This window comes from Durio zibethinus, chromosome 10 (genome assembly GCF_047325235.1).
Source record: "Durio zibethinus cultivar Kanyao isolate XHJ-2024 chromosome 10, ASM4732523v1, whole genome shotgun sequence".
Taxonomy (NCBI): domain Eukaryota; kingdom Viridiplantae; phylum Streptophyta; class Magnoliopsida; order Malvales; family Malvaceae; genus Durio; species Durio zibethinus.
The window spans coordinates 19641791-19713879 of NC_143171.1; the positions used below are offsets into that span (position 1 = coordinate 19641791).

The window sequence follows — 72089 nt, forward strand, 5'->3', positions numbered from 1 at the left end:
ACCAAAATGAGTCTTTTTATGAACTGTGCAACCAAATTTAGGACATCCCATATGACCTCATAAAAACCTTGAGTAGGAAGACAAGATAGGGCTTCTATCTATTTCTTTAAATACATTGCTCTTTTAACCAAGTGATCATGTTTGAAATGATGAACAACCATCTTTCTCTATCCTTCATTTATAAAAAAAATTATCCACTTACTACCGTTTTGAGCTTATTAAATTTATTGTTCTCAAAATAAACCCTAGTCAAGGATCATTTTGAGGGGCAAAATAAGCATATCTTTAAAAGCCTAACTTCAAGGAAAGTGTCTGATATTGAGAATATCTAACAAGCACTTTAGAAATGAGGGTCCGAAGTAAAAAAAAGTGAATGACATTTTAGGAAAATAGAATTCAAGAAGTTGATTGCTAAAAATAAAGTCAAATGTCACCAAAAAAAAAGAGATAAAGATGAAAAAAAATGAAAAGAAAAATGGTTATGACATCAGGCATTTAGGAAATTTAAACAAATCTTGACAAATTCAAAGCTTTGGAAAAGGGATGAAAAAGCCTAAAATAAAAAAATAATAAACAAAAAAAAATTGTTGAAATGAAAATCTGTTTTTGAGATCATTTTTCTAAAGAGAACTACTCTTTAATTTAAGTTTTATACTTGAAATGATAAATGACCATCTTTCATTATCCTTTCACAAATGTATAAATTTATCCATTGTTACCCATTTGATCCTGATTGAATTTTTTCAAAATAAACCCTAATTTACCCTCCACACTTAGGGACAAAAAAGAAACACGTTTAGGGTTTAAGAATGGGGATGTTCAAATGGAATCCTATGTGATAAGGGCAAAATCCCAATATAAAAGTTCACAAAAGTTTTAAATCCATTCAATGAAAAAATACGAAAAAACAAAAAACAAAAAAAAAAAACAAAATATGAAAGAAAAAAGAAAAAATGAATGGGTAAAAAGCAAAAAAAGGAATAGAGCTCAGAGTGCTTCCTTTGAATTGAAAAATGATCCTTAGTTTTTAATACCCTTTAATACTTTTTTTTAGGCTATTCTATCCTTTCTTTGCTAACCTTGAACCTTAACCCATGTAATAACCTTTGAAAAATCCATATTGGATCAAGTATGAAGGCTTAAAATTGAAGAGTTTCTCGTAGAAAAATGATCAAGAATCTTTTGAGTCCCCATTTATTACACAATTTCTTGTTTGGATCGTTAACCCCATTTGAAAAAATTATTTTCCTTTCTTGGATTAGTTTTGAATTTTTTAAGTGCATGGTGTGTTAATCGAAAAAAAAAGTAAAAAGAAAAAAAGAAGAGTAAAGAAAGATAGATACATGGCTTTTCATCTAAAGAATTCTTCGATTGGTGCCTTGTTTCGAAGATACGGCTTTGAGAATGCATTTTTTCCACATTTGAATTAACTTTTAATCGACACATGTAACAGTAGTGGACACCCTATGAATCGTTATTTTTTATTTTATCAATAGAAATTCAGTGACCTAATGGTTTCAACTAAGACTACTGGCATAGGATTAATTGCTTGGGTTTTACTTTGCTCGAAAAAGTTTGCCACCATTATCTCGATGTAGCCCATGATCTTTTGGAAGATCACCATGCCATACAATGCCAAAGCAAACACAACCATGCCTTGATCATCATCTAGATGCTCTTAAACAAAATTACTGATGAAGTTTCGATGAATACTGAGATGTTCACTTTTAGGCTTTACAAAAAAATCTATGGTTCCACTTTAACCCCCATAAGCTTGGCCAACTTTTTGTGATAACCTGATTTCAGCTTTCTAGTAAACACTTTTATCCAGACCCTATAGTTTTATCCCAAGAAAAATCGAGTATTCCTCAATGGTTAGCACTAAATATTCCTAATTAAAAGTGAAGCATCATAGCAGGGGTCCCAAAACTGTATATTCGTCTGGACCAACTATTCCTTAATCACTACCGAAATGAGGGGATGTAATCTACCTATACTTCTTGTAAAAGCTTTCTTTTCTTTCTTCACTTAACTGACCTTAGATGACAGCTAAGTCTTTTAAATTACTCTATGTGAGATCCAAATGCATCTTTTTGAGTAACTCATGCACATAACTAGTAGGCAAACAATCTCTATTCTGTTACTAGGCTTCCTTTAACTAGACATGTACTTCATTATATGATTCACATGGGACGTTGATGGAGAATGAGCAAATCTATAGTTTTATAGGATCCTTGAAGAACTTCTCATGAGAAAGATGTCATTGAGCAAATATCTCGATGCAGAACTATATGATATGTTTTAAATTTCAAATTTTCTTAGAAGAAAGATGTCATAGGAATCCTAGATTTTTTTAGCTTCCAATTTCAAATTTTCAATCGATCTGGTGGACTTTGGTGGCTGAAATCCACACTGCCAAGTTAAGCAAAGGTGTCAGGCGATTGTGGCGGTGGTGCTTTCGGTGCATTTAATGCATAGTGACTTTTGGCCAAAATGACCTAAAAAGGGGAAAAAAAGAAAAATAATAACAATAATAATAATAATAAATAAGAAAAATTGGATGTTTATAGGCCATGGCATGGAGAAGCTTAGCCAAACCTCCTAAGATTTCATCAATGGTGGATTTTGTTATGGCTTGATCTCTATTGCTTCAAAACACAACTATTGATTAGTTGGTTGAATTTTTGGATCAAGCTTGGTGTTAAGGAGGCAAACATCTTTGGAGGAAGCTATTTTCTCTTGAAAAATATTACTTAAACTAAAGCAATAAGGAAACATGACAAGGAAATTCATGGAAATGATCATAGAAATGTATGGAGGATAGGGTAGAAATATACCTCCCAAAAGCTTCCCAAAATTTTTCTTTTTTTCCCTCCCTTTACTTTTCTTTTTCATGCTACTTCCTTAGCTGCCTCCCCTTCTTTTCTTAGCCCAAAATGATGAATATAAAGGCTATGCAAATGCATGATAGCCTTTGATAAAAAATACATCCAAAGGCCTCTAGCTCTCATCCAAGTTTCCAAACAATCACCTTTCACCTTTAGATCAAGGTCTTTGAAAGATTAATGGTTCATGATGAATCTAGCACAAAATGAGGTTTTTGGTATAGCTAGAATCACGTAAAAGTCCATTTTACCCTTTTTTAAAGTTTTCTCCTTTTTATGAGATTTTCTTAAAGAGACATGATCCCTTTCCTTATTTTTGTGATTTCAATATGCCAAAAAGTCATCAAATAATATGAAAACATGATCTGAATGTTTTCGTGAAAAAATTGACCTCAAAAAAGTTAAATTATGAAAATAACCCTAAAGAGCATTTTAGTAATTTCACACCTTTCGAGATACGATATAGGTTTTTAATGCATCAAAAATCATAAAATAATTTCAAAACATAATCTAGAGTGTTTCGTGAAAAACTAACCTCTGAAGGTCAAATGACAAAATATTCCTACAGGGCATTTTAGTAATTTTAAAGCTTCTGAGGTGTGATCAAGGCTTTTAATATATCAAAAATCATAAAATGATATCAAATTATGATCTAGAGCATTTTGCAAAAATCCAACCTCAAAAAGGTAAAATTATGAAAATACCCCTAAAGGGTATTGTAGTAATTTCACACCTCCTGAGGTACGAACAAAGTTTTTAATGTACCAATAATCATCAAATAACGTTTAAATATAATTTGAAAGTTTTCACTAAAAATTAACTTGAAGAAGATCAAATTACAAAAATATCCTTAGAAGGTATTTTGGTCATTTTACCCTTCTTGAAGCGTGATCAAAGTTTTTAGTGCATTAAAATCACAAATTCCAACCAAAAGCCTTGTTAATCCCATTAGTTATGAATTTTGAAGAATGACCCAAGTTTGATCCGGTTCGATTGATTTTGATTGAGTTTGACCAAATTTGATAAAATTTGATTAAATTTGACCAAGTTTGACCCGAAGGCATTTGGGTCAAATTAGTTTCAAAATTGACTTTGAAAACTGTCAATATTAAAAAAATGTTGGATTTGAATTGAGTTGGATTTTAAAAGCCTCACAACTAGCTAGATTTTGATAAAATAAAACTAAATGTCTACAAAAGTCAAAAGGATGGCTTTATCATCCATTTTAGTATAAAGCAATTTTGATGAATGAAATTAAATCATGGAGCCACTATTCGTGTAATATGAAAAGTAATGTATTCATGAATGAACATTTTATACTCTTTTATAAGAAAATTGAATACTATATTAAATGATATAATTTAAATACCCTAATTTATAAGTGGTTTCAGACTTTCAAATTTATATTTCATGCAGTTGTGATACTTGCTAAGTGTGATATTATTTAAACATTAAAAAATGATAGTTTCATCTAATATTATTATATATATATATTTGAATGAGTTCAGATGCTTATTAATGTAATTGATTAATTAATTTCTAGAATTCTTTGCAACCAAATATATTATTGTTGTGTACTTAATTGAATACGAATATTCTGGTAATTACCAATGCTTATTAATTATCTTTGGGACTCGTATTTGTGAATAATTCAAAAATTAGTAAGTTTACTATAATGCATCTATCTACGTTTTTCTTAATGTATTTTTATCATAATTATATCTTGTATGTCAATGAAAGATTGGTTTAGTGGTAAGCAAGAGATTTTACAACCTTGAAGTTGTAAATTCAAGTGTCACTGTATGCATTTGATTCAATTTTATATTCTAATTTATTTGAGTTATATTATAATTTTTTTATGGATTATTCAATATTTCTTATTTATGACTATTGAACTTGATTATGATTGTACTTTTAATTTCTTAAAGAAAGTCTTATATATTCATTTGATTGATTTTTAAATTTTTTTTAAGGAGATAATTTGAAAATGAAAATTATGTTTCATTTTTAATTTGTTTAAATAAATAGACTATTTTAGCAGGAACTAGAACTTTTTGAGTTAAATCAATTCTAAATAACCAAACTAAAATCATAGGTAAATGGGGGGGGGTTTATTTAATTCTAAGGACAAATATTGTCAACCTTAATCACAAAATATAGTCCAACATTTACAAATTACAATTGGAATGCATCATGAATACAAGTATTGAATTAATTAAGACTAGTTAATTACAAAGCATTAAAATTGATTGTAAAAGGATTCAAAAATATATGTCAAAGTGAAATGAAATTATTATTTTAGTTTAGAACGAGCCTAATAATAATAACTAGAATTTGGCCCCACTTCGATTGGGGTCAAGTATCTTCATTAAACATTTTTTATTATTCTTTTTTATATTTATGATTGTTTTTAACATAAAAATAATAATAAAATTTTTAATCTACATGTTAAATATTATAAATATATTTAAATTAAAAAATTTTAATATAATGCTGTTGTATTTTTGTTTTAGGTTTTTTGTGCTATTTTGTGAAAGTTTAGGCTATATTATATTTTTAATATTTTGTTATTTTATATTTAATAATAAATATATCCAAATAAAAATAAATTTCAGATCTGCCCAACACTTTTCATAAGAATCTATAGTTATTTTTATTTAAGAAAATTTAGAAAAAAATTAAAATGTTAACTTTTGAAAAAAATTTCTTTTTAGGAAATATTTTCTAAATAATTATTGTTTCATGTTTATTTTAGGCTTTATTATATTTTGCATTTGATTTGATTATATACACACACACACACACACACACATATATATATATATTACTTTTTTAGTTTAGGATTTATTATATTTTTTATTTGACTTTAAGGTTAGAAGCTTAATGTGCCAAATAAAAAAATATTTACTCACTCTTTTAATTTACACAAATAAAAAATGAATTTATTTGTTTGGAGAGAGAGAGAGAGAGAGAAAGAGAGAGAGAATTTTAAAATTCAGGTGAAATTTTAATAAAAAATTTAAGGTGCTTGAAATTCCAAATAAATAAATAGTTTTTTAAAATTCCTTCTAACCCTCTCTCTATTTACTACAAATGATCCACCATAAAATACAAAATTAAGAAAATAAAAATAATTTTATTTAACTCTAATATATATTTTTAGTTTTTTATACTATTAATAATATATATATTTTTACAAATATAAAGATTTCCATATTGCATATTTTATTTTGCATATATATTTTTTATCTTTAATATCATTATAATTTTTTTATAATTATTTTTTATCTTATCTAATTGCAATAGATTTTTTTTTTTTAAGAAATACTTGTTCAAACAAAATAATTGCAAATGCTAGCATTTTAAAATGCATTCATTCCAAATTTCTTCAAAATTTCAAAATTCTCCATCTAAATGCACTATTAATAATTTTGCAAAATCTTTTTATTTTTCTGCAAAATACCCAAATCAAATCAAAATACGCAAATTGTTATTTTAGAACATTATAAATCCACAATAATTTAAAATATACAAAATTTTTATTCTTTAAGGTTTTTAACACATAACAATTCAAAATACCCATAATCAATTTATAATCCTTACTCAATAATTTATTTTTCAAATTTTGCTAAAATACTCAAATCCCAATATAGAAATCCTTAAACCTACTAGAAAAAGTAGTAAAAAAATATCAAAATCAATGAAAGTAAATTTTTAAGCAGTTAAAGTATGACAACTAAGAAAAAAAGAAAAACCAAAACATAAGAAATATTGTAGAAAATAATCTTATACAATAATCTAATGTTCATCTTTCTCCCATCAAGCCATCACAAAGATAATAAAAAATAAATATAAGGGTTAATATATAAACTGACATCTTCTATTAGTTTAGTACTAAAAATAAAAATTTTTTATTTTAGTATTTTAATTTTCACTTAATCAAGCACTCTTGATACATCACACTGTTGTTATTAGTTAAGTGACTAACGAGATATGAATATCTAATAAAAGCATACCATGTATCATAAATGTTTAGTTATCATCACGTTAACTATTGCCATGTCAGCAAAAAATTTTAAAAATTAAAAAAATAATTTTTTAAAAAAATAAAAAATAAAAGTAAAAGATTAGGGAGAGAGAGGGGGAATGAAAGAAAAGGAAGCAAAATGAGAGGGGGGAATGGATGACGTCAATGACCGACCTAAGGTCAAATTGAGGTTGGTTTACCCCAAGCCCAGCAAAACAACATTGATCCATCATAAATGAGTTGAGTCAGTAGATTCGAAGCAGATCATCACCGATTGGCCCCAATCTGGCACTAAGCTACCAACGTTGTCACCTTTGCCTTCACATTCCCCCATTTTCTTCTTTTGTTTCCTTTTTTTTTTCTCTCTCCCTTATTCTTTTCCTTTCATTTTTTTAATTTTGAATTAAGACATATACTTTTAAAACAATTTTTGAATTTTTATTTAAATGCTGATGTTAAAAATTGATGATATAACTATAATTGACATTTATGTTACGTGCAATTATTTTGTTGGATATTAATATTACGTAAGTAACTTAAATAATGATAATAGTTTGAAGTATTAAAATACTTGACGAATGAAAATTTAAGTATTAAAATGAAAGTTTTATTTCTTTAGATACAAAATGACAAAAAAAAATATAGTACAAGAGTTTTTTTTTATTTAACATTAAATATAAAAATAAAAAAAAATAAAAGTTATCCAATAAAATCTAGCCTAACGGAAAACACTAATCTTTTTAATCCCAAAATGCTTTTCATCATCTTCAAAATTAGCATGAAAACTTGCAAAAACTTCCAAAAGAGATCATATTACTTGTTGCAATTTTTTGCATCTAAGATTGGTAGAGAATGTTGCTGCCTTGGGTTGCTTTTACTGGGCATTCCTTGGAGATTTTGTTTTGTAATTGTTGAGAGAAACAAAAGAAAAATGGAGTGGAGTGGCAAGTGGAGAGGGGAGCGTGAGAGAGATTGAAGGATTGGATCGGGTGATTAGTAAGAGATTAAAGGATTAAAGTATGAGTTGGTGATAGATAGAGAAGATGGGAGAAATTGAAGGATCAAGTGGGTTAATAAGAGAAAATGAAAGAAACATGAAAAAGGTAAAAATGGAAATTAATGAATAATTAAAACTAAATTATGAGTTTTGCTGGATTTTGATAAAACCAACCTATCTACAAGATATGTTTTCTTTTCTGTACAAGTCCTTCAAGGCTTTAGTCATAAGAATTAATGCTTCTCATGCTATAGTCTAGCACTTGCTTTTTTAAGTTTAAGTTCAATTAAACTAAGGAGATATATAGCAAGCTTTTTTCATTTAAAGTTTCACAGTTGCAAAAACTCCAATATATATATATATATATACACATAAGAAATTATTAAATATATTAACAACATAAAATTTTAACTTTATAAGTGAAATTAAGATTATAATACATATCATTTATACATTTTAAAAAATTAATTTTAAAAAAATAAAATATGTATAATTATCTTAATATCGCTTGTGAAATTAAAAATTTTTACTATTAGAATATCAAATAATTATATATATATAGAGTAAAAAGAGAAATAGGTTTAATGAAAAATAAGTTTTAGTAAAACTCAATATTTTAACAAAAATAAAAAAAAAAAGTGATGTGGACTAAATTTAACCATTGGATAGTGTTTTTAAAATCAATGGAGATAATGTTTTTAATATTGGATAGGATCAAAATTTTTTTTTATTTTATGGTTTTTGCTTATTGAAAGATGATTTTGTACTTCCCCTTATGATTGTTCTATAGGTTTTTTTTTTTAGGATACTTTTTTTTATTTAATCAAAAAAACTCTAGGGTTTCATCAAAACAAAATATTTGAAAAATTGGAGTTTCGTCAAAACAAAATATTTGAAAAATTGGATCCAATTTTGATTTTGATTTTCCTTTTATTTTCTTTGCCTTCAAGCCTTCCCAAAGTTGATTATTTTTCTTGATTCCAAATTCACGAACTTTTAAAATGTTCAAAAAATTTGGCACATTTTTGAAGGCTTTTTTTTCCTTTTTTTAAAAAGATTTTTCAGATTGATATTAAAAATTAATCAAAAGAATAATGAAACAAAAATTAAAAGAAATAAAAAAAAAAAAGAAAAAGGGTAATCCAATTTTTCTTTGGTTTAAAGCTAAATTTGAGATTGAAACTTAATTATCAATAAGTGATTGATTCAATTAATTAAGTTCATTCATCTTGACGAAAAAATCTTAGATTCGAGTCTTGTCGGTGATTACTTATTAGAGTCATCTCGAATGCATGACTTGCAGTCACCTATCTTAAGCTGTCAATTATGACACATCTTGTTTTAACCTAGAGAACTGAACAATCTATATACTCCAAAATTCTTTTTTACCAAAAAAAATTAAAACTTAATTTGTCAATTTCAAATCCAACTAATAATTTTTAAACCCAAAATAAATTCCAAACGTGAAAATAAATCTTGAGGTACCATAAAAAAAAAACTCAAAAGCAAATCTGAGAACCAATCGGCCTTACAAGACCTAAAAGTAAATATTGACTCTAACTCAACTTGATTAAGGTTCAATCATGAATTTGAAAATAAACACATCTTACTTTAAGTCTTTAAAAGATTATTCAATTCAAATTTTTTTAAAACACTTTTAAAATTCTCGAAAAAAATAGGATGTTTATACTTATTCTTTTTATTGTTTTAAATTCAAACACGATGTTAACTTAAAACATGTATTAAAACCATTATTTTTTTATTTGAAACTTTTTTAATATATTATCAATGAATCAAATTACGATAATTAATTAAAAAATAAATATAATTCTTACAAAACTCTTAAAACAAATACACAAAATTTTTTTTAATTTTTTATTAAAAAAATATCATAATTTGATTTGCTATCAATATTTAATATTTGGTAATTGACATACATTAAATATAAATTTAAAAAAAAAAGTTATATGAAATAATTATGTCATGTTAATATATTTTCTTTCTATTCAAATCATGTTATATAATTATATTATTAAATTGAATTATTAATTTATTATAAATTAATAAATTAATCTATTAAAATAAATATTTATCAATTAATTATCACAAACAATAAATAATAAATTATTAATTTTTTTAATAATATAATTATGTGATATAATTTAAATAAAAAATATATCCTAACCTGGAATATATCTTTTAAAAAATATATAAACTCTTGTTTGTTTTTACGTTAGACGATAAAAAAAAGGGCAAGCTATGCACCCTAGTGCACGATAGCGAAGATGATCTTGGAAATAAATGAATTTTGGTAGAACAGCCTGCCTAGACATGGTAAGTCGGCGCATGTTAGCATAGAATCGAAATCTCTTTTCATCTGGGCATAAAGAAAGTTTACTTCATCTGAATTGAGATTAGCATCAAAATCTATTGATCAATCACTTCTCCCACTTTCGATTCATTGAATCCCTTTCTCCTTTGAAATCAATCGGTCAGCTCTCTTTTCCTTAAATTTTAATCTAATTTATTATTTAATTGATGCTATGAACTTTTTTTTATTAATTTTAATTCCTTTTTCAATGATTTCAATACGGTGTCATATAGTTATTCAGGTTTTCAATTTTGTTTAGATTAATTATTTGTTATGTTATATAATGTATTTTTTTATGGATAAAGAAAAAGGGGAAACAATTTTCTTTCTTTAAAAAAAAAATCTTTTAAATGTTGAAAGATAGAATATTGTAGTTTTAAAGAATGTTAGACTCGGTTGATTATTCCTGGATGAACTAAATGAGCTAATTGTTGAATTTTTTTATACAACTAATAAGATCATAATTTTAATTGATTGATTTTTATCTGCAAATCCAAGACTAACCATTTATAACAACTAAAAATTGATAGAACTATGACATAACAATAGAAATTAACTATATTGCATTCTTTTTTTTTTTTTTGGTTTTTCCTAGAGCAATATGTATTTGGAGAAGAGATGGAGGAACATAGCGAATATGAGGAAACCTCCTTAACTGGTAGACCTTTATGTTAGGACGACGATAGATAACGTAAGATACCTTGGGGATGTCGGTGAGATAGATTCACATCTTTTTTAGCGTATTCTACCCCATTGTATAGTGGATCAATTATTGCACGTGGAGAAGAGTACAAAAGTAAGTTGACTTGCATAGTTTGTGCAAGAATTGGCATTGGGCTCTGATTATATGTATAATTTTAAAAAGGATTGATTGATTGTTCTAGGGAAGGGATCTTACTCCAGTAACTGATAAACTTTGGAAGAATTTCTATGAGCTACAGTTTGGTCATCAGAATATGGCTCTTGTAATTGAGAGGATGAAGCTCAAGAAAGTTTCATGTAGATGGAGACAGTTGTATGATGTAGGTAATCTTTTAACTTTCTTTACTTTCATGCCGTCCTCTTACCTAATAGCTAGGTTGTTAGTGGAATGTTAAGGAACCAGCAATGTACCTTTACTTAAGGTGTGCACAGTTTTATGGATTTCCTTACTAAAGTTGGATGATTTATTGTTGGCAAAATTAAAGGATTTTTAGGAGGCTGAGAACAAAGCAAGTGATCGGCTTAAGCAGCTATACAAGAAAGAAGATGCTCGTATGCTCCTTGTTCTTTGAATTCTTAATGACATAAGCCATGATTTTGACTTGTTGCTTGCTGCATGTATGCTTCTATCTTTTGAACTTTTTTATCACTAGTTTGATTTGCATTTATAGTTACCAGTGCAATATTGCCCCAAGCTTTCTCTTGCAAGCACAAAAGTCTTGCTGAAGAGGCCATTTCATTCAAAAAGCGCTGAAAATTGGAACTATTTCTTAATTACCATTGCCAGCAACCTAAATCAGGCCAAACTTGCACTGAAAAGCAGCCTTTAATTGCATGTTTATGTACTTGGATTAATATATTGACGAGAACTAGAGAGTGCTTTGTGGTAGTTACCAGTGTATTTGTTGTAAAATATTAAAGTATTTACTGACTTAGGTACCCTTTACCCTAAGACTGATTGGAGAGGACTAAAGAGTTTTTCTTGTGGTACTCTCATATGTAGTTAGAGTAAAATATTATAGTGATGCATATACCTTTTAACTTCATTACTAAAGAGAAATGTTCTTTTTATGATCATAATTTCGTACCATTATTTCTATTTTATTAGGAAAACAAAGTCGGTAGGTTCAGCTTTGCACTAAGGTTCCACCTTCAACCAAAAGAAACTTTTATGCTGGTAACATTCTTTGTACCTTAAAAGCTTGGTTGTTTGATCTAGTCCATTAGTCTCGTATATTGGAATATTTGCAACTTTGGTCTTTGTGCTTGATAATTAAAGAGGGCATTTCATGAATTGTTGGCTTTATTTATAAAGTCTTAATAATCCTTTTTAGAAATAATCCTTTTTAGAATTTATATCTGTATATTATCTCTTTTATGAACTTGCATACCACTGATTGGGTCATGCTAGCATAAGATGCAACTTTTACGTATTTTGTGAAATAATCAATTATCACAAAGATAAATCTATGCCCATTTGTAGCTTTCGGGGTAATGGGACTGATGACATCCATGCCTTACATAAAAAATAGCCATAGAGGTGCTAAAACTTACAAAGCTGATGGAAGACCATAAATCTTGTCAGCATAAATCTGACACTTATGACATCTTCAGACATAATCAAATAGTCATTTTTCATTGTCAACTAATAATAGCCAGCACCCATAATTTATCTAGCCATTATGTGACCATTCGCATGTGCCCCCCCAAACCCCATCATGTATTTTTCAATAATTTTTTTTTCTTCAACTACATTTACACATCTTAAAAATACCTTATCTTGGCTTCTTTTGTAAAAAACATCTCCATCAAGAAAGAAACTCATAGCCAAACTTCTAATGATCCTTTTATCATTTTTTATTACATGCTCTTGGTATTGTTGACTTTTGATATATTGAAGAATATCATGATACCATGGTTTCCCATCAACTTGTTCTTCGACACCTGAGTAATGTGCTAGTACATCTTTCATGTCCAGCTTGATGGGTTGGATTTTGATATTTTCATCTATTTTAATCATTGTAGCCAAAATGACCAGTGCATCAATAATTTGGTTCTCCTTTTTAAGCAGATACTCAAATTAAACTTTTTCAAACTGCTTGACTAACTTAAAGATGTATTTATGGTAGTAGATCAACTTCGAATCTCTTGTTTCTCATTCACCTCGTAAGTTATAAACAACTAGTGCTAAATCTCCAAACATATCCAACATTTTGATCTTTCTTTCAATTGTTTCTTGTAAACCTATAACAAAAATCTCGTATTCAACCATATTATTTGAGTAGTTGAAATTTAATCTAGTTATGATGGGATAATAATGTCCATTAGGAAATATTAAAATTACCCTAATACCATGACCCAAAGCATTACAGCTCTATCAAAATACATCCTCAAAAACTTCTTAACAATTTCATTTTCTTCAATGACTATCACATCTTCATCAAAAACATCAAGCTTTATTAGTTCATAATCTTTAGCCACATGATCGGCAATGAACTCAGTTATTGCACTCTTTTTAAGAACCATTTAATTTACATAGACAATATCATATTTTGAAAGCATAGCTTGCCATCGTACTATTCTTCCTATCAACGAAAGTTTTTTGAAGATATACTTGATAAGGTCTAACTTTGCTATAAGCTAAATAGTGTGATAAAACATATATTGCCTGAGCCTTCAAGCTATCTAAGCTAGTACATAACATATCTTTTCTAATGGAAAATACTTGGATTCATAATTAGTGAATTTTTTACTCAAGTAGTAGATTGCTTGTTCATTTTTGTTGGTTTCATCTCTTTGCCCCAACACACATCCCATTGAATTTTCATGCATGGTTAACTATAAAATCAAAGGTTTTCTTGGAACTGATGGCACCAACATGAGTGGATTTGACAAGTATTCTTTGACTTTGTCAAAAGCTTCTTGGCATTCATCGTTTCATTCTCCTAGATCATGTTTTCTAAGAAGCTTGAAAATCATATTGCACTTGTAGGTAAGTTGCGAGATGAAACAAGCAATATAGTTCAATCTTCCCATAAAGCCTCGCATGTTTTTTTAGGTATGAAGAGGGGATAAGTTTTGAATAGCACATATTTTGTTTGGATCCACTTCTATTTCTTTTCCACTAACCATAAAGCCCAATAGGTATTTGATTTAGCATCAAATATACATTTGGTAGGATTTAACTTCAGTTGGAATCTCCTCAACCTATCAAACAACTTTTTGAGATTGACTACATGATCTTCTCCTTCATGAGATTTTGCAATCATATCATTCATATACATTTCTATTGCTTTACGCGTCAGTGATGAAAGAGAGTCACCATCACTCTTTGATAAGTAGCACCGATATTTTTCAATCCAAAAGGCATGACTTTGTAACAAAATATCCCTCACACGATCACAAACATTATTTTTTTTCCATATCTTCTCCAACTATCTTAATCTGATTATAGCTTGATAAGCCATCCATAAAGGAAAATATGAAATACCTAGCAGTATTATCCATTAGGGTATCGATATGGGGTAAAGGAAAATTATCGTTAGGATTTGCCCTATTCAGATCTCGATAATCGATATATATTCTTACCTTTTCATCTTTCTTGGAAATAGGCACTATATTGGCTACCCATTCAAGATATTTTGCCACCTCTAAAAATTCAGCATCAAATTGCTTTTTCACCTCTTCCTGAATTTTTAGTGGCATCTCTAGCTTCATGCACCTTAGCTTTTGTTGTACTAACTTGCAATCTAATTTTAAAGGCAATTTATGTTCTGTAATATCAGTATTGAGTTTAGGCATATCCTGGTAAGACCATGTGAACACATCTACGTATTTTCAAAGTAGTTTTTCTAGCCTTTGCCTATCAATTAATGAAATAAACATACCAATTTTAACCTATTTTCTATTTTTATCATCCCTTAAATTCACTAAATTGGTAATTTCTTGGTAGGGCTCAATGGACTTATCTTCGTGTTCTATTAATTTTAACAAATCAAGAGGTTATGTGTAATTATCTAAATCTTTTTCATTATCAAGTTTGTCAACATGAATTGTGTTTTAAAAATCAAATTTGAGATTATTATCATAGTTATCTTCGTATTCATTATTTGAGGCCCTACAAAAGATGAGATGAAGAGAATATTGGTACTCAAAAGTGGAATGGCAAGAAAATGATTAGGGCATAATGAAAAAAAAATGGATTGTATAAATGAAAATGAAAATAAATAGAAATGCAGACGCATCTTCTAAGTCTTTTATTATAACGACAAACATAAATACACCACAAAAGATTTTTTAATGCTTATAGAGAGCAATTAAGAATTTAAAGTTTCACAATAAATTATTTTTTAAAAGTTTTAAAGATAACATGCAGCTTTATGACTTTCCAATTATCTAGCTCAAAATTTGAAGGGTAAGCACGCATGAACAGCTCTTCATCCTAACTTTTCTTTTTTTTCCTATATATAATCTGAATGGCTAGCTCAAAAAAAGTTTCAATCAACTTTGCATTTAGGGCTTCAAATGAATCTAGGTAAATATAACCTCATAAATGAAAAGAATCATAAAGATAATGACCATCAACTCAAACTCTAGCTCATATCTCCTAAGATTAGCCATTCTTTTTTCTTTTTTCTCATTCATGATTTTCATTCTATTTCCTTTTGTTGGTTTATAACCCAAGCTAAATCTATTTTTTTATCATATATTGTTGGAGGCATCGTGATTCCTTGCAAATTCTTTCTAAGTCTAGCTCCAGGCTGCCATCCCATTTTGATAAGTTGCTTAACAATCATTTTAATAGTTCTAGATAGGTGTGATGAATATAATTTACATCTTTCAGCCATATATATTACGTTGGCAATCTCAAAAGATCTAAAAAGGTACTTCGAGGCTTCATCTAGCACTTTTACACAAGAAGCATTTATTGATTGGGTTACTAGTAAATCTTATTTTTTTACCACACATGTAAGCTTTCCATCAATAATGAATTTGCCTTTCTAGTGCAATGAAGATGGAACAGCACCTGTCATATGAATCCATGGCCTACCCATCAAAAAACTGTATGAAATGGAGATATCCATAACTTGAAATTTCATATTGAAAATGCAAGGGCCAATTTGCAATGGAATTTTTATATCTTTTAGCACCTATTTTTGGGTCCTATTAAAGGCTTGAACTACCGTATGATTAGGTTTTATGTAAGATCCATCAACAGGTAGTTTTGCCAAAGTAGTTATGGGTATAACTTTGATTGATAAGCCATTGTTAATCAAAACCTTAGCCATTATGTGACTTTTACATTTTACAGTAATATGAAGAGCCTTGGTACTTCTTTGACCTTCAAGAGGAATCTCTTCATCACTCAAAGAGATATAGTTTAAAATTACTAGATTGCCAACAAGCTATTTCACGTACTCAACAAATATATTGTAGGACACATATATTTGATTGAACACCTTTAATAAAGTGTTACAATGCAACTTTGAGCTTAGTAACAATGACAATAGCAAAATTCTAGCTAGCATCTTATTCAACTGTTCTACTATGTTATACTTGCTATATTTTAGTAGTTTTAAAAATTCACAAGCTTCATTCCTAAAGACTGGCTTTTGACATTCTTTATTAAGGACTGTCATAAGATTACTCTAATTTCCCTTTTCTTCCTTGACCTTTGCTTTTTTTCTTAGCTTTTTCTAGCATTTCTAGAGTGTAACATCACCCACTTCGGGTCATACCTCCTATACCTATTATGTTTGTAGCATCTAGATTGACTACGATGTCATAATTGTACTTTCATAACACTGCTTTATCATTTTGGTATGAAAAAAGGCTAGAGACTTTAATTGTCACTACTAATCGAGAGATAAGCTTTTTTGGTCTTGAGGTCGATTTCTTATCATAATATATAGTTATCAATTTATGCACAAACTTATTCTTTGAATTAATGGTAGAAACTTCAGCTTTCATCAATTTTTCTCTTTCTTTGTAAAACTTTATCTAACCTATATCCATTAATTTTTGCACCTCTTGATGAAACTGGTCACAATTCTTGAAAGAATGCCTTGAAACATTTTTTTGATAATTGTAGCTCTCGATTGAGATAATTTTTTTGAAGTAGTTTTGAAGCTCTATTAACTTCAACACACCAGCCTTGACTAAGGCTTCAAACACCTTAGTCATTGAAGTTTTGGCTTCATCTATCCCTTTTTTTACATAACTTGCTTACCCATTAATCAAAGCATTTATTGATAGTCTACTGTGATTTGGTAGAGGGTTTCCATTAACATTTGGAGTCCCTCATTTGCTAGTATCAAAGTTTAACACCCTCTTATTGATTAACCCTTACACTTTACGTTTCAAAGTAGTGTAATTTTTCATAAAATAACTTAGGTTTTCATAATGATAATCACAATGCATATTGGGATCATACCATTTGGAAAATGGAGGTTTCAAAGGTTCAACAATAACAAGGGCTAGTAAATGTTTCTCAATAAGTTGAGGGTACAAATTTGTATATGTCATAGAGATAGGGTCAAAAGTGATTTTTTCTTAGGTATTTCTTGGGGTTCTCGGACTACTACTTGGATTGGGTATTCATTATGATCTAGTAGGTATAGCAGGATGATTATATAAATAGGTGGGTGTTTGAAAAGATGGTTGAAAATAAGGTGAATAAGTTGGTTGTTGTAGTAGCTGACACAATTGATACGGATAAGGGGTGGATGTAACATTGTTTATAGGAGGGTAATGGATTTGGCACATTGGTGTAGGGTATGACATGAAACCTTTGAACTATTGACCTATATAGTTCACTGCTTAGCTTCATTTTCTTTTTTCTTAAGAGCTCTGCCTTTCTTTACTTCGCTTGTGTATCCTATATCGAGCTTGTTATTTTTTATGGTGTTTTCAATAATCTCACTTGATATCACCATATCTGTAAAGTTTTTAGTTGCATTACCTATCATTCTTTTATAGTAAGGTGCTTTCAAGGTGTTTACAAATAGGACAGTTGTTTCTTTCTCAGTGATGGGAGGTTGTGCTTGTACGACCATATCTCTTCATATTTGTGCGTACTCTTAAAATTTTTCTATTATATTCTTTTCCATGCTTTGGAGAGATAGATCATCTAAAGCTAGATATATAACATGTCAGTATTGTGTAAAGAATGCCCTTGTCAGTTTTTATCAAAAATGAATACGAGTCTTATCTAGTTAAATATACTATCTGACTATAGAACTTATAAGGCTATCCTAATATACGTGCAATAATATCTTCTAGTCACGAGCATGTGCCCCCATCTTATGATAATAAATGGTGACATAAATCATTAGGTATTTTGTACCATCATATTTTTCAAATTTAAAAACCTTGAATTTAGGTGAAATGACCACGTCTAGGACTAAACAAAGCTCAGCTGCATCTATAGAGCCATAAAAATTCATTCCTTCTACAACCTTAAGTTTTTTTTCTAATAATTTTATTTTCTGTTGAGTACTGGTATGTTTCACTTTCTTAGATGTCTTCATCTCTAGCTTTTCTCTCTTATTGGGATCATCGAAGTTTGGAATCAAGATTGGCTCAAGTGGTTTTTATACCATGATGGGATTAGCAAAATTTTAAGACTATCTTAGAGTGAATATAAATGTCAATCCTAGATAAGAATAAGAATATCCTCCGAGAGTAGGGATTGCACTCTAGCTCTTTGAGAAGGTTGGGTTGGTCGTGGCTCAAACCTTGGAGGGTATACAGGATTTATCATGTATGGCAATTGCTTTTAGAAACTGAGATTTCCTTCCATCGCTTTTTTTGTGTCAAGATTCTTAAGTATGTCCATTATCTTACTAAGATCCCCTTTTAGTTCTTCTTGAGTCTTCTCAATTCTTTCAAATCAACTTGACTGTTCTTGTTCTATGATTCTTATTTGAACCTTGGTTGTATGAATGACGAGTAGGGTTAGTTAAAATTTTTAGTGGATAAGCTATTATTGAACCTTTATTATCATAAATTTTCAAAAATCAAAATGTCATGTGTTGAAAATTTTATTTTTCACTTTTTTTTTATGATTTTGTTAAAAGAATATGGTTATTAAAACAAAAACATGATGCACATGATGCATGAATGCAAATGAGAGATATTTGCTTTTGGAAAAATTTCAACACTAGAAATTTTCATTAATTTCATACAATTTTTGTTACATGAGATTTATCATCCTAAAATTATATTTATAAAAGCATTTGAATTGTTCATAAAGATCATTGGCTTTGCTTAGAAAGTTCATTAGGCATTGTCCATATTCTCCTACTAGATTGACTTCTTTTCTTAATGCTTATACCTTTTAAACCATCTCTCATGCCTTTTTCACTACCTTGCAAACTTGACTGGTCAGGTGCTGTATGTATTATTGCCTCCTTGAGCTTTTTGCTTTTCATCTCGTATGGGCATCTCTTTCTAATTCACATATGCAAATTCAATCTTTTTATCTTTTTTGTCACTCATTTATTATTGTTGGTTCTTGTGATCTTGCAATTGCAGCTTCAACCCTTGGATCACCTGGTGAAATGATTCCTTTTTGTTTACTATTTCAAAGTGCTTTCTTCTCTTTATTGCAAGCATAACTTTCAACCTTTCATTTTCTTTTTGGCATTCAACCAATCTTACTAAAGCTGTAGAGTAGAATCTCTCCCAATTTTAACATTTTTTGGTGACCTCTTTTTGCTTTTCTTGAACTGTGCCTTTTCATTGGTTCATTTTCTCTCAGAGCTCATCTATTTCATGTTACCAACTAAAATAAGACTTGATGACATTTTCAAACTTGAATTAGACTTGTAATCTTTTCTTTTCTTAGTGCAGATTTTTTAAATCATTATTAGCCATATCTCATTCTTTTATGACTTTATCCAGTTGCTCCCTTCTATTTCTACTTCATATTTCAATTATCTCATCTTTTCATGAAGTTTCAAAATTTTTTTTCTTATTTCTTTTTTTTCAGCTTTTAATTTTTTCCTAACAAGCTCGACTTTTGATAATTGCATTCCTGTCAAAATGTTAGCTGATTGATGTGAGCCATTATCAGGAATGAGCACTATGTCTCTTAATTGCTTTGCTTTCCAAATCTGGTAATCAAGAGTGACTTTGTTGATGAGAGGCCCTAATCTTATTTTTTGCATTTTTTTCCATGCTTGGATTAACCAATCTGATGTTCTTAGTGAATTGGACTCTCTGTAGTTGAATTCTACTTAAACCAAGTGATGAATGGCAAGAACAAATTGCTTTGCATTGAATTACCTCAATAACATCAACAAAGCATAACTTACCATATCCTATAGTCCTAACAATGGTATCCATGGTTCATTTCCTCCTCGATACAACATGGGCACTTGAGGCATTCATGGTGCCATTCATTTTATTTCATCCTCAATAAGCCTTTGCAAGAATATAACCTATTCTTCCTTAGCCTTCAATGTTAGGCATTAGCTTTTACAGAATTCTTCGATTGGTGCCTTGTTTTAAGGATATGGCTTTGAGAATGCACTCTTTTCACACTTAAAATGACTTTTAACCCACACATGTAATAGTGATGCACACCCTATAAACAATCATTTTTCATTCTGTCGATAGAAATTCAATAACTTGATGGTTTCGGCTAGAAATGCTAGTGTAGGATTAATTGTTTGGGTTTCAATTTGCTCAAAAAAGTCCACCACCATTATCTCGATGTAGCCCAAGGTCTTTGAGAAGATCACCATGCTATACAATGCTAAGGCAAACATAGCCATGCCTTGATCATCATCTAGATGCCTTTAAGCAAAATTACAGAAGAAATCCCAATGGATACCAAGATGTTCACCTTTAGGCTTTGTGAAATAATCTATGGTTTTTACTTTAACTTTTATAAGCTTGGCCAACTTGTTGCAATAACCTGATTTTGGCTTTCGAGTAAATGCTTTATCCAGACATTATAGTTTTATCCTAAGCAAAATCGAGTATTACTTAATGGTTAGCACCAAATTTTCTTGATTAAAAATGAAACATCTATAGGAAGGGTCCCAAATTTATATAGTTGTCTCGACCAACTGTTCATTGATCACTACAAAAATAAGGGATGTAATTTGTATATACTTCTTGCAAAAACTTTCTTTTTTTTCTTCACATAACTGACCTCAAATGAAGGTTAAGTCTTCTAAATTATTCTGTGTGAGATCTAAATGCATCTTTTCAGGTAACTAAGACACATAACCAGTGGGCAAACAATCTCCATTATGTTACTAGGCTTCCTTTGACCAGACATGTACTTCATTATATGATTCACATTGGACAATGATAGAGAGTAAGCAAATCTGTAGTTCTACAATATCCATGAAGAACTTCTTGGAAGAAATATGTCCTAGCGCAAATACCTCGATATAGAACTGTATGATATGATTTAAATTTTAAATTATCTTAGGAGAAAGATGTTTAAAGAATCCAAACTTTTTTAGATTTAAATTTCAAATTTTCAATCGGTTTAGCAAACTTTAGTGGCTGAAATCCATGCTGCCAAGTTAGACAAAGGTGTCAGGCAGCTGTGGCCCTGGTGCTTTCGGTGTATTTAATGCACAATGACTTTTAGCCAAAATGACCTGAAAAGGGAAGAAAGAAAGAAAGAAAAATAATAATAATAAAAAATAAAAAAAATTGAATCTTTACAGGCTATGGCATGTAGAAGGTTAGCCAAACCTCCCCAGGTTACATCAATGGTGGATTTTGTTATGGCTTGATCTTTGTTGCTCCAAAATACAACTATTGACTAGTTGGTTGAATTTTTAGATCAAACTTGGTGTTAAAGAGGCAAACAACTTTGGAGGAAGCTATTTTCTCTTTAAAATATTACTTAAAATTCAAACAATAAGGAAACATGGCAAGAAAATTCATGGAAATGATGATGGAAATGTATGGAGGATAAGGTAGAAATATACCTCCCAAAAGCTTCTCAAAATTTTTTTTTCCTCCTTTTACTTCTCTTTTTCACACTACTTCTTTGGCCGCCTCCCTTTCTTTTCTTAGCCTTAAATGATGAACATAAAGGCCATGCAAATGCATGATAGCCATTGATAAAAAATGCATCCAAAGACCACTAGCTCTCTTCCAAGTTAAACAATCACCTTTCACCCTTAGATCAAGGTCTTTGAAAAATCAATGGTTTATGATGAATCCAACATGAAATAAGGTTTTTGGTATAATTAGAATAATGTAAAAAAACTATTTTACCCTTTTCTAAAAGTTTTCACCTTTTTATGAGATTTTTTTGGAAAAACATGATCTCTTCTTTATTTTTGTGATTTCAATGTGCCCAAAGATCATCAAATAATATGAAAACATGATCTAAAAGTTTTCATGAAAAAATTGACCTTGAGAAAAAGAAATCATAAAAATACCCCTAAAAGACATTTTAATAATTTCACACCCTATGAAGTACAAACAAGGTTTTTAATGCACCAATAATCATCCAATAATGTTTAAACATAATCTAAAAGTTTTTACTAAAAACTAACTATAAGAAGATCAAATTACAAAAATACTTTTAGAGGACATTTTGGTTATTTTATCTTTCTTGAAGCGCGATCAGAGTTTTTAATGCATTAAAATCACAAATTTCAACCAAAAGCCTTGTTAATCCCATTTATTTGTGAATTTTGAAGAATGACCCGATTTTGATCTAGTTTGATGGATTTTGATCGAGTTTGACGAAATTTAACAAAATTTGATCAAATTTGTTTAAGTTTGACTTTAAGGCATTTGGGTCAAATTGGTTTCAAATTTGACTTTGAAAATTCATTGATATTAAAGAAATGTTGGATTGGAATTGAGTTGAATTTTAAAAACCTCACAACTAGCTAAATTTTGACTGAACAAAATTAAATATCTATAAAAGTCAAAAGGATACTTGTTTTTTGGAAATAGACAGGATGGCTTTATCATCCATTTCAACGTAAAGCACATTTTGATGAATGAACTTAAATTATAGACCAACTCTGTGTAATGCAAAAAGTAATGTATGCATGAATGAACATTTTAGACTCATTTATAACAAAATTGAATACTATATTAAATGATATAATTTAAATACCCTAATTTAGAAGTGGTTTAAGACTTTCAAATTTATATTTCATGTAGTTGTGATACTTGCTAAGTGTGATATTATTTAAACATTAAAAAATGATAATTTCATCTAATATTATTATATATATTTATATATTTGAACGAGTTCAGATTCTTGTTAATGTAATTAATTAATTAATTTCTAGAATTCTTTGCAACCAAATATATTATTGTTCTGTACTTAATTGAATATGAATATTCTGTTAATTACCAATGCTTATTAATTGTCTTTGGGACTCGTATTTGTGAATAATTCAAATATTAGTAAGTTTACTATAATGCATCTTTCTACATTTTTCTTAATGTATTCTTATCATAATTATATCTTGTATGTCATTGAAAGATTGGTTTAGTGGTAAGGAATAGATTTTACAACCTTGAAGTTCTAAATGCAAGTGTACTATATGCATTTGATCCAATTTTATATTTTAATTTATTTTAGTTATACTATAATTTTTTTTATTGATTATTCAATATTTCTTATTTATGACTATTGAACTTGATTATGATTGTAATTTTAATTTTTTAAAAAAAGTCATATATTTCATTTGATTGATTTTTAATTTTTTTTAAGGAGATAATTTGAAAATGACTTTTAATACACGCATGTAATAGCAGTGTACACCATATGAATCATCCTTTTTTATTCTATCGATAGAAATTCAATGACCTGATGGTTTCAACTAGGACTACTAGCACAACATTAATTGCTTGGGTTTTACTTTACTTGAAAAAATCTACCATCATTATCTTGATGTAGCCCAAGATCTTTTGGAAGATCACCATTCCATACAATGCCAAAGCAAACACAGCTATGCCTTGATCATCATCTAAATGCTCTTAAACAAAATTATGAAGGAAGTTCCAACGAATATCGAGATATTCACCTTTAGGCTTTACGAAAGAATCTATAGTTTCCACTTCAACCTCCATAAGCTCGGCCAACTTTTTGTCATAACTTGATTTCAGCTTTCGGGTAAACACGTTATCCAGACACTGTAGTTCTATCCCAAGCAAAATTGAGTATTCCTTAATAGTTGGTGTAGACATCAAATTTTGTTTGAGATTTTTTTTTCAACATGATTGACACAGGGCTCATTTACAAACATGGGCCAAGACCATTTAGGAGGACCATTTATAACCCATAAAGAGCTCACAAATTCAACTATTCAGAAACCCAAAGTCAACTTGGATCAAATCTAATAAAAAAAAGTCAAAATTGCATAAAATTTGATCAAAATGGATGAGAGATCAGATTAATTCTAAAAATTCAAAATCTAATTGAAATCAACATGGTTTAAAATTGAATTTGAGATTTTTTTCAAAACACTAAAATTTTCATAGTGTCCCGAAAGAGCAAAATTACCAAAATATCCTTATAGGTGTATTTTCATAATTTGACCTTCTCGAGCTTGAATTTTTGTGCCAAGTTGTATCACATTATAAGAAATGATCTTTTGGTTTGAACTTTTTAAACATATGTTTTGAGCCAATTTTATCCATTTCTTTTATTATTCCTCATTATAGCCTATACTGCAACACTTAAAAGTCTATTTTGATCAAATATGAATGCTCGAATTGAATGATCATATGTTTGGCTAGGGCATGTTTGTGATGAAGTAATGGAATCATGTTATGTTCTTGTATTTTAAAGATTGATATGTGGGAGATATCGATAATGGATGAAGAAAAAATTAAAAATTAAAAAATTAAAAAAATTAAAAAAATGAAAAATGAAAATGAAAAAAAAATGAAAAATGTGAAAAAAGTGAAAAAAGTGAAAAATGAAAAATGTGAAAAAAATGAAGAAAAAGGAAAGAAAAGAAAGACTCAAATTGAAAACCTGAAAAGGTAATTTAGGTAAAAAAAAGTCTAAGCTGAGAGTTGGATAAATATTTCAACACATGGAAGATGACATCTAAAGATTCTCCAAAGTTGGGGCAAAGTTTGATGAGCTCTAAAATTATTTTGAAAGTCAATGGAATAAGTTTTTGAAAAAGAATTCTAGATTAATGTTAAGAATTGTCTAAATATTCATTGTTTGGACAATTGCATCCCTAGTGATATGCTTTGAATTTGTTCCTTTGCCTATTTATTTTTGTACCCGACTCATTTTTATATTGACTACCTTTTTTCCAATTCACCTTGTACTTTCTTATTTTTTTTCATCCCCAGAATAAATTGATTAAATGTATGATTGCATTATATTTGTCATTATTTGAAATGATAATGTTCATAAAAGATTCCTACATTCTTTTAAAAAGAAATCGAGGATGATAGGGGTAAAAAAAAAAGATGGAAAAAGCTTGAAAAGATGATTTGAAAGGACACATGAGGTGACCAAGTGATTAATATGGTGATGGATTGGTTGACATAACCTATAAGCTATGATCAAATTATGAAAATAATGGGGATTAGTGGACAAAATTTGTTACGAAATTGTTAGTGCTGAGAAATTAAAAATGAAAAATGTGAGATGGTGGAGTCATTAAGAACCATATTACCACAATTAATTAGAATTTCATGTTAGTGATATTTGCATTACATGCATTATGTTTTGGATTACATGCATTACATTTGCATTATAGTTTGAACAATACATGTATATAATTTGATGAATATTTAAAACTTTGGTTTGGCTTGAATCATGCAGTGAACATTTGAATCATGGTTTAAAGTATGGCATCTGCATTATTATGAGTATCTAGATTGTTGCATTTGCATTATTAAGAAAGTATTTGCATCATGATCATGACATTCATTACATACAAAATTTTGACTTTGATGAAAAATTGAGAATTTTTATGACAAAAAATTTTGAACTCTTTGAGGAAAGCTTTTCAAGATAAGGTTGGGAATCCTTGAATGAAAAAATGTTTTATAAGGAAAACATTTAAAATTCTAAAGTTGTGGAGCCTTTTAAAGGAGCATTTTTAATGTTAAAAATGATAAGAATTTTTATGTTTAAGTTTAAATAAGAATCTTTAAGAAATTTTAAATGAGAATCTTTGTCTTTGAGTTTTAAATGAGAATTTTTGAATGAGAATCTTTATCTTTGACTTTTAAATAGGAATATTGAGAATTTATGTGAATCTCCAAAGTTTTTTGAATCCGAATCTTTGAAGAATCAAATGTGAATCTTTGAATTCAAATGAGAAACTTTGATATTTTAGACGTGAATCCAAAAAGTTTTTCACATAAAAATCTTTAACTTTTTGGTGTGAATCTCTAGAATTTTAAAGTGTAAATCTTTAAATGTTGGATGTGAGCCTTGCAATTGTGATATGAATCCCTAAATTAAAATTTTGGATGTGAATCTTTCAAATAGGAGTCTGAATTCTTGCAAAATTGAAACTTTGATAACCTTAAATCCTTGCGAACCTTAAATTCTCGCGAATCTAAAAGCTTGCAAACCTTAAACTCTTGCGAATTTGAAAAATCTTATGAATCTTAAAATCATATGAATTTGAGTTCTTGCAAATATAAAATTTTGTGAATCTTTGTGTCTACAAATCTTTGTTATATATATATTTTTGTTATATATACATTTCATTATTATTTTGTTATATATACATTTCATTATTATTTTGTTAATAAACAAAGACTTAAAACATGAGGCTAATAATTTATTTTTAAAGATTATTTTCATTTATATTTCATATTATTCATATTCATGCACATTTTTTATGTTGGTTAAGCCTGGTTATTATTTAAGTTTCATGAATTTCATTTTCCTTGTTGATCACATTTCAATGCATATTTTAATTTTTATGCAATTTAATTCTTCATGCTTAAATTCCATACTTTGAATATAATTTACTTCTTATATATTTTTAGATTTATGCAAAAACTAATAATGATAATTTTTTTAAAAATATATAAAACAAAATTCTGAAATCCTTGCCTACATGTTGGAAGGAATAAAAACGTGTTTTAAAAATAATAATAATAGTTTTGCTTAGATGTAGGGAAATTATTAAATAAAAAATAAAATAATAAAAGATTAAATAATAATAATAATATTTTAATAAAAAAATATAAAATATAAAAATTCATTTTTTAGAGAAATCGAAAAAACAAACTTAATCTGAAAGTTAACCTAGAAGTTGGAGATTTCTAAAGAGGTGCGTAAAGTTTTGAAATATTAAAACAAAACTCTAAACGAAATCTTAAATGAAACCCTAAACCTTAGGTAAACCCAAAAACCCTAAACGAAACCCTAAAATCCTAGGTGAATCCTTGAACCCTAAATGAAACCCTAAATCATAAGCAAACCCTAAAACCTTTAGGTCAAACCCTAAGGTTAAACCCTAAATTCATTCCAAACCTTAAAATCATCCCAAGATTCAAGAGTTAATATGAAAAATTTTTGTGAAATAATATATTCCTGAATGTTGCCTAGATGATAAGGTATTTAAGAAATTTATTTCATTAAGAATTTTTATACATTTTTGCAACTTAAAATAAATTCGTTTTGTTAAAATAACAAATATATAAATATAAAATAATAAAGAATAGAATGAGATTTTAAATATAAATAGTTATACCTAAACTCTATCTAGAGATTGGAAAGTCTAAGTGATCTTTTTATATTTGAAAATCTGATTCCTAAATTCGTATTTTATCATCATTTGCATGCATCTCCTTTTTTTATATTAATGTGTACATGTATAATGCTTATATATGTTTATTCTAATTATTGATGTTTAAAATTAATTCTATTATATTTCATTTTTTTTGTTGCATACAAAGTTCTTAAAAAAATTTAGTTTCAAACAAATAAAACTAAAATAGCTTTTCATGAAATATAAGTGTTGGCACTCTATCTCTATGTTGGAGAGTTACCAATAATTATCATTTATAAAGAATATTATTTTATTATTTTATAAGGAATGTTGCGATAAATTTTAGATGAAAAGATTATTTTTGAATTATGCTTTTATGTTAAAGAATTTGAAGGTATTCTTTAATATAAAATTTTCATAATATTTTTTAATAAAGATTTTTTAAAATTAAATTTCTTTCTAAAAGATGAAAAAAATTATAAGTAAATTTTATATAGAAACCTTTTTTTCCAAAGTTATAAATAGCACATGATTAATTAATATTAATTTTATTGGTTTTGTGGGGATGTTGATCTTTCCTTACGCATAATCGACTCCCGAACTTAATCTTATTTCATAGATCAAAATTATCTTTATAATAAATTTTAAACCTGTTTTATTATTTTATTAAAAAGATAAAATTTTTGGATGACTAATCAAACCCTAAAAAACATATTGGTGGTACCTCCCTGTATTTTTTCATGAATTTTAATTTTTACGTCCAGCAATCGCGTTTTCAAACTGATACATTATGAAAAGTATATTCTAATTACTTTGAAATTTCAGTTGTATCCTCTGACAATATATGTTTTTATTTTTTTCCTTCTATTTTCTTAATTTTAACCAATCTCTTTTAATAGTAGTACGTAGTTGTTCAAATTACAAATTAGAACCTTATTAGAAAAAAAAAAACAATTATTATTGGGATAAAAAATCAAGATACCAGAGTTTCTTTCTAGAGAGAAAAGAAGGTTGCTTTGCCTGAAGCTAGGTGGTGACCAGGTATTCATCCACGTCAGCATAGTTGTTGTTAATTAGAAGCATTTGCAACAAGCTTATCACGTTCAGACTCTTGTATTGGAATTTTGTTGATTTAGCAGTTGGAGACTAATGTAATCAATAGATGGAATTGGAGAGTTGCTGTTGAAAGCTCCTAATGTAAGAATCTTAAAAAGTTTGAAATCATATGAAATGTAAAATTTGTTACTTTTACTTTGTTTACAGTTTAATATCATAATGCCTATATTACATTATGTTCTAATCCTATTTTACTTGTTACTTTATACTATAATTAGATTATAATATGTGTTATGCACATGAATATATATATATATATAAATTAATTTTTTTTCAAAATTATATTCAAATCTTTAAAATTTATAACATACATAAAATTTATATATATTGACTTGTTATTAAAAAATAAATTTTTTAAAAATAGTAAAAAAATTATGTTTTTCTTTTGGATATTTTTGTTTACAATAATATTTATACACTTGTAAAATTATATCAAATAAAAATAAATTATGTCTTTTTTTAAAAAATAAAAATATATATCATTAAATGATAAATTAAATAATAAAAGAATTATTAACACACTTTCACTTTAGTAATCTTGACTAAATTATTATACAAAATATGAAAAATGTTAGAAAATATGTGAAAAAAATTGAAAAAAATTATTTTTTTTATAAAAATGAAACTATAATAACAATAAAATATATCGTAAAAAAATTTATAAACAAAAAAAATTACAATAGTAATAAAATATACCTTAAAAAATGTTACTAAAAAAATAAAAAAAAATTGATGTATAACACATTACATTTATAGTCTTAAATATGTAGAAGAATTTTTTAGTGACAATTAGGATTAAATAGATAATTTTTAAAATTAAAATGGATATAATAAGTGATAAAGATAATATTAAATTTTTTGCATTTATTTGAAATATAAATTTAAAAATTAAAGTTCAAATAGATATAATCATTTTGATAATCTTATTATTTAAAAATTTAAAATGAAATTCTTTTTAATTTTCAAAATCTTAAATACAATTACTTGAATTTTTAATGTCTTACGTAAATTTTTTAAAAGATAATTTTTTAAAACAAGATATAAAAATTATTGAAATATTTGGATAAACTTAATCTTTATAATTTTTAAACATGTTTGAAAGATTTTGGTAATTAAATAATTTGTTAAATAAAGTTATTTGGTAAAAAATTAACGATAAAACTGTCTATAAACTATACCTGTACATGGATTTAAGTTTGAACATTAACTCCATTCATTCTACCATATTTATCAGACCAATTCTGATAATAGTCTTCATCAGAATATCTTCAAGGGCACGAAGATAAGCAAGAAGTGATCTCAAAGTTCCTAAAACAAGTATGTTATTGAGGAAATTTTTTACTATATAAGTGAAAGGATTCATCAAATTTTAGTGTGCCTTACCAATTTTCAACTCTTCAATCCTAGCAGCTACCCCGCCATGGCATACAAAAGCCAGTACCAATGCATTTGTTTGGCCTTAATCTTCACAGTTGGTGCTTTAGTTTGTCAAGCCACATCACGCTCTCTTCAAGATGCATCGATGTATGAAAGGCATGAGCAATGGATGGCCCGTTATGGACGAGTGTACCAGGACAACAATGAGAGGGAGGGACGTTTCAATATTTTCAAACAAAATGTGGCTCGCATAGAATCTTTCAATAGTGCCAATGACAAACCTTACAAGCTCGGTGTCAATCAATTTGCAGATCTTACAAACGAAGAGTTCATTGCTTCTCGAAATAGGTTCAAGGGCCATATGTGTTCCAACAAGGCTACGACTTTCAAATATGAAAATTTCACTGCATTACCTTCTACCGTGGACTGGAGAAATAAAGGAGCTGTAACACCTATTAAGGACCAAGGCCAATGTGGTATGTTCAAAGTTTTTATAAGAAATAATGGTTTTTGGTTCTTCTAGCTAATTATTAGTTCTAACTGTCGATGTATGATTGAAATACAGGAAGTTGTTGGGCATTTTCGGCTGTGGCAGCCATGGAAGGGGTTACTAAACTAGCAACAGGTAAGCTAGTTTCCTTGTCTGAGCAGGAGTTGGTTGACTGTGATACCAAAGGTGAAGATCAAGGCTGTCAGGGTGGTTTGATGGACGATGCTTTCCAATTCATCCAGAAAAACAAAGGCCTCACAACTGAATCGAATTACCCTTACAAGGGAGTTGATGGCACATGCAATACCAACAGGGAAGCCAACCATGCAGCCAATATTAATGGACATGAAGATGTGCCAGCCAATAATGAAGAGGCATTACAGAAGGCAGTTGCAAACCAGCCGGTTTCTGTTGCTATTGATGCTGGGGGGTTTGAATTCCAGTTCTACTCAAGTGGTGTATTTACAGGAGATTGTGGCACTGACCTAGATCACGGTGTTGCTGCTGTTGGTTATGGAGTGGATGCTGATGGGACTAAGTATTGGTTAGTAAAGAACTCTTGGGGCACTAGCTGGGGTGAAGAAGGGTACATTAGGATGCAGAGGGATGTTGGCGCAAAGGAAGGCCTTTGTGGCATAGCAATGCAAGCTTCTTACCCTACTGCTTGAACTTCATTACCATAGCCTATATATATATTCTGCTCTCGATGTAATATAAACATATTTAAAACAAACATGAGACCAATAGGAACTATGATGTCTGCTTTCAATATCCTATATGTGCTTGTATTTTCTAAGAAAAAGGAATTACTGAAGGAATGACTTGTGTATTATATATTACACATTAAATTATTTATCTACTATCGTCTCACTTGCACATCTCAGCTCTTTTATTTTTTAAACCACAATTTTATGACTATTCCAGTGCCTATATATGGAATACTAGTGCCATTTTTTAAAATAGAAGGACCATTAATTCATCTTGATTCTGTGTGCTAACGGAAGTTCCTTTTGTGAGTTTAAGAGGGAGAGTGCGAAGGAAGTATCAATATTTGAGAGAGTTGAGAAAACCGCCATAACTAAAAAAAATAGTGATGAGCACATCATGTGGAAAAAAAAAATGAAGACTTACAGCAGCATCAGCTTGAATTCTTGACAAATGAACAGTAGAAATGGAGTACTTGATAATTAGACTAAAAGGTCTGAAGAGTGAGTATAATCATCTATTTTCTTACGAATATCAAGCAAGAAAAATGATCCGCCAACTATTCTTCTTCTTGAGTAATCCTAAAATTTTTTATTCTTTGTTAAATAATTATTTATTTATGTATATCGAAAAAATATATATTTAATAATATTAATAATGATATAATTATATTTTTTTCTTTAGACATGAGGATAATTGTAATAATATAGAATTATATTATTTCAAATTTTATTTACAAATTTTTTACATATATTATAAATTGACACCCTAAATATAATTTGGGTCCGTTGTTGGTCTCATGTGAGCCAAATTCCCATTGTTGAGGAATTACTCAACTCCAACTCCTTTATGGCTCCACCAGATCATATTGGACCTCAAACAAAAGTTAGAACACAACACATTGCGACATTTTAGCTTCAGTATTTAAGGGTGCTAGATAGGGCTTTGTAATCACTAGCGGGTTTGGGAACCCAATAGTTGAACGTAGGGAAAAAGGCAGATAAAAAGTATTTTTAATAAACTCAAAATTGAGGAATCGTCATCAATTTTTTTAGAATATGATTGGTTATCCAAGAAATTTTATCTTTTTAATAAAACATTTAAAGCAAGTTTAAAGTTTATTAAAAAAATTTATCATATACGAAATCAAAATTAAGTTCGAGAGTCAATTACACTTGGGGAAATATTAGTATCCCCATATTATCCGTTGAAAACGATACCAATTGATTACATGTTATTCTTAAATTTTGATAAGTAATCCCATGCATGTGCACGTACATAAATTACCATAAACTTGCAATCACTTGAAATTACAATTCTGACCTTCTTAATAGCCAAAATTACCAACTTAAATCTTGCATGAATTTCTTTTATTTTTCTTCAATATGAATCATTGTAACTCCATTGAACTTCACAAAACCAATCTTGAACTTCTTTTTCATTCTTTAACTTTAAGATTTCCAAGAAAATTAATAACTTCTAAGAACATCACAAGATTCTTTTTTATGCACAAAAAATACCAAGATTGATCAAGAATCATCAAGAATCTTCCAAATTTAATTTTTTCCTCAAGAAAACTTACAAAATAGAAAATCATGCCATTTAGGTATAAAAAGAACATTATTTTGTTAAGAATCAAGTAAAAATTAATCATTTAAGCACTAAAACTAAGCCTAAACAACTTTATTTTATAGAGTTATCAAATCCCCCAACTTAAACTTTTGTTTGTCTTCAAGCAAAAATAAAACCAAACTAGATGGCATATTAGACATCATCACACGCTCCTAATATTAGATTCTTATGATTCCTCAAAAATTACATAATGACTATATCTTAAAAGAAAATCATTAGCAAAGATCCAACACAAAGTTCATTTAAGAATAAGCTTGCATTCCACTTACAAATTTTCATGTGTGTGTAAATAATCTATCTCCAATTAATGCGAGATATTTAACTAAAGCTAAGCAAATATGAAATTAACAAATCACCTCAAAGCAGGCACAAATCTCATAAGTTTGCTTTTCACATACTCTTTCCCCTAATATAACCACAACTTAACCAAAGATTAATAGGTCTTTATTAAGCTTGTAATGCCAGGTTAGGGTTAAGGTATGATAAAGGAAAATTTAGGCTCATAAACCCCAAACATGCATTACATAGGATCTGCACTTTTATGAGAGAACTTCCAAGAAAATATAATACCCCCAAACTTAAATTATTTTTTCTTTTTCTTTTCAAACAAAAACTTCTTATTGACTTACATGAATACCTTACTATTTTTCACCTTTTTCTCTTTCACTATTTTTTTCTTTTCTTTTACATTTTGTTTTTTCTTTTCTTTTTTTTTTCTTTTGTTGAAAAGCTATTTTTAGCGTTTGCTTTTTCTATCCTTTGCTTGAAACTAAATTTGCATAATAATTTCAACTTCAGACTCCACCCTTCCTTCCCACATAACTCTTATATTTTTTTGATTAATCCATATACACATAGGGTCAGGTAGAAAGAAAAAACCAATAAATCAAAGGGGTAGCTAATTTATGTAGGTGAAAAATAAAGAAAGGAATATATATTTATTAGGCTCCAACAGGGGTAACTAGGGATAAATATAATAAAGGTTAGCTTGAAAGGCTCAAATGATCCAAAAATGGCCTAAATCATCTCCCTAGTTAAGTGTGGTATAATATTTCACCTTAAAAGATGCTCTAACAAATTCTAAAATCAATACATGACTTCAAAGATCAGTGCAACTTCACATCTACACAACTTCAACTAAATATACTTACATCTCAATGATCAAGACTAAGTATGTTTGAAGAATATGAAAATATTGCAAGTAAAAAGAAACTACTTCAAGAATTCATCTCATGCCTTCACTACATTCAAACTTTTTTAAAAAGCTATATTTAAATTCAATTAAGGTTATTATCATTGGATTATGAGAAAATAATCATAGGAAGTGTAATGATTCTAACATGACAAAATAAGCTCAAAAAGTAATTTTGAAAAAAATTTTAAAAAAAATTTGGCATAAATTTTTTTTCCTTTTAAGCTTAAATGACTCATTGTCCCCAATTTGTGAAAATAAAGCATAAAAGCATGAAAGAGAAAAAAGATACTCCTATTCCCCTAAAATGGTAATGGCTGAAAACTGCATTAATGAAATCCACCATTGCTAAACCTTATTCTAGCTTCCTTGCTCTTATTTCCTACAAAAACAAAATAAAGAAAACCAAAGCATTACATGTTCTTAAAAAATCAGGTTCCCAAAACCACTAATTCTAAACTTCCAAAACCAAAATCTCAAAACCTGACCACCCAGAAAACTTTTCAGAATTTTAAACACCAAACTTTTTCTCCTTCCAAATATCAATCATCTCGTTCTTTTAGTCTTTTATTCAATTTATAGCCATTCTTAGTTGAGATTTTAAGGATAAGATAGAACCAATCCTGGGATTGGATTCTGCTCGAACCTGATTTTAAGACTAATTATTTGCTGATTTGTCTAGACTGAATAAAAATCCTTTTATTTGGTTTTGATCGACTCTTTGACCGAGTAGACTGAATTCCTTTTACTCCTAATTCTGTTATCGCAGATTGAAAAAATAAAGGAAAGAAAAATGATAAAATAAAATATAATAATTATTATATAATAATATAATATAAAAGGTTATAATATAATAGTAATAATAATATAATAATAAGATACTATAATAAATATAATAATACAATAATAACAATAATATAATATAATATATTTTCACATAATACGATAATAATATAATATGATAATATAATAATAATAATATAATATACCATACTATACTATACTATACTAGAACAATAACAAAATAATATTAATGCTAATAGCAAAATAATAATAGTAAAAATAGACTCCAATTGACCCCTGACACAGATAGGTATCTATAACTGCCCCTCTTTACACATCTTTATTGGACAAGGATGATGCAGAGACCTAGACATCCGCTATGTTTCAGTCTAAAAACAAAAGCCAAATCAATAAACCAAAATGACCGGGACTAAGCCGTAAGTCTGAAAAATGATTTGGATTGAGCCGAGATCAAACAACTGAGATTAAACTACAAGTTTGGAAAATGATCTGGACTAAGCCAAGATCGAGCGACCGAGATTAAACCACAAGTTTAAAAAGTTGACTTGGACCAAGTCGAGGTTAAAGCTAGGTGACCGTGGTCAAGCCAAGGTTAAAAGATAATTTGGACAGAGCTAAGATTAAACGACCAGGATTGAATTGCAAGTCTAGAAAATGATTTGTATTGAGCCAATATCAAATGATCGGGGTTGAACCACAAGTCTGAAAAATGATCTAGACTGAGCCAAAATCGAGTAATCGAGATTGAACCACAAGTCAAAACAACTATTTGGACTGAGCTGAGGTAAAAAATGAACGATAATGCAATGACACAAATGCATGTCCTATCTAGGATGCAAATGTAAATACACTGTAGTGTAGATGTTACTAAATCAGTACCATGAAATTTCAATTGTGGTAACACAGTTCTCAAAACTCCATCATTTTCATATATTCCATCTCAACTTCTCAGCATTAATGATCTTAGAACAAACCCTATCATTCGATCTATGTTGTTATCCTCATCTGGTCATAACTCACAAGTTATATTGATCAATCCATCATTGTATTCGCATCTGTGTTTGCCCTTTTTTTTGTTTTTGTTTTTTGTTTTTTTTGTTGTATTTTCTCAGGCTTCTCTCACTTACCTCATCTTAGATTTCTTTCAAAAGACTGGGAACATTGTCATTCATTTATTTACCATCATTCAAATTAGTGACAAACATGATACATTTTTTTGTTTCATTCAGGGGATGTACACTTAGTAATGAATAGGAAAAATGGATGTTTATTATTGAAAGAAAAAAGAAAAGTATGGTCAAGAACAACTCAAAGATAAATGAAAACAAAATGCTGTGACTGTGTAAATGAGATATCAACATCTAGAATAATAACAGTTTAGACAATTTTGAACTCTAACTTAGAATTCTCTTTAAAAAACACATTCTATCAATATTTTCAATCTTTGAGCCAATCATCATCCTCATTCCTGGGACCCTTACATGATGTTGTTTCTTCAAGTCTCCATCTTTACTTAAATTGCCTTTTCAGGTTTTCAATTTAAGTCTTCCCTTTTTTTTTTTCTTTTTTTTTTTTTTTTGCAAACCTCATTCTCATATTTTCTTTTCATTTCTCTTTTCTCTTTATCCATCAATGACACTTCCATCAAATTTTCAAATAATCTAATAACAAATATGCCTTAATTCAATTCATGATTCTCTAATTCGAGTATTCACATTCGATCAAAATAGACTTTTAAAGGATGTAACATAGGCTAAGGTGAAGGGTTATGAAAGAAATTAATGAAACAGGTCCAAATTGTATTTGAAGTGTTATCAAACCAAAAATCATTTTTCATGTAGAGCACATTAGCATTTTGCCCTAACAATTTCTCTGTCATCTTTTTTTTTCTTTTTTCCTTTAATTATTTTTCAAGAAAAATTTGAGTACAAAAAGGCTTTGCCTTTGAAATCACTAAGGATAAACAAGCTTTTCAAACTTTGCCTTCTAGTGTAGAGGTGATCTTTGGTTAGGATTTCTTAAAAAAAATTTTCAACATGTTCAAATAGGGTAGCAAAGGATAATTTTATTCTTTTTTTTTTAAAGGTAGAAGAAATATGACCTTTTTTTATCTCAAACATAAGTACTCTTAATGAAGAACATTTATCAATTAAGACCAGGCCTATGAATGAACAATTGCAAAAATCATGTGTTACATCACTTTTAAAATTCTTCCCTAGATTTATATTTTTTTTATTCAAAAGTCCTAATGAATTAGCAGTCTCCCTTTACCAATCAAATCATCATGAATGATGTATTCAAAATTGAATCTTGAATTATCATCATGACTATCTAAATATTCATTATTTGGAATCAAAGAGTAGATATGGAAAAAAGGTATAAGAAGGTAAAAGTAAATAATGGTGACTCATATAAAAAAGAATGTCATGAAAATGCATCAAATCTACCAATTTTATTAAAATGATGAAAAATAAGATGAAATCCAAATACATAAAAGAGATTCGTATGCTCAAGAAATCCTAAGTGATAATCAATTTTAATCAGCCTCCCTATAATCATGCCCTTAGGTGATTGGACAATGGGTTACCATTGACATTAGGTATTGTGTTTACACCGATGTCAAAGCTTATCAACCTTTCTTTAATCAAACTTTGTATTCTATGTTTCAAAAGGATATAATTTTCGATAAAATGACCAACCACCCCATAATGATAGTCACAATAAGTAGTGAAATCATACCATTTGGGATAAAGAGGTTCAAATTGTTTTGTAGAAATGGGAGCAATCAAGTGATTTTTGTAAAGCTCTTGGTATAGTTTTATGTAGCTCATAGGAATAGGATCAAATGTAGACTTTTTTTGATTTCGTGATTCTTGAACACCACTTGTTAAGGTAGTTGGATGAATAGAGGGCCTAGTTCTAGATAGATAAAAAAGTCATGTAGTTGATTGGTAAGGTGAACTAGAAGCATGACTTATAGTAGGATGATATGTAGGATAGATCGACTGAAGGTAGTTTCTGAATTGCTGTCTTTCGAAACTCATAACTTGAGTCTCACTTTCATTTTTCTTAGGCACCCTTTTAGCAGCAAAAGATTCTCTTTCTTCTAGTTTACCATTTTTATTACATTTTCAATGATCTCACCCAAAATCACCATATCAATAAAATTTTTAGTCACATTCCCTATCATCTTCTCATAGTATGGTAACTTTAAAGTGCTTATAAATAGCACCATCATTTTTTTCTATGTTAGTGGTGGCTATACTTAAGTGATGACATTCTGTCACCTTTAGGATACTTCTTGGAAGACCCAAATGCTTTTTTCTCTATACCTTGTAACAAAAGATGATCAAGAGCCATATCTATGATGTGACGATATTGGTTGATAAAAGATCGAGTTAAATCTTTCCACGATCTTATGCGAGTCCTGTCTAAGTAAACATACTACCTTACAACAGACTTGCTTAAGCTATCTTGGAAGATATGTATCAGTAATTTCTTGTTGCTTGCATGTGTTACCATCTTATGATAATACATTGTGACATATGTAATGGGACATTTAGTACCATCATACTTTTGAAATTTTGGTACTTTAAATTTTGGAAGAATCATAACATTGGGACCAAAATAAAGGTTGGTAGCATTCATGGAGCCATAAAAATCTATTCATTCAATAGCTTGCAATCTTTCTTCAATCACGCTTATTATTTAATTAGTCTTAGAGTCTTTTAAGGACATAACCATTTGCACCTTCATTGTTTCTTTTATCTCATTCAAATTGGAGATTTATATGAGTTCAACAGCCTTTCCAGTGAAGATAGGATTAGTGTAATCTAAACATTCCCTTGACTAGGTGCATAAGGCATTCTCAGGGAACTGTAACTTGGCAACATGGTCTATTGTGGCTAAAGATTTGAAGTGATTTAGGTTTGATGCAAACCGAACCTTGAAGGATACAATGACTCAGTAATTTCATGCGAAATATCTCCTTCCACTACTTTCCTTTTGTTTGCCTTTTTTAGAGCTTTAAAAATCTTACTTAGGTTCCCCCTCAATTGTCTCTTAACTTTTTCTAACCTTTCAAAATGGTTTAGGTTATCCTGTTCCATCTTGTTGGCTCTAGCTCGGGGGTAATATTACTGTTGAGCTAGTCTCAAACCTTGATTTCTCATAATGTGTAAATTTAGAATGATGTCTATGGAACCCTCAGATTGTGCATGAATATGAATCCAAAAACAAAATGCATGAGTGCAATAAGGAGAATTTACCACATAACCCTCAGATTATGCATGAAAATGAATGTAAAAACAAAATGTATTAATGCAATAAGGAGAATTTACCACATAACAATTGTTATCAAAGAAAATCTTTATTGAATTAAAAATCATTTTTAACCAAATCCAACATTACATCCATGAAAAGCTAAAACTACTGGGAAAAGAAACCCATAACTCGTCGATATTGGCTTTGCACTTCATTAAAGAAATCTATCAAATTTTGACCATGTGCTCCCATTGGTGGCACCTTGTCTTCCATTTTTCAATCTTTTCTATCATGTCCTTGGCTTTGTAAATAGCTATAGTGATTCGATCAAATAGAGACTTCAACTAGTTATGTTTTTTTACATATGCTTCATACATTTGCTCACATTCTTCAGTCACAACCCTTATTTGTGCTCTAATTAGCACCACTACTCCATTTAGCATCTGGATGTGCTTTTTTGCTTTAAAAAGCATTTCATCCCTTTCTTGTAGCTTTGCTTGCAATTGTTTGTTTTCTTGCAAAAGTTAAGCCAATTCTAAATTAGTGGATGATCATGTTGTGTTAAAGTCAATGAGCAAACTATTCCATGCATCGTTTCTTTGTTCAAATGCTTGAACTTCCCTTTTTAGCCTCTTGTTTGCAAGTTTCAACTCTTTAGACTCCCTCTTTAGACTAGGAAAGGACTTTGCTAGGTTTTCCATAGATGCAATTGAGATTTCCTTGTTAAAATTATTTTGTGGCAAATATTCCTTATGATAAATCTAATGATGTGAATGCATGATAAAAGAAAAGGGTTAGTAAAATATAATATTCAAAAACCATCATATAGGATACAAAAAGCTTACAAGTAAAATAAACATCCAATCATATGTCTTATTTAGGATTTTCTAACACAAGGGAAGGCATGGTTCTACCTTTGGTTAGGCCCTTAAAGTTAACTATATGCGGTTTGGATTACTTTTAAAAGGTTCTCAAATTGTTCCTTACATCATTGTCTATCACAGACTAGTAAGGTACCCTAATCTTCACCCAGCATAAGCTATAAACGAAAATGGTTCAATTTCAATGGGAGATTTTATAGGCCCAAGTGGAGACATGAAATTTCACAAAGGCATAGGTACTTGACTCCCTCCTAAAGATAAAGCTCAGGTGGGGAGCTTATGTTATGCACTATGCAAGTGAGTGATAGATATATATATATATAAATGAATAACTAAATAGAATATAAGCAATGAAAAGATATAAATAAGAAAATAATTTCGATTTTTTAAGCAAGGCTTGAATAATAAGAAATCATTTACTAGCTTGACTCTCGATGTCCCTAGTGGAATCGTCAAACTGTCATAATATATAAATCTGTGGACCTACCACTAAACATGATTTTCAGGAGTTGCCACAAATCTTTTTTGTTTAGGTGTGATTAGCCACCTGATCGAATCTGTCTCATTTAAAGAGGAGTCCTAAGATTGACTTAGTTATCTTTAAATAGTAGATTCTGATCCATAAAACTAGATTTTAGGTGTGGGAATATGGTTACATGTGAGGAAGGTTATAGCACTCTTACAGCACCTATCCAAAATATGGTACCAGTTTGATTTCAAATTATCCAAGCCTTAAATATGTTTATAGTTTACCAAAATATTTAATATTGAAAATTAATTTTAAAATTACCCCAATAGTTTGATAGCAATTTAAGATAATTCTCTTATCTCATGAGTATCATGGAAACTAGTGTCCCACTTTAAAAAGGCTCAATTGTCAATTTATTAATGTATTTTATTCATTAAAATTAGTAAAGTCCTCCAATAGCTTGGTAGGATTTACTTTGAGGTAGATCTACTAATAGTTTGGTGAGATTTTATTTGAAAATGGTTATAAAAATTTTATTCGTTCAAGAAAACTCATTAAATCTCCCAATAATTTGGTAAGATTTAACTTGAGATGCAACCCTCCAATAGTTTGGTAGGATAAAAAAATTATTTTTTTCATTTCTTTTAATTTTATTTATGGAACTTCCCACTAGTTTGATGGATTCCATAAAATTTAAATCGATGAAAATTCTCTAATAGTTTGGTACGATTCATGAATTTATTTGAAAAGATTTTTTCCTCTAATTTTTTATTTTTTTTATTTTATTAAATAAAAATAGAATTTTATAAAATATTTAACAAATAATAAATTGCTCAGTAAAAATAAATAAATAATAAAAGTTAATAAAATAAATATAAAATAATATAAAATTTTTTCAAAATATAAAATAAATAAAAATAAAATGAAAATGAAAAAAGAAAAACCAGCGATCAAGTTGGGTTGAAGCGCGGGTCAGCACATGGGTCAACGAGTCATGCGTGAATTTGGGACCTTCAAAACACTATTGTTTTGGATTACTATAAAAACCAAATTCCCTGCTTTCTCTTCAAAAGCCTCAATCTCTTCTCTCTCTCTCTAGCCTCAAATGCTCTGACCTCTCTCTAGAAAAACCAAGAATGTTCAACCGAAAATTGGAAATTTTCACCTATTTCTAGAAAAATAATAAGAATCCCACCGAAAAACTCAAACATTGCCAAAAAATTCAACTGAAAAATTCAAAATTTCATTCCAAACCTAGATTTTTCCAGATCTTTCCTAAAATTTTCCATAAATCTAATCTTCAATCAAGAAATTCATAATCTCAACCCCCACACTCCAGAATAGAATTTCAAAATCCAAACCGTTCCCAAAACCTCTAATTCTAAACCTTCAAAACCAAAATCTCAAAACCTGACCACTCAAAAAACTTTCTAGAATTTTAAACACCAAACCTGTTCTCTTCTCAAAAATCAATCGTCTTGCTCCTTTAGTCCTTTATTCAATTTATAGCCATCTTTAGTCGAGATTTTAGGGATTGGCTAGAACCAATCGAGGCTTGAATCTTGGGATTGGATTTTGCCTGAACCTAATTTTAAGACTAATTCTTTGCTGATTTGTTTGGACTAAATAAAAATCCTTTGATTTGGTTATGATTGACTCTTTGACCGGGTAGATTGAATTCCTTTGATTTGATTAATTCCAAATTTTAGTTTCCTAATTCTACAATCGCAAATTGAAAGAAAGAAAGGAAAAAGAATGATAAAATAATAATAATAATATAATATAATATAATATAATATAATAATAATAATAAGATACTATAATATAATATAATAATATAATAATAACAATAATAATATAATATATACAATATGATATAATATAATATGATACGATAATAAAATAATATGAAAATATAATAATAATAATATAATATACCACACTATTTTATACTAGTAACAATTATAAAATAATACTAATACTAATAGTATTGACCCCAGACATAGATGGGTGTCTACAGACACCTATCTAAAGAATAGTTCCTTCCATAATTATCATAAGAAACAAAAGGATTTTGAATGGCATTAATAGGACTACAGAAAGGTTAGATCCTAAGTTTGCAATCTTTTTGGCTAAGGCTGAAACTTGTGAAGTGAAAGTATTAAGTGCATCAAGTTCATATACCTCAGTTGCTTTTTTAGGCACAAACCTCTCATTGGCCCAGTCATACTTATTCATGGCCATTTCTCTATTCAAATCATAAGCTTCATCAATGAACTTACTCATTAAAGTGCCACTAGTAGCAGCATTATGGTGGTCCTAGTTGGACCTACTAACCCATTATAAAAAATTTGAACTTACAACCATTTAGGTAGGCCATGGTGATGACACCGCCTTAATAGCTTTTTGTACCTCTCTCATGCATCAAAAAGAGATTTGACCTCAAATTGCTTAAAAGATGTAATGTCATTGCGCATCTTAGCTGTCTTAAATGGAGGAAAGAAATGGGTCAAGAATTTTTGAACTAAGCCATCTAAGTAATAATTGAACCAAGAAGTAGAGATATGAGCCTAATCTTTGCTTTATTCTTGAAAGAAAATGGAAAAAGTCTTAGTTTAGTGGCATCATTAGTAACACCATTTTGTTTAAAAGTATCATAAATCTCAAGAAAATTAGTAAAATAAATATTGGGGTCATTACTAGGTAACCCACAAAACCAAATAGAGTTTAGAACCATATTGATAATAGATGGTTTTAATTCAAAATTGTTAGCCTGAATGACTAGCCTACTAATGCTTGATTGAAAACCATCTAGTTGAGGGATAACATAGTCCTTAAGTGTTCTCTGATTTTCTTGTATTTAATCAATCATAGAAGAAACAAGAGTCATTTGCTTCTTATCCTTTTTATCTTTTCAAGTGTTTTCTCAATTTCTTTATCTAAGGGTACTAATCTAGCACTCTTAATCCTTGGCATACAAAACAAGAATAACCAAACAGATTAAAAATAAGAAAAATAAAATTTAAACTACAAATAAAGAAATTAGTATTGATATTGCACATATTCCTTCAACAATCCCTGACAATGGTACCAAAAACTTGATAGGTAATTTACAAGTGCACTAAATTATTCAAGAATATAATGATAAGAATAAGAGTACCGTCCCACAGATATTGTGTATATGAGATCACAAGTATCAAAATTGTATATTTCACACTTATACTTAGATATATCAAATCAAAGATAATATAAACTAATAAAATAAAACGTAAAACATGCACTGCTAATATAAACCAAACTAAATCAAACTAAAAAAATAACTAAAAATAGATTAAACTAAAACCAAATAAACAAGTATAACAAAACACAAACTAACTAAGCAATAATAAACCAACTAACATACAATAAATCGTAAACTAAAATCAACTAATCAACTAAACATGCAATATAAATCAAAAGCAATGAAAACTGAAAGATCCGATAAGCAAAACTAAATATAAACCCTAAAACAATTAACATGCAATTTCAATAAAACCAACTTAAACCAAAACCTTACTTATCTTTAAAATCATGCAATAAACTTAAATTAATCTTTAAGCATGCAATTAAACCAAATTAAATCAAAATAGAAATCGAATTAAGCCAATATATGAAAATCGAAAATAACAAAATCGTAATCTTATGCAATTTCCTAAAACCCTAATATAAAAATCCTAAACAAATTAAATGAACCCTAAATATGCAATAATAAATTAAAATCAATTAAAATATCTAAAACAGAACTTAATTAAATTCAAAACTCTTAAACCAAATAGAATAAGTAAGAACTTAAACAAATAAATCAAGATTTCATCCTAAACATGCAATCTAAAAAAATTAAGCTAAAACTGAATTAAATCCAACCTTAAACTTGATAACCAAAACCTTTAATTTGAATTAAAGTTGCAATTGAATAAATTGAACTAGAACAAAAAATTAACCAAAAAGATTAAATGAAAAAAAAAAGCAACTTGTAAACATAAAGAACCAAAATAAAAAAGAAAGATTCAATCTTTAAACTAATAACACTAAACCAAATGAAAAGAAACTTAAAACCAGAATTTAATTGCTTGAAAAATTAAAAACAATATGTATGAATAATCTTGAAAACCAGAAAAGCAAAATACCATAAAATCTTTAAAATAAAAACTTGAAAACTAAAGACAACTTAAAGAAAACTTAGAAACAAGAACCCTAAAAATCACTAATAAGTTGGTTTGTCACCCCAACCCCTTACACCCTTTATTCTCAAACTTAATGATGTATTTATAGGCTAAAAACACCCTAGATAGGTTTGAACAAGAGATCCTGAAAAGAACTTCCATAATTTCTGTTGGATTTGAACTCTTAAATCTAAGAATGTCTCTTATAGTTGAATCCAACAAGAACTCTTTAAAAAGAAAGCTTATAGATCAATCTTGACTTTTAGATCATATTCATCCTTACTCTAATCATGTAGCAACTCACATCATGCATAAAACAATACTATAGCCGAATCTTGAATACCCAAAGAATTGCATCCGAACAAAATACATAATCTTCTTGAATGTTGCTTCAAATTGCCTTGATCTTATATCCATCACGTAGTCCATGCTTGCTTGACTTCTTGCTTGAAAAATTAAAGTTTTAAACCATGTAGAACATTTCGTTAACGTTGCCCATAAAGAATGGAATTAAAAACTTCATGCAATCCTACTCCAAGTAGGAATAAGAATACAAAATCATAATCCATATAGGAAATCCCAATCCAAGTAGGATAAGTAATTAGAATTTCCACCTCATTGTGCCACATCATCTTCTTAACCAATAAGAAAACTCTTTATACCATGTCATCCAATAGTAATCCTATGCATGTGCACCTATATAAGCTACCATGGACTTGTAATCACTTGAAATTACAATTCTAATCTTCTTTATAGCCTAAATTTCCAACTTGAATCGTGCATGAATTTTTCTCATTTTTCTTCAAGATTGCATCATTCTAACTCCATTAAACTTCACAAAATAAATCTTGAACTTTTTTTCTATTCTTTAACTTCAAGATTTTTAAGAAAATCAAGAACTTCTAAGAACATCACAAGATTCCTTCTTATACATAAAAATTCATCAAGATTGATCAAGAATCTCTCAAATTTACCCTTTTCTTCAAAAAAACCTACAAAAAAGAAAATTATGCCATTTAGGAGTAAAAAGCATATTATTTTGCTAAGAATCAAGCAAAAATCAATCATTTAAGCACTAAAAACAAGCCCAAATAAATCTATTTTATAGAGTTATTAGTGGGAAAGTTTTACTAGCTATTACGGATGTTTACACTTCATAAGAGCATAGCTATTTTACTTCTTCTTAGAAAGGACTAGAGCTCACATATAGAGCTCATACATGTAATACAAATGTGAGTGTGTGCGGAAGAACATACAAAGCTTTCACATTTTCCTAAAATACCCCTATCTTAAATGCCTCACAATTATTAAAAGTAAAATAAACAACAACAATTTAAAATAAAGGACATGATTAAAATATGCATGAAATGTAAAACACATATATAATGTTTTTTGGATTTTATGCTCTTTAAAGACAAAAAATTAAAGTCAAAACATTTTTTGATTTTTTTACTTTTTTGGAAAATAAGAAAATTAAAATTAAGAAATTAAGATTAAATATTAACTAAGACCTTTAATCTAAAATTTAGGATAAACTGTAATCGTTCTTTGGCTTGACTATCAAAAAATGCATTCCCTAAAGAAGTCTCAAGCTGTCGCAACATACGGGTCTAAGAATTGAGTCATTAGAATTAGGGAAAAATGCAAACAAAAAGTATTTTCAATAAAATCAAAATTGATGAGTCACCACTAATTTTTTTAAGATGTGATTAGTCACCTAAAAAAACTTATCCTTTTAATCAAACATTTAAAATAAGTTTAAAGTTTATTAAAAGAATTTTTGTGATCTGCGAAATCAGAGTTGGGTCATGGAGTTGGTTATGCATAAGGAAGGATTAGCACCCCACAGTGCTTGATGAAAATGGTACCAATTGATTGCATGTCATCCTTGAATTTTGGTAAAAATAGTCTTATTAAATGTTTAAAAATTAATTCCTTTCTTTTACTTGTTTATTCAAAAAATTGAATCTTTTTTTTTATTTTTTTTTGAAGGGAAATATTTTTTTAATCTTTTTTTTTGAAAAAGAAAATAATTTATTTTTGGATCAAGATAAAAAATCCTAATAATCAAGATACTTCCTTCACTTCTCTATATTTTGGCAAAGTTTGAAAAGTGCTTTTAACTTTAGGAGTTTTTAAATTATCCTGTGAAAACTAATGTAACACTTCGCGTGAGTAATAACCATTGAAAATCCTTCTATATTTAGCCCAGATCTCAAAGGTTATTTTTACATGAAATATTACTTTATTTTAAAACACTTTACTTAAAAATACTTTTTTTTTTATAAAATATATGCATGGTATGCATGAATACAACAATGTATAATATATGCATGATAGTTAAACATGAATGATGAAATGTAAATGTAAGACAATTCAAGAATGCATGTAACGATAAAGTAAAATGAGATGCAAATTAGGGGTGGCTCGAATGTAAAGCCCCCCAAAAATTTTGAAACCCTTTTAATATGTGTATATATATATATTTGTATTCGATACATTTAATTTGGTCCTCTAATAAAAAAATGTTAATTTTATTTTTTTTTTTGTATTTTATAAATTAAATTTATGTATTGTAATTTAAGAGATGTTTAAATTACATTTATATTTGTTTATTTATTATATCTAATAATTATTACTTGTAAATTCTCACATTTATATTTGTTAACAACTCATTTCCTTCATATATTTTTTACTTTTATTTTTACTTTAGATCTCTATTACACGTTGTAATTCTTTTTTCAACAAAAAAGATCATATTTGAACTACTTTATAAAAGGATAGAAAAACACCAAACTTCTACTCTTAAGTTTTCATTTTTATTCTTTTAAAAGTATATTTAGTTTTCTTGTTTTGATGAAATGTTTAATGATTGATTTATTTATACTTTTTTATTTCATTTTTATGTAGTAAAAAAAACTAATTTTTTTAATTAGCAATTCAACAGTTAATTATAAATCATGTTATTATTAAAAGTATAATATTGTCATAGTAAGATTTTTATTTTATAATTTTATACTTTTATCATGTTTTATTAGTATATTGTTTTCCTATATATTTATTAAAAAGTATAATAACATATGCCTTATAAAAAATACTATATATTATTAGTTAGCCCCTCTAAATTATATGTCAAGATCCCCCATTGATGTAAATGCATGAATGGGTTCAAGTGTTGGTTTAAGGGTTTGGGGATTGGTTTTGTGTTTAGGGTTTAAGGTAGGTTTGATTCAATTTTTAGGTTGGTTTGGTTCGGTTTTGGGGTTGGTTCTATTCGATTTAAAGTTTAGGGTTTGCTCAAGGTTTGGTTTCGGGTTTAGAATTGGTTTAGGGTCATGTTTATAGTTTAGGCTTTAGTATAGGTTTAGAGTTTTGGTTTAGGGTTTAAGGTTTAGGATTTAGGGTTTTAAGGTTTAAGGTAAGAGTTTTGGTTTAGGGTTTGGGATTTAGGATTTAAGTTTAGGATTTAGGGTTTTGGTTTAGTCTTTGGGGTTTAGGTTTGGTTTAAGGTTTTAGGTTTTGGTTTAGAGTTTAGGGTTTAGGGTTTAGTTTAGGGTTTATGGTTTTGGCTTAGGGTTTTGGTTTAAGGTTCAGGGTTTAGAGTTTGGTTTTAAGGTTTAGGTTTAGGGTTTAGGGTTTGCATGTAAAAAAAGTCAACAAAAATGTAACCTTTAATGCATGAAATATGGATGAATGTGAAGACCAAGACCTTGGCATATTTACAAACATACCATAAACTAAACATGCATGTAACAACATAGTAAAAATGGATGAAACACCAAGGATTTAAAGACAAGAGAGGTTTGGCCAAGCTATGATTAAAGGCATAATTGAAACTTTAAGGCCATTTTTCATGCTCCATTATTGGCTAAAAAAAAGGGAAATGGCTCCACCATATTTGTTTTAAACCAAACACATGCAAACAAAATAAAATCTCCAAAAAAGTTTACTAATTCAACATTTTTATTCATTACGGATTTCATCTAACACATAGCTAACATAGAGGAATAACTAAAGATATAATAAAATAGGCATGGAAAGAGCAACATTTAGCCATCAAACATATGCGACAGGTTTGGCCAAGCATTAGGAAAAACTTGGCCAAAACATGGCTATTCCCAAACACACATCTTTCATTTAGCTTGAACCACTAAAACAATCAACCATCATACAAATAACATATAGTATAACATTCAAATCATCCAAATTCATTATTCAAAGCGAGAAAAACATGAAATAAACCAATAAAAGGTTCGACCATATGGTAATGGTTTGGGAGTCACCTGACAAATTTGAAAACGAAAATAAAAAAATGGAAAACGAAGTTGTTACCAATCTTTTTTTGGCTAGGTGCAATTGGCCACCTATTAAAATTTATCTTTTTAATAAAATCTTAAATTTTATTAAAAAGATGATTTTAGGGTCGACAGAATAGTCTGGGTCTGGGAGTCGATTATAGATAAAGAAGGATTAGCACCCCTATAGCATTTATTTAAAATTGTTCCAATTAATTGTATGTTATCCATTAATCCTGACAAAAACAGTCTTAGTTTTAGTGTTTAAAAAGTAATTTCTTAACTTTTTTTTTATTAAAATTTTGATGTTATTTTCTTTCAAAATTTATTGTTCCATTTTTATTTAAGAAAAATAAATTAGAACCATTTTATTGAAATAATTCTTAGAATATTCCAATATATTAGTAACATTAGAAAAATTCTTTTTCACTTAGAGATTTATTAGAAATCACTTCTCAAAATACCTTAGAATCCTATCCTCGAAGATTTGTATTTACTTTTCATAAATTTAATATCAAGCATGCAATGCGAATGACAATATATTGATGCACACATTTTATTTTACTTTTAAAATTTTTATTGGTTTTTTTATTAAATTTTTGAAGAAAAGAATTTTTATCATATTGAAGATTTTCTATAAATACTCCAATACATTAGTAATATTTTAAAAAAAGTCTTATCACCTAAGGATTTCGTAAAGTATTACTACTCGAAATACTTTTAAAATCCCATCATCAGATAAAATTTCCTTTTTCCTCATTTTTTATTATTTTTAACAAATTAGTTATTCTTATTTACTATTTTATCGCAAAAAAAAAAAGAAAATTTTAATTGTATTAAAAACTTTTTATAAATACTCCAATACGTTGGTTGTATTTTAAAAAAAAATTTTCCCCTAAAAATTTCATAGGTATCACTACTCGAATTACCTTTAAATCTCATCGTTCGATAAACATTTCCTTTTCTCACATTTTTACAAATTTTTTATTATTTTATTGTTTTCATTAATAATTTTTACTATTTTTTATTTTTAATTTTACAAATTTATCAAAAGTTTGAAACCATTTTTTATTATTGGCATCATAGTCATTAATTATTAATTATTAATTATTATTTTTTATCATTATTTTATAAGGTTTATTCCAAATTTTAACTATATATTTTATTATTTATTTTTATTTATTTATTTATGTTATAAAAATAACAAAAATTTATTCTAGCAAATTTAAACATTTTAGCATCCATAAATATTAATAACAAAATTTTAAACAATAATAATAATATTTAGAAAATTAATTCAAAAAATTCAAAAAAAATTTTATTTGAACTGGTTCGGTTAGGCTAGTCAAAGGTGATTTAGTGGTTCAAAACTCGTTCAATTGGATTAGTGTGGGTTTGGCGTGTTGGGTCACTGGGTTAGGTGCATGGATCTCAAGTAGGGTTACAGGTCCACACGCTGATCCTAGGGGTTCAAAATGATGTTATTTTGACCCCTAGCTGCCTATATAAAAGCTTAATTATTTTTTTCTGCTCATTCTCTCCCCTATTTCAAAAATATATATATATTTCCCTTTTTCTATACCAAAATCCCAAATGGGGCTAGTTCATCGCCGTTGTCCTCATGCCATCAATCATCAACTGTCATCATTGGTGATCGAAAAACTTCAAAAACCCACCAAAAAAATCCTCCTGGCCTCTTAAGTTTCAATCTGACCTCTTGTTTGCAAGAAAATGGCATGAATGCTCTATATCAAGGCTAAAGTTTTGACCAAAACTCTTTTTTTTTATTGTGGATCTTGATTTTTGAATCTAGCGTTGAGGTTTCCTCATCGAAAGGACTGCTTTTTTGTGTTTGATTTGTTTTTTGTTTTTTTTTAATATGGCAAAACCTTTTTTTTTAATTTGAGTTTTTTTATTTTCAGTAAGGTTTTCCTTTTTTATTTTAGAATTTGAAAGGTTCCTCTAAGTAGAAACTCAACGACTTCTTATTTTTTTGCTAAATTTGACAAGCTCCCTTAAGGAAAGGCTTAACAACTTTTTGAAATTTTAAAAAGCTTTTTTAAACAGAGGCTTAATAACTTTTTAAAAATTTAAAAAGCCCCTCTGAACAGAGGCTTAATAACTCTAAAAAGCTCTTCTAAAAATAGGCTCCATAACTTTTTGTCGATTTAAAATATTCTACCTTCAAGATTTATGAATCTTGATAATGAAAGCTCCTCTATACAAAGGTTCAACAACTTTAAAAATTTCATCTCAAAAAAGCTCCTCTAAGTAGAGACTTAACAACTTTAAAAACTTTATCTTGCAAAAGACTCCTCTAAGTAAAGGCTCAATGACTTTAAATATTTTATCTTGCAAAGTTTCCTCTAAGCAAAGGTTTAACAACTTTAAAAATTTCATCTTGAAAAAGGCTCCTCTAAACAAAGGCTTAACAACTTAAAAAAAAATTCATCTTTTCTTGAAACTGAGATCTCATCTTTGAAAAAGCAAATTTCATTTTTTTTTAGGATTAAAGTCTTGTATTGGATCGTTATCCTTTTATAAAGGTGAAAAATCTATTTTTTCATTAGGGAATGAAAAATCTTTACAACTTGTGATATCAACCTTTAAGGAATGCATGTACCAAATGCACTAAATGCAATGCATGTAATGCAGTCAAATTATTCACTTCCAATTATGATAAAAGGTTCTTAGAATCTCTTACCTTTTATGCTTCAATAATAAAAATTCTCAACAATTGTCATATAACCAACTTATCCTTGACATATAATCATTTTATTTTCTTCAACAATATCCTTTCCTCTTTTTGCAACATCAATGTCTTGTCATGCTTTTCTTGTCATTTTCTACCTGCTTTTATCAACTTTAAAAAGTAATGTTGGGATCTTCCATGTTATTGGTTAGTTTTTCATCATTTTAAGTTCAAGACAAATAAAATGCATCATGCATTTCTTTTATTCATTTGTAGAATGGGATAGCGAATGAGATAAAGGAATGGATATATTATCTTTATTTCAATGAGAAGAGGGAACACATTTCATTAAATAGATAACAAAATCATAAAGTGTTTGGGTGGGAACAAAAGCATCTAAATAATGATTATAAGATAATCATGAACAAGTTATTCCTAGATTCTTTTTCTAAAACTCAACTAGATGACATCCTTGATCTTTTAAAACTCATCAAACCACATTTGCCCTTGTATTTTAAGGTCATCTTATGATGCTACCTCTCTTTTATATCTAAGCCACATTTTTATGTTTGCAACTAAGATATATCTCTTTTTTTTTTTGTTTTCAAGCAAAGTATTTTTTTACAACATCTGAGTTTATCGAATTAGGCAAATCATTTTCGTCCATTTTTGCCTAAATCAATGTTCCACTAGAAAAAAAGCTTTTTTCACTATAAATGAACCTTTTCAATTTAGTGTGCATTTCCCTCGATTGTCATATTGATTTGGAAACATCCTTTTTAGCACTAAATCCCTTTCTCAAAAGTGATGAAGGTGAATTTTCTTATCATGTGCTCTCATTATCCTCTTCTGATATAGTTGGCTATGGTAAAGTGCTATAAGTCTTTTCTCTTTAATGAGGTTTAACTGTTCATATTGATTTAAACCCATTCTACTTCCTCTAGCTCTACTTCCATTAAAATTCTCAAAGAGAAAATTTTCACTTTAACTGGCAATACAGTTTTCATTCCATAGACCAACAAAAATGGAGTGGCCCCAATAGAGGTTTTGATTAATGTTATGTAAGCATGCAAAGCAAAAAGTAATTTCTCATGCCAATCTTTGTAAGTATCAGTCATATTTTCTAGGATACTCTTAATATTTTTATTTGCAGCTTTTACTACTCCATTCATCTTCAAACAATATGGTGCTGAATTATGATGACGAATCTTGAACTGAGTGCACACTTCTTTCATCACTTTTCTATTCAAGTTTTTGGCATTATTAGAAATAATCCTCTTTAAAAGCCTATATCTGCATATTGTCTCCTTCTTTATGAACTTGCATTTCGCCAATTGGGTCATGCTAGCATACAATGTAGCTTTTACCCATTTTATGAAATAATCAATTATCACAAAGATAACTCTATGCCTATTTGAAGCTTTCAGGGTCATGGGACCAATGACATCTATGCCTTATATAGAAAATGGCCATAGAGGTGCTAAAACATGCAAAGCTAATGGAAGAGCATAAATCTCATCAACATAAATCTAACACTTATGACATCTTTTGGTATAATCAATACAATCACTTTTCATTGTCAAGCAATATAGCCAACTTTCATAATTTGTCTAGCGATTATGTGACCATTCGTATATGCCCTCATAAACCCCATCGTGTATTTTTTTAGTAATTTTTTTTACTTTAATTGCATTTACACATCTTAGAAGTACCTAATCTCGACTTCTTTTGTAAAAACCATCTCCATTAAGAAAGAAACTCATAGCCAACCTTTTGATGATCTTTTTATCATTTTCTGTTGCATGCTCCAAGTATTGTTGACTTTTGATATATTGAAGAATATTATGATACCATAGCTTCCTATCCACTTTTTCTTTGATACCTAAGCAATGTGTTGGTACATCTTTCGCATCTAACTTGATGGGTTGAATCTCAGTATTTGCATCTATTTTGATCATTACAACTTAAATAGGTAGTGCATCAACAATCTGGTTCTCCTCTTTAAATAGATGCTTAAATTAAACTTCTTTAAATTACTTGACTAACTCAGAGATGTATTTATGGTATCGGATCAATTTCGAATCTTTTATTTCTTATTCACCTCGTAACTAATAGATGACTAGTGCTGAATCTCCAAACACATCTAACTCTTTTGATTTTTCTTTCAATTGCTGCTTACAAACCCATAACACAACCCTCGTATTTAGCCACATTATTTGTGCAGTTAAAATTCAATCTAGCTGTGATAGGATAATAGTGCTCATTGGGAGATATTAAAATTGCTCCAATAACATGACCCAAAGCATTAATAGCTCCATTAAAATACATCCTCCAAGACTTCTTGACAGGTTTATTTTCTTCAATGACTATCACATATTCATCAGGAAAATCAAGCTTCATTGGTTCATAATCTTCAGCCGCATGATCGGTAAAGAACTCAGCTATTATACTCCTTTTAATAACCTTTTAAGTTATATAGACAATATCATAATTTGAAAGCATAACTTGCTATTGTGCTATTCTCCCTATTAATTAAAGCTTTTCGAAGATATACTTGATAGGATCTAACTTTGCTATCAGCTATGTAGTGTGATAAAGCATATATTGCTTGAGCCTTTAAGCTATCCAAGCTAGTGTATAACATATCTTCTCTAATGGCAAATACTTAGACTTATAATCAGTGAACATTTTGCTCAAGTAGTAGATTGCTCATTCTTTCTTGTTGGTTTCATCTCTTTGCCCTAATACACATCATGTTGAATTTTTATGCACGGTTAAGTATAAAATCAAAGGTTTTCCTAGAACTAATGGCACCAACACGAGTGGATTTAACAAGTATTCCTTGACTTTGTCAAAAGCTTTTTGGCATTCATCATTCCATTCTCTTGGATCATGTTTTCTAAGAAGCTTGAAAATAGGATCACACTTGTCAGTGAGTTGAAAGATGAAACTAGCAATATAGTTCAATCTTCCTATAAAGCCTCACATTTCTTTTAAGTTAAGAGGAGGGGATAAGTTTTGAATAGCATATATTTTATTCAGATCCACTTGTATTCCTCTTTCACTAACTACAAAGCCCAATAATTTTTTTGATTTAGCACCGAATGTAGATTTTACAAGATTTAACATTAGTTGGAATCTCCTCAATCTATGAAACAACTTTTTGAGATTGACTATATGATCTTTTCCTTTATGAAATTTTGCAATCATATCATCCACATACATTTCTATCATTTTATGCATCATGTCATAAAAGAGAGTCACCATCATTTTTTGATAAGTAGCACCAATATTTTTCAAACGAAAAGGCATGACTTTGTAACAGAATATCCCTCACAAGGTCATAAATGTTGTTTTCCCCAATCTTCTTGAACCATCTTAATTTGATTATAGCCTGAGAAGCTATCCATAAAAGAAAATACAGAATGCCCAACAGTGTTATCCACTAGGGTATTGATATAGGGTAGAGAAAAATTATCCTTAGGACTTGCCTTATTTAGATCATGATAATCGACACACATTCTCACCTTTCCATACTTCTTGGGAATAATCATATATTGGCTACCCATTCAGGATATTCTTCCACCTCTAAAAATCTAGCATCATAGTTTTTTTTCATCTCTTTTTTAATCTTCAGTAGTATCTCTGGCTTCATGCACCTTAGCTTTTGTTGTATCGACTTACTATCTAATTTCAAAGGCAATTTATACTATACAATATCAGTACTAAGTCCTAGCATATCCTGGTAAGACCATGTGAACATATCTACGTATTCTCAGAGTAGTTCTTCTAGCCTTTACTTATCAGTTGGTGAAAAAGACATACCAATTTTGATCTCTCTTCTATTTCTATCATCCCCTAAATTCACTAATTCGATAATTTTATGGTAGGGCTCAATTGGCTTATCTTCATGTTTTATTAATTTCAACAAATCAAGAGGCAATGTCTAATTATCTAAATCTTTTTCATTATCAAGTTCATCAACATGAATTGTGTTTTCAAAATTGAATTTGACATTATTATCATGGTTATTTTCATGCTCATTATTTGAGGCACTGTAAGGGGTGAAATGAAAAGAATATTGGCATACAATAGTGGAATGGCAAAAAAATGATTAAGGCAGAATGAAAAGAGAAATGGATCAAATAAATGAAAATAAAAACAAATAGAAAAAATACAAATGCATCTTCTAGGTCTTTTATTAAAATGAAAAACATAAATACACCATAAAAGATCTCCTAATGCTCATAGAAAGCAATTAGGGATTTAAAGTTTCACAGTAAATTACTTTTTAAAAGTTTTAAAGACAATAGGCAACTCCATGACTTTCCAATTATCTAGCTCAAAATTCGAAGGACAAAGACGCATAAACAGCTCTTCATCCTAACTTTTTTATTCCCCATCTACCATATGAATGGCCAGCTTAGTAAAAGTTTCAATGAAATCCACATTTAGGGTTTCAAATGAATCTAGGTAAATACAACCTTTTAAACAAAAAGAATCATAAAGATAAAGAATGACCATCGACTTCAACTTTGGCTCATATCGCCCAAGATTAGCCATTGTTTTTTCTTTCTTCTCATTCATGATTTTCATTTTGTTTCCTTTTGTTAGTTTATAACCCAAGTTGAGTTTATCTTTCTTATCATGTATTGTTGGAGGCTTCGTGATTCCTTACAGATTTTTTCCAAGTTTGGCTCTAGGTTGCCATTAAATCTTGATAACCTATTTAACAATCATTTTAGTAGTCATAGATAGGTGCGATAAATATAATTTAGATCTTTTAGCTACATATGTTGCATTGGCAATCTCAAAAAATCTATAAAAGCATTTTGGGCCTTCATCCACCATTTCTACATAAAGAGTATTTACTGATTAGGTTACCAATAAATCTTTTTTTCCTGCCACACATGTAAGCTTTTCATCAATAAGGAATTTGACTTTTGATGCAATGAAGATGGAGTAACACCTGCCATATGAATCCATGGCCTACCAAACAAGTAACTGTATGAAAGAGAGATATCTATAACTTGGAACTTCATATTAAAAATGCAAGGGCCAATTTGCAATAGCATTTTTATATCTCTCAGCACCTCTCTTCAGGTCCTATCAAAGGCTAAAATTACTATATAACTAGGCTTTATGTAAGATCCATCAACAAGTAATTTTACCAAAGTAGTCATAGGCATAACATTGATTGATGTGCCATTGTTGATCAGAGCCTTAGTTATTATGTAATTCTTGCATTTTACAATAATGTAGAGAGCCTTGGTACTTTTTTTACCTTCAAGAGGAATTTTTTCATCATTAAAATAGATGTAGTTTGAAATTGTTAGATTACCAACAAGCTATTCCACATACTCAATAAATACATTATGGGACACATATACTTGATTGAACACTTTCAATAGAGCATTAAAGTGCGACTTTGAGCTTAGTAACAATGACAATAGCAAAATTCTAACTAGCAACTTGTTCAACTATTCTACCATGCTATACTCGCTATGTTGTATTAGTTTTAAAAATTCACAAGCTTCATTTTCAAAGATTGGCTTCTGAAAATCTTTATCAGGGATTGTCATAAGATTACTTTATTTCCCTTTTCTTCCTCAACCTTTGCTTTTTCTTTCCTAGCTTTTTCTAGTGTTTCTAGGGTATAACATCACCCATTTCGAGTCATACCTCATATATCTGTTATGTTTTGCAGCATCTAGATTGACTACAATGTCATAATTATACTTTTATGGTACTGCTTTGTCATTTTGGTATAAAAAAAGGCTAGAAATTTTAATTCTCACTACTGGTCGAGAGATGAGCTTTTTTGGCTTTAAGATCGACTTCTCATCATAATAGATAATTATCAATTTACATATAAACTTATTCTTTGAATCAATAGTAGACACTTTAACTTTTATCAAATCTTTTTTTTCTTCGTAAAACTTTATCCAACCTATATCTATCAACTTTTGCACCTCTTGACAAAATTGATCAGAATTTTTGAAAGAATACCCCAAAGCACCTTTGTGATAGTCACAGCTCTTGGTTGAGTTAATCACTATAGAGTAATTTTAAGACTTTATTGACTTCAATATATCAGCCTTAACTAAAGCTTTAAACACCTTGTCATCAAAGTTTTGACTTCATCTATCCCCTTATTCATGTAACTCGTTTGTCCATTAATCAAAGCATTTATTGATGGTCTAGTATGGTTTGATAAAGGGTTGTAATTAACATTTGGAGTCCCCGTTGGCTGGTATCAAAGTTTAACACCGTTTTATTAATTAACAATTGCACTTTATGCTTCAAAGTAGTGCAATTTTTTGTAGAATGGCTTAGGTTTCCCTAATGATAACCACAAAGCACATTGGGATCATACCATTTGAAAAATGGAGGTTTCAAAGGTTTAACAATAACAAAGGCTAGTAAATGTTTTTCAATAAGTTGAGGGTACAAATTTGTATATGACATGGGGATAGGGTTGAAAGTGATTTTTTTCTTAGGTATTTCTTGGGGCTCTCAAACCACTAATTGGATTGGGTCATTATTCTAGTCTAGTAGGTGCAATAGGATGATTGTGAAAATAGATAGGTGTTTGAAAGGATGGCTAAAAGTGGGGGAGATAAGTTGGTTGTTGTAGCAACTAAAATAATTGATACGGATGAGGGATGGATGTAACATTGTTAATGGGAGGGTAATGGATTTGGTACACTAGTGTGGGGTATGGCATGAAACTTCTGAACTATTGCCCCACATAGTTCACTATTTAGACTTCATTTTCTTTCTTCTTAAGAGCTCCACATTTTTTTCTCCGCTTGTCTCTTTTACATTGAGCTTACTATTTTTTTATGACATTTTCAATAATTTCACTTGATATCACCATATTCGCAAAGTTCTTAGTTGCATTACCTATTAGTCTTTTATAATAAGATGTTTTCAAGGTGTTTACAAATAGGACAATTGTCTCTTTCTTAGTAAAGAAAGGTTATACTTGTACGACCACATCTCTCAATCTTTATGCGTACTCTTTAAAGTTTTTTATTGCCTTTTTTTCCATGCTCTGCAAAGATAGATGATTTGGTGCTAGATCTATAACATGTCGATTTGTGTAAAGAATGCCCTCATGAGTTTTTACTAGGAATGAATATGAGTCCTGTCTAGTAGAACATACTAACTGGTTGCAGAACCCGTAAGGTTATCTTAAAATACATGCATCAATAGCTTCTCGTCATGAGCATGTGCCATCATCTTATGAAAAAACATGGTGACATGAGTCATTGGGTATTTTGTACTATCATATTTTTTAACTATAAGGACCTTGAATTTAGGTGGAATGACCATGTCTAAAACCAAACAAAGCTTGACTTCATCCATGGAGCCATAAAAATCAATTCCCTCTATAGCCTTAAGTCTTTTTTCTAATAATTTCATCTTCTACTGGGCACTAGTATCTTTCACTTTCTTAAATGTCTCATTCCTAGCTTTTCTCTCTCTTTGGGATCATCCAAGTTATGAATCAAGATTGGCTCAAATGGTTTTTCTACCATGATGAGATCAACAAAATTTTAAAACTATCTTAGAATAGGTGTAGATGTCATTCTTGGATAAGGATAGAAATATCTTCCGGGAGTAAGGATTTGCACTCTAGCTCCTCGATAAGGTTAGGTTAGTCGTGGATCAAATCTTGAAGGGTATATAGGATCCACCATGTCTAGCATTTGCTCTTGAAAGCTGGGATTTCCTTCCATCGCTTTTTCTTTGTCAAAATTATTGACCATGTCTGTTATTTTACTAAGATCCTCTTTTAGTTCCTTTTAAGCCTTCTCAATCCTCTTAAATCAACTAGCTTGTCCTTGTTCTATGATTCTTGTTTAAGCTCTAGTGTTATATAAATGATGAGTAGGTTGAGTCAAAAATTTTTATGTACAAGCTATTCTTGAAACTTTTTTATCACAAATTTTTAAAAATTAGAATGTCGTGTGTTGAAAATTTTATTTTTCACTTCTTTTTGTGATTTTTAAAAAAATATGGTAATTAAAACAAAACAATGCACATGATACATGAATGCAAGTGATAGATATTTTGCTCTTGGACGAATTTCAACACTAGAAATTTTTATTGATTCCAACAACTTTTGTTACATGAGATTTATCATCCTAGAATTATACCCATAAAAGCATTTGACTTGCTCATAATGATCCTTAGCTTCATCTAAAAAGTTCACTAGGCTATCTATATTTTCCTACTGGATTGACTTCTCTTTTTAATGTATCTACCTTTTAAACCATCTCTCATGCCTTTTTCACTGCCTTGCAAACTTGACAGGTCAGGTGTTATATTTACTGTTGCCTCCTTCAGCTTTCTGCTCTCCATCTCATGCAAACATCCCTTTCCAAATCATATGTGCAAATCCAATCTTTTTCCTTCTCTGCCATGCATTTATTATTGTTGAAATATGGTTCTTATGGTCTTGCAATTGTAGCTCCAACCTTTATATCACTTGGTAAAGTGATTCTTTTTCATTTAGTATTTCAAAGTGCTTTTTACTCTCTTTGGAAAGCATAGCCTTCAACCTTTTCTTTTTGGCATTCAACCAATCTTGTTGAAACTATAGAGTATTATCTTTCCCAATTCTGACATTCTTAAGAAATTCTAGTGAACTCTTCTTACTTTTCTTGAGATTTGCCTTTTTATTGGTTTATTTCCTCTCAGAGCTCATCCGTTTCATGTTGCTAACTAAGATAAGACTTGATGACTTTTTCAGTCTTGAATTAGACTTGTAATCTCTTATTTTCTTACTTTAAATCTTTTAAATCATTGTTGGCCACATGCTATTCTTTTATGAACTTATCCAATCTGCTCCCTTGTACTTTTATTTTGTATTTCAATTGTCCTATCTTTTCATAAAATTTCAATTTTTCTCTTTTTATTTCCTCTGTTTCAGTTTTTAATTCTTTCCTGACAAGCTCAACTTCTGATAATTGCATTTTTGTCAAAATGTTAGACGACTGATGTAAGTCATCATTAGGAAGGAGCACTATGTCTTTGAGTCACTTCGCTTTCCAAATCTAGTAAGCAAGAGTGGGTTTGTTGATTAAAGGCCCTAGTCTCATTCTTTACATTTTCTTCCATGCTTGGATCAACCACCCTGATGTTCCTGGTGGATTGGACTCCTCGTACGTGAATTCTACTTGAACTAGGTCATAGTGACAAAAACAAACTGCTTTGCACTGAATTGCCTCAATACCATCAACGAAGCATAACTTACCATACCCAATAGTTCTAATAGTGGTATCCACGGCTCATTTCCTCCTCGATACAATATGGGCACATAGGGTATCCATGGTGCTATCCATTTTATTTCATCCCCGATAAGCCTTCGCAAGAATAGAATCCATTTTTCCTTAGTCTTTAATGTCGGCCATTAGCTTTTACAAAATTCTTTGATTGGTTCCTTGTTTTGAAGATATGGCTTTGAGAATGCATTCTTTCCACACTTGAAATGAATTTTAATCCACATATGTAATAGCAATGCAAACCCTATGAATTGTCCTTTTTCATTCTGTCGATAAAAATTCAATGACCTAATGGTTTTGACTAGGACCACTAGTGCAGGATTAATTGCTTGGGTTTCAATTTGCTCAAAATATTTCACCACCATTATCTCAATGTAGCCCAAGATCTTTGGGAAGATCACCATGCCATACAATGCTAAAGCAAACACAGCCATGCCTTGATCATCATCTAAATGCTCTTAAACAAAATTATGAAGGAAGTTCCAATGAATACTAAGATGTTCACCTTTAGCCTTTATGAAAAAATCTATGGTTTCCACTTCAACCTCCATAAGCTAGGCCAACTTTTTTTCATAACTTGATTTTAGCTTTTGGGTAAACACTTTATCCAGACACTATAGTTCTATCTCAAGTAAAATTGAGTATTCCTTAATGGTTGGTGTAGACATCGAATTTTGCTCGAGACTTTTTTTTCAACATGATTGACACAAGGCTCATTTACAAACATGGTCTAAGACCATTTAGGAGGACCATTTATGACCCACAAAGAGTTCACAAATTCACCTATTCAAAAACCCAAAGTCCACTTGGATCAAATCCGATCAAACAAAGTCAAAATTGCACAAAACTTGATCAAAATGAAAGAGAGCCCATATCAATTCTAAAAATTCAAAATCTAATTGAAATCAACATGGTTTAAAATTAAATTTGAGATTTTTTTCAAAACACTAAAATTTTCATAGTGCCCCGAAAAGGGTAAAATTATCAAAATACCCTTATAGGGGTATTTTCATAAATTGATCTTTTCGAGGTTGAATTTTTGTGAAACTTCTCAAATCTTAATTTTATAATATTTCATAAATTTTTGTGCATTTAAAATCATGATGGTACCCCGGGAAGGATGAAATTACCAAAATACCCTTATTAGGGTATTTTCATAATTTGACTTTTTTGAACTCAAATTTTTGTGAACCTTTTTCAAATTTTAATTTTATAATATTTCATGATTTTTTGTGAGTTCAAAGCCACAGTAGTACCTAAAAAGTGTGATATTACCAAAATACCTTTATAGGGGTCTTTTTGTAATTTGGCTTTATCGAGCTTGGAATTTCACAAAAATTTTTAAATCTTAATTCCATAATAGTTTATGATTTTTGGTCCTTGAAAATCTCAAAAATGACAATGGGAACATTGATTTTTTAAGAAAATGATCATAAATACCAAAAATTTGTACTAGGGGTGAAATGGTCTTTTTCATAGGTTTGGGAGCATAAAAATTCAACCTTTGTAGTGTTCAATGTAGGCCATTGGATCTTTTGCTACCTCTTGATCCAAGGGCCAAAGATGGCTCCTTGAAAAAATAGAAAAAGAGAAATTTTGGCCCTTTAATGAGATTTCATCTAAGGGCTTTTATTGATCAAGATTAGGATCTTGATCTTGGAGGCTTGGCCAATTATGTATAGGCTAGAGGGAAGCAGTTAGAATGGGAGGATGGAAAGAGAGGCATCTAACATTTGAAAAAAATAAAAAGAAAAAGAAAGAGTACAAAAAAAAGGAAAGTTGTAAACAAAAAAATTCGAGAGTTGAGACAGCCCATACCAAGGTTCAGTTTTGCCGATTATATCATGTGTTTTACACTATTTTTGCACCTGCTATGATCCTTTTTGCAACTATTTTTTTATTCCTTTCATGCCTCGTGTTTGGTGTATTTATTGATAGAATTTCAAGCCTTATTTGTTTTATGTTTCTATTTCATTTGTTTTAAAACTGGTTGGAGCATCATTGTCTATTCTGTTGTTGCCAAATAGCTGCTACTTCTCTTTCTAGCAGTAACTATTTGGTCCATGCCACAAATCCTCCCACCTTTCTTTTCCATCATTCATATCTAGTTTATAGCTAGCTTAAGCTAAGACAAATACAGATAGGGAAATTAGCTTGGAGTAGCCAAACCGTGCTGCCTAATTTTCCATAGGCAATCATGGGTTGGATTATTTTTTTTATATAGATATAGCCCCTCATTTGACTGGGAAGAATGCTTCAACAAAAAATGTTTTCCAAGTTAAAGAGATAAGCCGTTAGAGGGGGAAGAAAGGTTTAAAAGTTTTAGTTTCCTTTCACTTCTAGTCTCTAGTTTCACATAGTGGGGTTTTATACACATTAAAGCTTCAAGATTTTTCTTTACATGGGGTCTTACCTTTGGTCCATTCTTGTATTTGACTATATGAAAAATAAAAAGTTGAAATGGTCCATACATAGAGCAAGCTTCATGTGAATGTTCCCTTTTTATTTTTAGTTTGCTTGACTTTCTTTGTATGACTTTGCTTACTAAACCAGTGCATGAACAATAAATTCTAGATGTAGGAAAACACAAGGAATGAAAGCTAAAAATAGGCCATAGGTAGTGCATGCTTCATGTGAACTAGGTTGTCCCATCTTCAAGTTTGTTTTGCTTGGTTATTTATATTTTTATCTATTTCATCAGTGCATGAATCGGTTTTGGATGAGGGAAAATATTACACTTACCACACTGTCCCATCATTATATTGATGCTTAGCTCTCTTATGGTTCTTTGTGGAATGATAGTTGTAAGGGTGGGTCAATCTTTAGCATGATGGTTATTAGATGTTCTAAAGACTATAATACAAAATGTTTTGATTAAGGGATTAGAACCTTTAAATAGTAATATTCATTTTAGCATGATAATCATGTTTATTTTTGAATTATGCCAAGGTTTTGAATGTCAAATTCCTTTGTGCATTTATTAGCTTTTAAACTGATTTGTTTATGTTCTTTGAATACATTTTATTTATCTTAATTGCTATTTACATTTCAAAGATTTTTACTAATACTGATAATAATTTTATGCTAGAAAGTATAATTAGTTATATAAAGAATTTTAATTAATTTTTGTAATAACTATAAAAAATAAACTTGCTCCAAAAGCCTGTCCAAAAGTCTGGTAGATATTAGAGACTTTTAGAAAGGTTCATAAATTCTTAAAATTTGAATCCAAATCTACCTATTCACAATCTCAAACTCTTTTCAAAATTTGTATAAAAGCCTTTAATGGAACAATTTGTTCCCGAATGCCGTATAGATATTGGGGGTTTTAGGAAATTTTATTTCATTAAAAATTTTCATACATTTCTACAACTTAAACAAATTTTTTTTTATGTATCTGGTTTTAATTATACCCATGCAATTTGTTTATGATTGTTTAAATTTAATTGCAAGCTTAATCTTATGCATTGTTAATTTCTTCATTGTTCGGATTCCCAATGCTTATTTAAATTTAATCTTTCATACCTAAATCTATATTTGATATATTTTATTCATTTAAAAAATATATAAAAAATGAGCTTGCTCCAAAAGTCTGCTTAGATATTGGAGACTTTTAAAAAGGCTCGTAAATTCTTAAATTTTAAACCCAGACTTACCTAAAAACCCAAACTCATTTTAAATTTATAAGAATTTGCATGAAAAACCTTTTGTAAAATAATTTACTCCCGAATGCTGCCTAAACGTTGGGGTATTTAGGAAATTTTATTTCATTAAGGATTTTCGTACATTTCCATGGCTTAAAAAAAATAAATTTGTTTTGCTAAAATTTTGGTTATGAAAATACCTATTAACTAATAATAATTGGATGAGATTTTTAAATATTCACATCCAAACTCTGCTTAGATGTTGGAGAGTCCAGGTAATTTCTTTATATATGAAATCCTGGTTTTTAAATTCACACTTAATCATTATTTTGCATATGTTTTGTCTTTAAATTAATGTCTTCATCTATGATGCATACATATATGTTTGCTTTAGTTATGGTTGTTAACATTCCATTTTTTTTACCATATAAAAAGTTTTCTTAAAATTTTATAAACAAAAAAAATTAAAATAGCATTTTATGAAATATAATTTATTGGTATTTTGCCTAGATGTTAGAGAGTTGTCAATAATTATCATTTACAAAGAATGTTGTCTTACTATTTTTAGAAGGAATGTTATGATAAATCTTAAATAGAATGACTATTTTTTAATTTTACCTTTATAATGGGGATTTCAAGGGTATTTCTTTAATTTGAAGATTTTCTCAATATTCCTCAATAAAATATTTTAAAAAAAAACTAATTTTATTTCTTATAAACAAAGGGAATTATAATTAAATTTTATATTGAAAACCATTTTTATATAAAATTACAAATAGTGCATAATTAATTGGTACCAATTTTATTGGTGTTGTGGGGGTGCTAATCCTTTCCCACATGTAACCGATTCCTGAACCTGATCATATTTTTGTAGACCAAAATCATCTTTTTAATAAAGTTTTCAACCCAATTTATTGTTTTATTAAAAAGATAAAATTTTTGGGTGGTCAATCACACCCTTAAAAAATGATTAGTGGCGACTCCTCATGTTTTTCACAATAACTTTTAAATTGTTACATCTAGCAATCAAGTCTGCGGACTAATACATTACAACAGTTTGGCAACTCTACTTGGGACTTTTGAGAGTCAGGCCAAAAGTTTTAATTATACGTTATCAATAATTGTTGAATTTAATTGGTTTTATTTGATATTTAATTTAATTTTTTTATTTTAATTTTTCAAAATAAATATAATACATATATATACATAAGTTAATAAATAAAATAAATTGCATGTTAGTTATTTTTTTTTTGATTTTGTGCTTATGATTTATTTATGATATTGATTTATTTATAATATTTTGATTAATATGTCATTTTGCAGGCACTCTGTATATGCACTTATATGTATGAGCTCTAGACGCAGGCTCTATCTTTTTAGAAGGAAGTGAAGTAGTTATACTCTCTTGAGGTGATAACTTCTACATTTGCTAGCAAAACACTTCTACTCAGATTGAACCCTTTCCATTAGTAGCCTGTAATGGGTGAGGATCGGGGAGCCTTACTAGTCTATAATAGATAATGATGTAAGGAAATAGTCTAGGAACCTTCAGACGTGTAAATCCTAACCCAACATATCATGAACCCTAAAGATCCAACCTAGGATAGAGTCATGCCATCCTTCTTGAGAAAATTATCAAAACTTAGGACACTGTATACATTCTATTGTTTTGTTGTAAAGTTGTTATATTGTTTGTTTGTTTTGAATTATTTAATCATTTTATTTTCTTTGATTTTGTTGCTTGCATCATATAGGCATTATAAGGTAGTCATCAATAAAAAAGGAGGAAAAAAAGAATTTTAAATTTGAATCTTTCACTTTTTCGTTTGATCTTTTACATGTATTTTTAACATGTTTAAAAAAAAGAGAAGAAATAATGAGATAGAATATACACCCCATTTCATACATCCTCATAGATAGTACATGCACCCTATCTAATGCACATCATAATAAGATAATACATGCATTGCATCTTATTCTCATCAGTAAATAGTACATACATCCCATTTCATGCACATATTGATAAATGCACATGCCTTCTATATGCATCTTAATAGGTAGTTCACACACTCAATTTCATTAATATTTTAAGGTAGTGTCAGTTTCATTAGGTTGATTAACTCAACTATTGCATTTCATGTAGAAATATCACATGCATTTGATAGTCTAGCACTTTTTAGCCTTTGTCATAGGATTGTTCTTAATGTAAAAACTTGAAACTTTTGGGAATGAAGAAAAACTTTTGAATTTTCTATGAATGGATGTCTCTATTTACATGGTGTGCCTAAAAGAGTTTGTGAGAAAGAATGATGGTTGTAAATAATAGTTTCACCATACTTTTAAGGTGGAAGAAATATCTTTAAATAACCTGACTTGAATATAGGAGGGAATTTGAGCTTATCCTCAATAATAATAAATTTTGACTTGTATATCATGCATCATTTTGTTTGAATTCATTATTTTTCATACTAGCTAAGGACAAAGAATAAGGATTGTATAAATATTTTTGTTAAACTTTTAAAGCAAAAAAAAATGATTCATAATAAAGTCCCACATAAATAGTTTTCAATATCAAAAAATAAAAAATAGGTCTTCTCAAAAGAAAATATACAATTTTTCTAGTGAGAATCTCAAAGTAATTGGTGATTACTACAAAAAAAATCCTCATCTAATACCACCAAACTTTTCCTTAACCACTCTTGTGTTGCAATTTTTTTTAATAATTTTACTCACCAATCATAATTCTTTAAGGGATATGAATTTCCACTTGTGAACCTTGTTGTCATTTGATATATTGAAACCATAGTCTTTTCTTGGGCAATGAACAAAAGAAAACTCATTTTGAATTTTGAAAACCAAGCAAGATACTATTTCAAACTTTTAATTGCTAATTCAATGTGTATCAAATATTGCCAATATGATTCAAAAAATGCCTGAACTTTCTTTCTCAAGTAACCATTATTTCATATCTTAAGGTACATTACTAAAAGAAACAAACTTCTTTCTTACCAAGACAATTTGTTCTATGCCTTAATATTTTTTTCCTCATTTTACCAAAATGATAGACAATTTGGAACCAAAATAAGTCTTTTTGGGAACTATGCAACCAAATTTAGGACATCCCATATGACCTCATAAAAACCTTGAGTAGGAAAACAAGATGGGGCTTCTATCTATTTTTTCAAATACATTGCTCTTTTAACCAATTGATCATGTTTGAAATGATGAACAACCATCTTTCTCTATCCTTCACTTATAAAAAAATTATCCACTTACTACCCTTTTGAGCTTATTAAATTTATTGTTCCCAAAATGAATCCTCGTCAAGGATCACTTTGGAGGGCAAAATAAGGATATCTTCAAAAGCCCAACTTCAAGAAAAATGTCTGATATTGAAAATATCTAACAAGCACTTTGAAAATGAGGGTCCGAAGTAAAAAAAAAGTGAATGACATTTCAGGAAAATAGAATTCAAGAAGTTGATTGCTAAAAATAAGGTCTAATGTCACAAAAAAAAAAAAGATAGAGACGAGAAAAAAGGAATGAAAAGAAAAATGGTTATGACATCATGCATTTAGGAAATTTAAACAAATCTTGACAAATTCAAAGCTTTAAAAAAGGGATGAAAAAGCCTAAAATAAAAAAATAATAAACAAAAAAACTATTGAAATGAAAATCTTTTTTCGAGATCATTTTTCCAAAAAGAACTACTCTTCAATTTAAGTTTTTATACTTGAAATGATAAATGACCGTCTTTCATTATCCTTTCACAAATGTATAAATTTATCCCTTGTTACCCATTTGAGCTTGATTGAATTTTTTCAAAATAAACCCTAATTCACCCTCTACACTAGGAGACAAAAAAAAAACATGTTTAGCGTTTAAAAGTGGGGATGTTCAAATGGAATCCCATGTGATAAGGGCAAAAGCCCAATATAAAAGTTCACAAAAGTTTTAAATTCATTCAATGAAAGAATGCAAAAAAAAAAAAAACAAAACAAAATATGAAAGAAAAAAAATGAATAGGTAAAAAGCAAAAAAAGGAATAGAGCTTAGAGTGCTTCCTTTGAATGGAAAAATAATCCTTGGTTTTTAATACCTTTAAATACTTTTTTTTGGGCCTTTCTATCCTTTTCTTTGATAACCTTGAACCTTAACCTACATTATAACCTTTGAAAAGTCCATATTGGATCAAGTATAAAGGCTTAAAATTGAAGAGTTTCTCTTAGAAAAATGATCATGAATCTTTTGACTCCCCATTTATTACACAATTTCTTATTTGGATCGTTAACCCCATTTGAAAAAATTATTTTCCTTTTTTGAATTAGTTTTGAATTTTTTAAGTGCACGGTGTGTTAATAAAAAAAAAGTAAAAAAAAAAGAGTAAAGAAAGATAGATACACGGCTTTTCATCTAAAGAATTCTTCCATTGGTGCCTTATTTCGAAGATATGGCTTTGAGAATGCATTCTTTACACACTTGAATTGACTTTTAATCCACACATGTAATAGCAGTGTACACCCTATGAATCATCTTTTTTTATTCTATCGATAGAAATTCAATGACCTGATGGTTTCAACTAGAACTATTGGCACAGGATTAATTGCTTGGGTTTTACTTTGCTCGAAAAAGTTTGCCACCATTATCTCAATGTAGCCCAAGATCTATTGGAAGATCATCATGCCATACAATGCCAAAGCAAACATAACCATGCCTTGATCATCATTTAGATGCTCTTAAACAAAATTATAGATGAAGTTCCAATGAATACTGAGATGTTCACTTTTAGGCTTTACAAAAGAATCTATGGTTTTCACTTTAACCCCCATAAGCTTGGCCAACTTTTTGTGATAACTTGATTTCAGCTTTCTAGTAAACACTTTTATCCAAACCCTATAGTTTTATCCCAAGCAAAATCGAGTATTCCTCAATGGTTAGCACTAAATCTTCCTAATTAAAAATGAAGCATCATAGCGGGGGTCCCAAAACTATATATTTGTCTGGACCAACTATTCCTTGATCACTACCGAAATGAGGGGATGCAATCTACCCATACTTCTTGTAAAAGCTTTCTTTTCTTTCTTCACTGAACTGACCCTAGATGACAGCTAAGTCTTCTAAATAACTCTGTGTGAGATCCAAATGCATCTTCTTGAGTAACTCATACACATAACTAGTAGGCAAACAATTTCCATTCTATTACTAGGCTTCCTTTAACTAGACATGTACTTCATTATATGATTCACATGGGACATTGATGGAGAATGAGCAAATCTGTAGTTTTACAGGATCCTTGAAGAACTTCTTAGGAGAAAGATGTCCTTGAGCAAATATCTCGATGCAGAACTATATGATATGTTTTAAACTTCAAATTTTCTTAAAAGAAGGATGTCATAGGAATCTTAGGTTTTTTTAGCTTTAAATTTCAAATTTTCAATCGATTTGGTGGCTGAAATCCACACAACCAAGTTAAGTAAAGGTGTTGGGCGACTATGGCAGTGGTGCTTTTAGTGCATTTAATACACAATGACTTTTGGCCAAAATTACCTAAAAAAGGAAAAAAAGGAAAATAATAACAATAATAATAATAAATAAGAAAAATTGGATGTTTACAGGCCATGGCATGGAGAAGCTTAGCCAAACCTCCTAGCATTACATTAATGGTGGATTTTGTTATGGCTTGATCTATATTGCTTCAAAACACAAGCTTGGTGTTAAGAAGGCAAACATCTTTGGAGGAATCTATTTTCTCTTGAAAAATATTACTTAAACTAAAATAATAAGGAAACATGGCAAGAAAATTCATGGAAATGATCATAGAAATGTATGGAGGATAGGGTAGAAATATACCTCCCAAAAGCTTCCCAAATTTTTTCTTTTTTTCCCTCTCTTTACTTATCTTTTTCATACTACTTCCTTGGCTGCCTCCCCCTCTTTTCTTAGCCCAAAATGATGAATATAAAGGCTATGCAAATGCATGATAGCCTTTGATAAATAATACATCCAAAGGCCACTAGCTCTCCAAGTTTCCAAACAGTCACCTTTCACCTTTAGATCAAGGTATTTGAAATATTAATGGTTCATGATGAATCTAGCACAAAATGAGGTTTTTGGTATAGCTAAAATAACGTAAAAGTCCATTTTACCTTTTTTTTTTTTAAGTTTTCTCCTTTTCTATGAGATTTTCTTAGAAAGACATGATCCCTTCTTTATTTTTGTGATTTCAATGTGCCAAAAAGTCATCAAATAATATGAAAACATGATTTGAAAGTTTTCATGAAAATATCGACCTCAAGAAAGTTAAATTATGAAAATAACCCTAAAGAGCATTTTAGTAATTTCACACCTTTTGAGATACGACATAGGTTTTTAATGCATCAAAAATCATAAAATAATTTCAAAATATAATCTAGAGTGTTTCATGAAAAACCAACCTCTAAAGGTCAAATGACAAAAATATTCCTACAAGGCATTTTAGTAATTTTAAAGCTTCCGAGGTGTGATCAAGACTTTTAATATATCAAAAATCATAAAATGATATCAAATTATGATCTAAAGTATTTCGCGAAAAATCAACCTTAAAAAGGTAAAATTATGAAAATACCCTTAAAGTGCATTGTAGTAATTTCACACCTTCTGAGGTACAAATAAAGTTTTTAATGTACCAATAATCATCAAATAACGTTTTAAATATAATCTGAAAGTTTTCACTAAAAATTAACTTTAAGAAGATCAAATTACAAAAATATCCTTAGAAGGCATTTTAGTCATTTTACCCTTCTTGAAGTGTGATAAGAGTTTTTAGTGCATTAAAATCACAAATTCCAACCAAAAGCCTTGTTAATCCCATTAGTTATGAATTTTGAAGAATGACCCAAGTTTGATCCGGTTCGATGGATTTTGATTGAGTTTGACCAAAATTGACAAAATTTGATTAAATTTGACCAAGTTTGACCCTAAGGCATTTGGGTCAAATTGGTTTCAAATTTGAATTTGAAAACTGTTAATATTAAAAAAAATGTTGGATTTGAATTGAGTTAGATTTTAAAAGCCTCACAACTAGCTAGATTTTGATAAAATAAAACCAAATGTCTACAAAAGTCAAAAGGATACTTGTTTTTTGGCAACAGACAAGATGGCTTTATCATCCAGTTTAGCATAAAGCACATTTTGATAAATGAAATTAAATTATGGAGCCACTGTTCATGTAATGTGAAAAGTAATGTATTCATCAATGAACATTTTACACTCTTTATAACAAAATTGAATACTATATTAAATGATATAATTTAGATACCCTAATTTATAAGTGGTTTAAGACTTTCAAATTTATATTTCATGCAATT

The 72089-nt window shown here is 29.2% G+C and overlaps 1 protein-coding gene and 1 pseudogene across 2 annotated transcripts; both read left to right on the forward strand.

The window, feature by feature from the left end:
- The first annotated feature begins 10881 nt into the window (after positions 1 to 10881).
- On the forward strand, positions 10882 to 30229 carry LOC111291915 (uncharacterized; annotated as a pseudogene). Its single transcript, XR_016345811.1, has 6 exons — positions 10882 to 11076; positions 11165 to 11302; positions 11438 to 11534; positions 12091 to 12159; positions 30039 to 30121; positions 30215 to 30229. The product of XR_016345811.1 is annotated as an uncharacterized LOC111291915 (transcript).
- LOC149516529 (senescence-specific cysteine protease SAG39-like) lies at positions 11244 to 31526 on the forward strand. The gene is made up of 6 exons (XM_089766887.1): positions 11244 to 11306; positions 11468 to 11534; positions 12091 to 12159; positions 30066 to 30121; positions 30215 to 30657; positions 30747 to 31526. The coding sequence occupies exons 5-6, from the start codon at positions 30225 to 30227 to the stop codon at positions 31337 to 31339; spliced, it is 1026 nt and encodes a 341-aa protein (XP_089623013.1). The 5' UTR covers positions 11244 to 11306; positions 11468 to 11534; positions 12091 to 12159; positions 30066 to 30121; positions 30215 to 30224; the 3' UTR covers positions 31340 to 31526.
- Positions 31527 to 72089: the final 40563 nt, after the last annotated feature.

What these genes read in the sequence shown, in the direction of transcription:
- LOC149516529 (XM_089766887.1), top strand. Translation starts at nt 30,225, where the DNA reads ATGGCATACAAAAGCCAGTACCAATGCATTTGTTTGGCCTTAATCTTC. An exon ending in TAAGGACCAAGGCCAATGTG is followed by an intron (nt 30,658 to 30,746) that starts GTATGTTCAAAG and finishes ATTGAAATACAG; the next exon opens with GAAGTTGTTGGGCATTTTCG.